Source organism: Coregonus lavaretus (assembly GCF_964263955.1).
Source record: "Coregonus lavaretus genome assembly, chromosome: 16".
Classification (NCBI taxonomy): domain Eukaryota; kingdom Metazoa; phylum Chordata; class Actinopteri; order Salmoniformes; family Salmonidae; genus Coregonus; species Coregonus lavaretus.
Window position 1 is genome coordinate 33,715,178 of NC_140003.1, and position 66,630 is coordinate 33,781,807.

General features: G+C 43.0%; 1 protein-coding gene and 1 pseudogene across 2 annotated transcripts; one reads left to right on the forward strand and one right to left on the reverse strand.

Annotated features, from left to right (window-relative positions):
• Positions 1 to 19,261: 19,261 nt before the first annotated feature.
• LOC311143803 (Fanconi anemia group B protein-like) lies at positions 19,262 to 26,434 on the reverse strand (annotated as a pseudogene). The gene is made up of 10 exons: positions 26,271 to 26,434; positions 25,385 to 26,103; positions 25,139 to 25,294; positions 24,952 to 25,044; positions 24,641 to 24,761; positions 24,436 to 24,504; positions 24,064 to 24,163; positions 20,512 to 20,879; positions 19,754 to 20,099; positions 19,262 to 19,290 (listed from the first exon to the last, which is right to left on the reverse strand). The product of its transcript is annotated as a Fanconi anemia group B protein-like (transcript).
• A 164-nt stretch (positions 26,435 to 26,598) lies between these two features.
• On the forward strand, positions 26,599 to 55,520 carry LOC311144151 (motile sperm domain-containing protein 2-like). Its single transcript, XM_084180146.1, has 16 exons — positions 26,599 to 26,613; positions 27,185 to 27,325; positions 27,436 to 27,499; positions 29,729 to 29,881; positions 30,929 to 31,015; positions 31,201 to 31,355; positions 33,410 to 33,470; positions 34,651 to 34,689; positions 34,956 to 35,080; positions 37,113 to 37,283; positions 43,750 to 43,871; positions 49,975 to 50,068; positions 50,188 to 50,284; positions 51,080 to 51,209; positions 53,013 to 53,115; positions 53,360 to 55,520. Exons 2-16 carry the CDS (start codon positions 27,293 to 27,295, stop codon positions 53,501 to 53,503), a joined length of 1,578 nt encoding a protein of 525 aa, XP_084036272.1. The 5' UTR covers positions 26,599 to 26,613; positions 27,185 to 27,292; the 3' UTR covers positions 53,504 to 55,520.
• Positions 55,521 to 66,630: the final 11,110 nt, after the last annotated feature.

Sequence of the window (66,630 nt, forward strand, 5' to 3'; positions counted from 1 at the left end):
CCACACTGCAGTGCCCTCTTTGGGCAGTACATATTACAGTTGACATTGTATACTATACAGTATTGCAACTATGAAGTAGATCTTCATAACTAGGGCCCTGTGTTTTGGTTAATCATGTCACAGGACCTGGATTTTAATATTTATGTGTCACAGGACCTGGATTTTAATATTTATTTAAAGCTCTTTCATCAATCTGTCCCCTTTTCTTTTTATGTCAGATGGTGCAGCACATTCTTTAGACAATTGCTTTCATTTTTGGTGAAATTCTCATTTCTGGAAAAGGCTTAAAGAAGAACTATGCAGAAATCGCTTCGCCATTTCCTGGTTGCAAAATGTCTAATAGTTTGCTTAATTTCAGTTTACGTGACAAACAATCAAGTATAGTGTTGAGAATCATTGTACCATCTAAACTGCTGTGAAATATATTTACCATAACCAAAAATATTGTATTTTCAGCTGTTTGAAGCTGAAAGTAAAAGTCAAAAAAAACTAAACTTAAAAACGGGAAGCATAGAAATAACATACATAGAACAGATTTACCGCTTCTTAGACTTGCTTTCAATGAGAATGAAAGATCTATAATTCACATTTCTATGTGAATTTTGTCAGGTCACCCAAAAACATATTGCATATTTAAAATAAAAGGTTAAAATCTAGGTCATGTGACATGATAGCCAAAACACAGGGCCCTACTCATAACACATAATAGTATAGAGCAGCTATTGGTCCTTGCACTTCTGACATAATGTGAGGAAAGTTTTTTCTTGAATGGTGTTTCTGAAAAGGGTTGTTTACTAAACTGTACATCAATAAAGTTGAGTGTGCACCACACATACACTCTCCCTCATCATGGTAGTGTGTTACAGGTTGTCAGATCTTTAGATGATGTGTACTATCTGTTTGGAACTAGCTGACCACATTTAGAAGAATGATTATGAAGCAAGACTACAGAGTTCAATATTTATAGTGTGATGGCAACAGGGAATCAATACTGATGAATAATGATTACAGACAAACCAAGACAAAGCAACTAAAGCAGACATCTCTATATTCACTTGGGAAGAGAGAAAGTTAGAGGAGAGAAAAATCAACAACTGCCCTTTCTTCTTACCTGGCCAATGACTCAGGGTGACTGCTGAAGCCTGGCTAGGCTCTCTATCTCTCGCTCTAGGTCGCTCCCTGTGACACAGACCCGGGGCGACGGCGGGCTTCTGCTAATGCGGGATAATGGGCCTCATGGTGCGTTGGCGAGACATCACAGCAGGTGGCGTTTACCTATGTGGACACCAGCTGAATAGAAAACGCTAGGATGGCTTCACCGACACTGCAGGACAATTCTATTAGACACACACACCCGGGGATAAGTGGTAGCACATCTTAAACGGTCTCCACTCAGTGCAATTGTCTCTGAAGTTGTTAAATGTGAGAGCCATGCTAATTACTGCTGCTCAGAAAGGCATCATGTTCTGCTCCGTGACACCAAATGACCATGTGAATCATTAGAATTAGACAGAAAAGATAACATTGCTCTACTGTACAGTGCCTTGCAAAAGTATTCATCCCCCTTGGCATTTTTCCTATTTTGTTGCATTACAACCTGTCATTTAAATTGATTTTTATTTGGATTTCATGTAATGGACATACACAAAATAGTCCAAATTGGTGAAGTGAAATGAAATAAATAACTTTTTTCAAAAAATTCTAAAAAATAAATAACGGAAAAGTGGTGCGTGCATATGTATTCACACCCTTTGCTATGAAGCCCCTAAATAAGATCTGGTGCAACCAATTACCTTCAGAAGTCACATAATTAGTTAAATAAAGTCCACCTGTGTGCAATCTAAGTGTCACATGATCTCAGTATATATACACCTGTTCTGAAAGGCCCCAGAGTCTGCAACACCACTAAGCAAGGGGCACCACTAAGCAAGCAGCACCATGAAGACCAAGGAGCTCTCCAAACAGGTCAGGGACAAAGTTGTGGAGAAGTACAGATCAGGGTTGGGTTATTAAAAAATATCAGAAACTTTGAACATCCCACGGAGCACCATTAAATCCATTATAAAAAAATTGAAAGAATATGGCACCACAACAAACCTGCCAAGAGAGGGCCGCCCACCAAAACTCACGGACCAGGCAAGGAGGGCATTAATCAGAGAGGCAACAAAGAGACCAAAGATAACCCTGAAGGAGCTGCAAAGCTCCACAGTGGAGATTGGAGTATCTGTCCATAGGACCACTTTAAGCCGTACACTCCACAGAGCTGGGCTTTACGGAAGAGTGGCCAGAAAAAAGCCATTGCTTAAGAAAAAAATAAGCAAATACGTTTGGTGTTCGCCAAAAGCCATGTGTGATACTCCCCAAACCTATGGAAGAAGGTACTCTGGTCAGATGAGACTAAAATTTAGCTTTTTGGCCATCTAGGAAAACGCTATGTCTGGCGCAAACCCAACACCTCTCATCATCCCGAGAACACCATCCCCACAGTGAAGCATGGTGGTGGCAGCATCATGCTGTGGGGATGTTTTTCACTGGCAGGGACTGGGAAACTGGTCAGAATTGAAGGAATGATGGATGGCGCTAAATAAGGGGAAATTCTTGAGGGAAACCTGTTTCAGTCTTCCAGAGATTTGAGACTGGGTCGGAGGTTTACCTTCCAGCAGGACAATGACCCTAAGCATACTGCTAAAGCAACACTTGAGTGGTTTAAGGAGAAACATTGAAATGTCTTAGAATGGCCTAGTCAAAGCCCAGACCTCAATCCAATTGAGAATCTGTGGTATGACTTAAAGATTGCTGTACACCAGCGGAACACATCCAACTTGAAGGAGCTGGAGCAGTTTTGCCTTGAAGAATGGGCAAAAATCCCAGTGGCTAGATGTGCCAAGCTTATATAGACATTCCCCAAAAGACTTGCAGCTGTAATTGCTGCAAAAAGTGGCTCTAGTTTTCTGTTTTTTTGTCTTATTTCTTGTTTGTTTCATAATAAAAAATATTTTGCATCTTCAAAGTGGTAGGCATGTTGTGTAAATCAAATGATACAACCCCCCCAAAATCTATTTTAATTCCAGGTAGTAAGGCAACAAAATAGGCAAAATGCCAAGTTGGCTCATTGGCTAGAACTCTAATTGCTAGGGGGCTGGGCCATGTGGGGAGGAAATGGCACCGCACAGCTTCCAGTAAACAGTCGCTTTCAAACTAGGGATTTCATGGCTAATTGAGGTAAGACAGTAATTCTGCTCATAGATTATACATGTATGAACTACCCATTGACATATTCAGCCTAAATCGAATGACAGATCTATAACTCACATTTCTATGTGAATTTTGTCAGGTCGCCCAAAAACATATTGCATCTTTAAAATAAAAGGTTAAAATCTAGGTCCTGTTGAACACTTCCTGTTGAACGTGGAATGAGGGAGAGCTCGGTTTGTTGTTTTGAAAAGTTTGTTTTGAAAGTGTATTGGAAAGTTTCTTAGTAGCTAGCTAACTTTTTAGTTTGGATCCCGCGACGCATTTGGCATCAGTTGCTGGGACTGCTACTCTCTGTCCAGTGATCCTGCTGACCAAGGCCGGGTCTGAGGAGCTATTTGGCGTAGCAGCTAGCTTAGCTGCTAGCTAGCTGCCTATCAAGCTAGCTTGGTTTCTTGAGGGCTTGAACGCAGCCCGCGAATTGTTCCGGGTTTGTGGCTGTCTAGATCTCTGCTGTTTGTTGTGTTCAATCTTCCCTGTGACCTGCCCTGTCTGGAACTGCGAGGAGTAACTACGTTGCGTAATTAGGGAGGGGATGGTGGGGTTGGAAAGTAATAAAGGAAAATATATATTTTTTTAAAGGATATGTATGTATGTATATATGTATGTATGTGTATATATATATGTGTATGTATGTGTATATGTATATATATATATATATATATATATATATATATATATATATATATATATATATATGTATATATGCGAGAGAAAAAAATAACATATGGGGGACTGGAAGTGAAGCAGACAATTACATTGATGGAAGTTACAATCTATCTGCAATATTAAAGCTGATCTACCCCCTAAAAACAGAAGGAAAAAAATGAAAAATAAAAAACTAAGTTGCGTAACCTACGTTGCTAGCTACCATGACAAAGACCAGAGCCGGCGGGAGTACTGTTGAGGACAGTGGAGTGTCTCTATCACAGGGGAAGGGTCTTTTAAACAAACAAAAATAGTTCTACAAGCAGTTGTTACAACAACAAGAAAATATCCAAAATATCCAGGACCTGAAGAACAGTTTGCAGTTCTCCCAGGGTCAGCTCGATGAGGTGAAACAGGAGAACGGTAAGATGACAGCAATCTGTGAGTCATTGAGACAGGACATCAGTTCTGTGTGTGAATCCATGATAACAATGACAGATAAATCAGAGGGACAATCAAGGCGGAACAACATGGTTGGGGACGGAATTATAGAATCTCCACATGAAACCTGGACGGAGTCTGAGGACAAATTGAGGGAAATGATCTCTGAGAAATTGAAGATGGACCACCGGAAGATTGAGGTGGAGCGCACACACAGGACTGGAAAACCCACCACCGGCCCAGGTGACAGGCCCAGGCCGATAGTGGTCAGGTTCCTGAGGTTCAAGGACAAGGTAGCTGTTCCGGAAAGAGCCAAGAACTTGAGAGGAACGTATATCTTCCTCAACAAGGACTATCCTGAAGCTGTGCGCCAGAAGAGGAAATAACTTATCCCAGCCATGAAAGCTGCCAGAGCGCGTGGGAACATTGCTTACATCCGCTATGACAGGCTCATTGTCCACCCTCCCTCCCAGAAGCCTGGAACGGATGAGAGAGCCAAGCCTATGGGTTCGTAGCTTCAACCCCGCAGCACACACACACACTAATTGATTAATGGACTTCTGAATGTATATTTTTTTATCTTGCTTTGTTTGCTCTTTTCCATATTATGTCTATCTGATAAGCTACCCAGGAAAGGGCTGAAAATAGCTCATATTAATATATATAGCCTTAGAAATAAGGTTTATGAAATCAATAACTTGCTAACATCAGATAATATGTTAGCCATTTCTGAGACTCACTTAGATAATTAATTTGATGATACAGCAGAAGCAATACAAGGATATAACATCTATAGACGAGACAGGAATGCTTATGGGGGAGGTGTTGCTGTATATATTCAGAGCCAAATCCCTGTAATGCTTAGAGAAGATCTTATGTAAAGTGTTATTGAAGTGTTGTGGTTGAAGGTTCACTTGGCACATCTAAAGCCTTTTATTTTGGGGTGTTGCTATAGGCCACCAAGTGCTAACAGTCAGTATCTAAATAATTTGTGTGAAATGCTTGATAGTGTATGTGATGTAAACAGAGAGGTCTATTTTCTTGGGGACCTGAATATTGACTGGTTTTCATTAAGCTGTCCACTCAAAAGGAAGCTTCTCACTGTAACCAGTGCCTGTAATCTAGTTCAGGTTATTAATCAACCTACCAGGGTGTTTACAAACACTACAGGAACAGATCATCCACATAAATCGATCACATTCTTACTAATACTGTAGAACTTTGTTCTAAAGCTGTATCCGTACCCATTGGATGCAGTAATCACAATATTTTGGCTATATCCAGGAAAGCCAAAGTTCCAAAAGCTGGGCCTAAAATAGTGTACAAGAGATCATACAAAAGATATTGCTGTGACTCTTCTGTGGATGATGTTAAAAATATTTGTTGGTCTGATGTGATTAATAAGTGTCAGAGCGGGCGTAGATGTGGTGTAGGAATCAGATGCAGGACACAGATGCTAGTCCAAAATACTTTAGTAAAGTCCACAAAAAGAACGGCTACAAACAGAGCCGGAGGCACGAGAAAACTAACGCACACAGCGTAATAATGCAAAACACAGCAAACACGCACAACAAGTGCGGACTCTCTATCTAATACAAAATAGAGCACTAACTGACTGGAAGCACCAGCTGACAAGGAACAACTACACACAACCACAAGACAGAAACAACGAGAACTTAAAGTACACATAATCAAGACAAAATGAGAAACAGGTGTACCAAAACAGACCAAACCAAACAAACACAGAAACAACGAACGGTGGCAGCTAGTACTCCGGAGACGACGACCGCCGAAGCCTGCCCGAACAAGGAGAAGGAGCAGCCTCGGCCGAAACCGTGACAATAAGGAGCATCCAGACGCTGCACTTGATTAATTTATGAAATTGCTTCTTCCAATTATTGATAAACATGCACCTGTTACGAAACTGACTGTTAGAACTGTTAAGGCTCCATGGAATGATGAGGAATTGAAAAACTGTATGGTTGAAAGAGATGGGGCAAAAGAAGTGGCTAATAGATCTGGCTGCACATCTGACTGGCTGACTTACTGCAAATTGAGAAATGATGTGACTAAACTCAACAACAAAAAAGAAGAAACTGTATTACGAAGCCAAGATCAATGATATAAAAAAAACTTTGGAGTACTTTAAATGAAATTATGGGCAGAAAGACAAATTCAACAATAAGATGGCTTATTCATCACGAAACCATTTAATGTTGCCAATTATATTAATGATTACTTAATTGGCAAAGTGGGCAAACTTATGCAGGAAATGTCAACAACGAACAGTGAGCCATCGTATTCATGCATAAAAAAAATGCATGAATATTTCTGCCATAGTTGACGTGTACCTATGATGAAAATTACAGGCCTCTCTCATCTTTTTAAGTGGGAGAACTTGCACAATTGGTGGCTGACTAAATACTTTTTTTCCCCACTGTAGTTAAGCTGCAGCTGGCCCAGAACAGAGCGGCACTTCTTCAATCAATCCAATTTATTTATAAAGCCGTTTTTACATCAGCAGATGTCACAAAGTGCTATTCATTGTAATCAGAGGGCTGATATGAAAACTATGCATTACATTCTCTCTTGGCTAAGAGTTGAGGAGAGACTGACTGCATCACTTCTCCTTTTTATAAGAAACATTAATGTGTTGACAATCCCAAATTGTTTGCAAAGTCAACATACACAAAGCTCTGACACATATTTACATTTACATCATTTAGCAGACGCTCTTATCCAGAGCGACTTACAAATTGGTGCATTCACCTTATAGCCAGTGGGATAACCACTTTAAAATATGTTTATTTTTTTTATTTTTGGGGGGGGGTGGTGTAAGGGGGTGTAGAAGGATTACTTTATCCTATCCCAGGTATTCCTTAAAGAGGTGGGGTTTCAAGTGTCTCCGGAAGGTGGTGAGTGACTCCGCTGTCCTGGCGTCGTGAGGGAGCTTGTTCCACCATTGGGGTGCCAGAGCAGTGAACAGTTTTGACTGGGCTGAGCGGGAACTGTGCTTCCGCAGAGGTAGGGGGGCCAGCAGGCCAGAGGTGGATGAACGCAATGCCCTCGTTTGGGTGTAGGGACTGATCAGAGCCTGAAGGTACAGAGGTGCCGTTCCCCTCACAGCTCCGTAGGCAAGCACCATGGTCTTGTAGCAGATGCGAGCTTCAACTGGAAGCCAGTGGAGTGTGCGGAGGAGCAGGGTGACGTGAGAGAACTTGGGAAGGTTGAACACCAGACGGGCTGCGGCATTCTGGATGAGTTGTAGGGGTTTAATGGCACAGGCAGGGAGCCCAGCCAACAGCGAGTTGCAGTAATCCAGACGGGAGATGACAAGTGCCTGGATTAGGACCTGTGCCGCTTCCTGTGTAAGGCAGGGTCGTACTCTCCGAATGTTGTAGAGCATGAACCTACAGGATCGGGTCATTGCCTTGATGTTAGCGGAGAACGACAGGGTGTTGTCCAGGGTCACACCAAGGCTCTTCGCACTCTGGGAGGAGGACACAACGGAGTTGTCAACCGTGATGGTGAGATCATGGAACGGGCAGTCCTTCCCCGGGAGGAAGAGCAGCTCCGTCTTGCCGAGGTTCAGCTTGAGGAGGTGATCCGTCATCCACACTGATATGTCTGCCAGACATGCAGAGATGCGATTCGCCACCTGGTTATCAGAAGGGGGAAAGGAGAAGATTAGTTGTGTGTCGTCTGCGTAGCAATGATAGGAGAGGCCATGTGAGGATATGACAGAGCCAAGTGACTTGGTGTATAGTGAGAATAGGAGAGGGCCTAGAACTGAGCCCTGGGGGACACCAGTGATGAGAGCACGTGGTGCGGAGACAGATTCTCGCCACGCCACTCGGTAGGAGTGACCGGTCAGGTAGGACGCAATCCAAGAGTGAGCCGCGCCGGAGATGCCCAGCTCAGAGAGGGTGGAGAGGAGGATCTGATGGTTCACAGTATCAAAGGCAGCAGACAGGTCTAGAAGGAAAAGAGCAGAGGAGAGAGAGTTAGCTTTAGCAGTGCGGAGAGCCTCCGTGACACAGAGAAGAGCAGTCTCAGTTGAATGACCAGTCTTGAAACCTGACTGGTTTGGATCAAGAAGGTAATTCTGAGAGAGATAGCAAGAGAGTTGGCTAAAGACAGCACGCTCAAGAGTTTTGGAGAGAAAAGAAAGAAGGGATACTGGTCTGTAGTTGTTGACATCAGAGGGATCGAGTGTTGGTTTTTTGAGAAGGGGTGCAACTCTCGCTCTCTTGAAGACGGAAGGGACACAAGTCGCAAGATTTTATCTGGAGTTAGAGGGGAGAAAGAAGTCAAAGCATAGGGTAGGGCAGTGTGAGCAGGACCAGAAGTGTCATTTGACTTAACAAACGAGGATCGGATGTTGTCAATCTTTTCAAAATGGTTGACGAAGTCATCCACAGAGAGGGAGGAGGGGGGAGGGGGAGTAGGATTCAGCAGGGAGGAGAAGGTGGCAAAGAGCTTCCTAGGGTTAGAGGCAGATGCTTGGAATTTAGAGTGGTAGAAAGTGGCTTTAGCAGCAGAAACAGATGAAGAAAATGTAGAGAGGAGGGAGTGAAAAGATGTCAGGTCCGCAGGGAGTCTAGTTTTCCTCCATTTCCGTTCGGCTGCCCGGAGCCCTGTTCTGTGAGCTCGCAATGAGTCATCAAGCCACGGAGCAGGAGGGTAGGACCGAGCCGGCCGGGAGGATAGGGGACATAGAGAGTCAAAGGATGCAGAAAGGAAGGAGAGGAGGGTTGAGGAGGCAGAATCAGGAGATTGGAGGGAGAAGGATTGAGCAGAGGGAAGAGATGATAGGATGGAAGAGGAGAGAGTAGCGGGAGAGAGAGAGCGAAGGTTGCGACGTCAAAAGAGGAGAGGAGTGGAAAGAAGGAGGCAGAGAGAAATGAGTCAAAGGTAGACGTAGGGAGGTTGAAGTCACCCAGAACTGTGAGAGGTGAGCCATCCTCAGGAAAGGAATTTATCAAGGCATCAAGCTCATTGATGAACTCTCCAAGGGAACCTGGAGGGCGATAAATGACAAGGATGTTAAGCTTGAATGGGCTAGTGACTGTGACAGCATGGAATTCAAATGAGGAGATAGACAGACGGGTCAGGGGAAAAAGAGAGAATGTCCACTTGGGAGAGATGAGGATTCCTGTGCCACCACCCCGCTGACCAGATTCTCTCGGGGTATGCGAGAACACATGGTCAGATGAGGAGAGAGCAGTAGGAGTAGCAGTGTTTTCAGTGGTAATCCATGTTTCTGTCAGCGCCAAGAAGTCGAGGGACTGGAGGGTAGCATAGGCTGAGATGAACTCTGCCTTGTTGGCAGCAGAACGGCAGTTCAAGAGGCTGTCTGAGACCTGGAACTCCACGTGGGTGGTGCGTGCAGGGACCACCAGGTTAGAGAGGCAGCAGCCACGCGGTGTGAGGCGTTTGTATAGCCTGTGCGGAGAGGAGAGAACAGGGATAGGCAGAGGCATAGTTGACAGGCTACAGAAAATGGCTACAATAATGCAAAGGAGATCGGAATGAAATGAACTAAACATCTGGGAAAGGAGAGAGCGGGGCCTCCTTCACTTACGTTTCACTGAAACACCCAAATATAACTCTCCCAACTTCCACCTCAGAAACTATAATTGTTGTAAACTACAGCGGTTCAATGTTTTCTAGGAATATACTAACTTAGTTTATTCAGCTAGCTAACTTGGTACAGTATTCTTCCATGAAAATCGTCCAGGGCACCTAGTCATATGACGCCACAGCCAACTAGCATGCCGGACTCCAACAACACGGTTTAGCACCAATACTCGGCCACAACAAACCACCAGTGTGTCAACACGCCAAGCAGATCATTCGTGTCCGTGTCTAACGTTGTGGGTTAGTCCCGACAGCTTGATCGAGTCCATCGTCAACTTATTCAGCCAGTTAGTTAGCTAGAATAGTTAGCATACTAGCTAGCCATTGCTTTCAGGCAAAGAAGAAACCCCTCCTCCCACGCCACGAACGCACAGAGAGAGCCAAGCTAATGTTAACTTGTCACCCATGTCCCGAATTCCCTTGAACGACTCTGGCTACCAGTATGTAAAAACAAAACACAAATGTAGGTTATAACTTACCCCTAGCAGCTACTGTTAGCTAGCCAAGTGCAAAGCTAGCCACTGAATTGACTCAGCCAGTTCGCGTCTGTTCGCTAGGTCGTTCCAGCCATTGTTTAGTAGCTATCCAGGTAGCAACAAGCTAGCTAAATTTCAAGCACAGTAGCCACTTACTACCTAACGTTAATGCTTCAGACAATGAGGTTAGAAAAACAGCTGAATGGTAGGCATTATTGTATGTAATTATTGTAGGCAGCCAGCTGGCATAATTACAGGTACTCTCAGGCTTGAAACAACTATCCACAGTTGCAAATAGTTACCAGTAGCTACCCGCCAGCCAGTCCAGGTAGTGGGTTAGCTAGCTTCGTGCTTCACCGGGCTCAGTCGAATACAATAATAACCTACAATAATTACATACAACAACCCACGATAACTACCTACAATACCTAACTACAATCTAAATACATAGTTTAAGCTTTACACGACAAAGCCCAAACTATGTATATAAGCCATATAAGCCAAGCTTACCTCCCGCCAGAGAGAGACACAACCTCACCCGACGACGACCTTGATCAACACACTTACCCCACTCTGTTCCATCTCATATTGCTCAAATAAACAGCAAACCTGGTTTCAAAAAACAGATAAAGCAACACCTCACGGCACAACGCCTCTCCCCTATTTGATCTAGACAGTTTGTGTGTACAGTACCAGTCAAAAGTTTGGACACACCTACTCATTCAAGGGTTTTTCTTTATTTTTACTATTTTCTACATTGTGAAGACATCAAAACTATGAAATAACATGTAGTAACCAAAAAAGTGTTAAACAAATCAAAATATATTTTATATTTGAGATTCTTCAAAGTAGCCACACTTTGCCTTGATGACAGCTTTGCACACTCTTGGCATTCTCTCAACCAGCTTCACCTGGAATGCTTTTCCAACAGTCTTGAAGGAGTTCCCACATATGCTGAGCACTTGTTGGCTGCTTTTCCTTCACTCTGCCGTCCGACTCATCCCAAACCATCTCAATTGGGTTGAGGTCGGGGGATTGTGGAGGCCAGGTCATCTGATGCAGCACTCCATCGCTCTCCTTCTTGGTAAAATAGCCCTTACACAGCCTGGAGGTGTGTTGGGTCATTGTCCTGTTGAAAAACAAATGATAGTCCCACTAAGCCCAAACCAGATGTGATGGCGTATCGCTGCAGAATGCTGTGGTAGCCATGCTGGTTAAGTGTGCCTTGAATTCTAAATAAATCACTGACAGTGTCCCCAGCAAAGCACCCCCACACCATAACACCTCCTCCTCCATGCTTTACGGTGGGAACTACACATGCAGAGATCATCCGTTCACCCACACCGCATCTCACAAAGACACGCCGGTTGGAATCAAAAATCTCCAATTTGGACCGAATTTCCACCGGTCTAATGTCCATTGCTCGTGTTTCTTGGCCCAAGCAGGTCTTTTCTTCTTATTGGTGTCCTTTGGTAGTGGTTTCTTTGCAGCAATTCGACCATGAAGGCCTGATTCACACAGTCCCCTCTGAACAGTTGATGTTGAGATGCATTTATTTGGGCTGCAATTTCTGAGGCTGGTAACTCTACTGAACTTATCCTCTGCAGCAGAGGTAACTCTGGGTCTTCCATTCCTGTGGGGGTCCTTATGAGAGCCAATTTCATCATAGCGCTTGAAGGTTTTTGCGACTGCACTTGAAGAAACTTTCAAAGTTCTTGAAATTTTCCGTATTGACTGACCTTGTCTTAAAGTAATGATGGACTGTCGTTTCTCTTTGCTTATTTGAGCTGTTCTTGCCATAATATGGACTTGGTCTTTTACCAAATAGGTCCATCTTATTCTGTATACCCCACCCCCCTACCTTGTCACAACACAACTGATTGGCTCAAACACATTAATAAGGAAATAAATTCCACAAATTAACTTTTAAGAAGGCACACCTGTTAATTGAAATGCATTCCAGGTGACTAACTCATGAAGCTGGATGAGAGAATGCCAAGAGTGTGCAAAGCTGTCATCAAGGCAAAGGGTGGCTATTTGAAGAATCTCAAATATAAAATATATTTTGATTTGTTTAACACTTTTTTGGTTACTACATGATTCCATATGTGTTAATTCATAGTTTCAATGTCTTCACTATTATTCTACAATGTAAAACATAGTACAAAATTATGAAAAACCCTTGAATGAGTAGGTGTGTCCAAACTTTTGACTGGTAGTGTATGTATTGGTATTGATATGTCGGCTACGTGTGCCTTTTTAAAAATTGTATTTTTTATTGATGTAGTTCTGTCCTTGAGCTGTTCTTGTCTATTAATGTTCTGTATTATGTCATGTTTCATGTTTTGTGTGGACCCCAGGAAGAGTAGCTGCTGCTTTTGCAACAGCTAATGGAGATCCTAATAAAATACCAAAACAAGACATTTAAAGCCCCTAAGGTCCCCCCTAATGGTTTAGCTATTATGACCTCTCTATGGAAAGATGAGAGTCTCACGAACACGATGGTGTTCTCCATTCTGTAACGGTGATATTTCCGTTTTTTTATTTTTAATGCACTGTATCTCTCAGATATAGGACAGACACTTCAGAACAACTTTTGGGGGGACTATCTGTTGTTCCATGCGTTTGTATGGGCTAATAGCAGTAAGGCCAAAAGTAATTTTTCATCAAATAATTTGTTTATATATTTTTTTGATACTTCAAGGGGTCTTAAAATTCTAAATCAAATAGCTAAAATGGTCCTTGGTATGACCTTGTTAAAACAATTCCATATTGCTTAGTAGAATGCCCCTCCCCCAGCTTAGACAGGAGTTATGGGTAAAAAAATACTTACTAGTCGCCAAAGTGATGTAGTGTATGTGACAGAATATTGCATAAAACTGCAGGTGATAGTGTTTCACATAAGGATTATAAATTTATCCATAATGTTAATACTCTACAAATAATACCAATTTACATCACTGTTCATTATTGGTCTAAAAGGCAGTTTTATAGAAACGTGCAATAAAGCTTAATAGTGACAGCTTATAAAAAGAAAATTATTTTTAGCATAAAGAGTAAAAATAGACAGCATCTTAAATGTCTCAGAGAGGAAAAACGACTTCCAATCATTCATTAGGCTTCAAGACGTTCTGGGAAGGAAAAACAAGAAATTACAGGGTTTCCATAGCAACCGCACAGAAATGGAAAGGCCAGCATGTGGGGATTGATTACATTTGGAAACTGGTGGATAATTTTGTTCACAGAATATATTGTTGGTCTTTCTCTTCTTTAACAACTTAAAATATTAACATATTAAGAAATGAAAACTGTTTTACGTTATTCCAGTGATTAAACCAGCCTTATATAGATGACCATAACAAATATATTATCATTATCATCCAACTCAAACCAATGTTTACCCATTATCCTGCCTGGAACTGCAAAACAGCCTGCCAAGTCTACACTAACTAACTAAAAAACCACCCAATGTCAATTAAATTCCCACCTTTAGAGGTTGAACACAAACTTAAAGTGCTACTAGATGGGAACTTGTGTGGGGTCCTGCTGTTATTACTGATGTTAGTGTGTGGGGCTCATCTGGTACTATTGATCTCAGCTCCTTTGTCATGGCTCAACGTAGCTTGTCTATAATCAATGAGACTGAACTGTCTGTGCATGCTTCAATCCCTCTCGAGGCCTGCCAAGACTGGTTTCCCTGCTGTCTTGGGAATAGTTTTTCAAAGCACAATCATTATATCATTCTAGATCTCTAGTCCAAAGTGCATAAATAAATATCCCTTTACAATCTCTGAGTTTTACTGCTCAGAGATATGGTTACTAACGAGAGCTGATAAACACTGTTTACGCTCCTGATGGGACAATTATAGGAATTATAGGAATTAGACAGAGCAACCTCACACTTTCTGACTTTATCTGGAAAGTTCCACTAGTCAGAAGCCCAAGAAGTCAAATCAGAAACTAAAAATAATGTGGTAAAAAAAAGAAGCCTTTCGTGAACTAACATTTGCACTTGATTCTTTTCCCTATTACTAGCTCGGACATTGCTGATAGCTACCGGTACTTTATTGAGGAAACGTACTTACTATGACTGTTATATGTGGTTGTCCCACCTAGCTGTTTTAAGATTAATGCACTAACTGTAAGTCTCTCTGGATACGAGCGTCTGCTGAATTACTTAAATGTAAATATTAGAATGTGATAAGGAAGGAACGCAAAAAAAAAAAAAAAACATTGTAAAGTGGTTATCCCACTGGCTATAAGGTGAATGCACCAATTTGTAAGTCGCTCTGGATAAGAGCGTCTGCTAAATGACGTAAATGTAAATGTAAATGTAACGCAGATTCCTTACAGATTTACGTCTGAGGACTACTTTAAAGAAGCTGTGATGGTTCCATTCAAATACGTTACTGGGAATCTGAGTGGTGCAGTGGTCTAAGGGACTGCATCTCAGTGCTTGAGGCGTCAATACAGACCCCCTGGTTCGATTCCAGGCTTTATCACAACTGGCCGTGATTGGGAGTCCCATAGGGCGGCGCACAATTGGCCCAGCGTTGGCCGGTGTAAGCCGTCATTGTAAATAAGAATTTGTTCTTAACTGACTTGCCTAGTTAAATTAAAATAAAAATAGCTTTTAAGATATGTTTTTAATTATCTGCATAGGAAATGTTGAATTTGAAATACTACAAGTCTGCCACTGGGAATTGTGGTCAATAAACACAGGACGAGAATATTTCTGTCGACTACGAGTCGAGGTATAGCCAAAATAAATCTAGGTAGAGTTGCGGCTATTGTGATCAATAAGCCTATGTACAGTTGAAGTCGGAAGTTTACATACACCTTAGCCAAATACATTTAAAACTCACTCTTTCAACATTTCTGATATTTAATCATAGTAAAAGTTCCCTGTCTTAGGTCAGTTAGGATCACCACTTTATTTTAAGAATGTGAAATGTCAGAAGGATGAACCAGACTTGTGGAGGTCTACAAAAAAAAATCTGAGGTCTTGGCTGATTTCTTTTGATTTTCCCATGATGTCAAGCAAAGAGGCACTGAGTTTGAAGGTAGGCCTTGAAATACATCCACAGGTACACCTCCAATTGTCTCAACTGATGTCAAATCGCCTATCAGAAGCTTCTAAAGCCAATTTTCCAAGCTGTTTAAAGGCACAGTCAACTTAGTGTATGTAAACTTCTGACCCACTGGAATTGTGATACACTGAATTAGAAGTGAAATAATCTGTCTGTAAACAATTGTTGGAAAAATTACTTGTGTCATGCACAAAGTAGATGTCCTAACTGACTTGCCAAAACTATAGTTTGTTAACAAGAAATTAGTAGAGTGGTTGAAAAACGAGTTTTAATGACTCCAACCTAAGTGTATGTAAACTTCCGACTTCAACTGTATTTTCACATACATTGAACTGACATGCCATTGTTTCCCCTCAGATTTTGTTCAGCAGTGGTGTCAAGGGTAGAGTGCATTGCTACTAGTGTTGCAATGACATGCTAGATGTTCCCACAGAATTCCAAACATTGAGCCAATGACTATTCTTTTAAAAGCGCGTCTCGGCAGAAATATACACTACCAGTCAAAAGTTTGGACACACCTACTCATTCAAGTGTTTTTATATTTTTTATATTGTAGAATAATCATCAAAACTATGAAATAACACATATGGAATCATGTAGTAACCCAAAAAGTGTTAAACAAACCAAAATATATTTTGTATTTGAGATTCTTCAAATAGCCAACCTTTGCCTTGATGACAGCTTTGCACACTCTTGGCATTCTCTCAACCAGCTTCATAAGGTAGTCACCTGGAATGCATTTCAAGTAACAGGTGTGCCTTCTTAAAAGTTAATTTGTTGAATTTCTTTCCTTCTGAATGCGTTTAAGCCAATCAGTTGTGTTGTGACAAGGTAGGGGGGTATACAGAAGACAGCCCTATTTGGTAAAATGCCAAGTCCATATTATGGCAAGAACAGCACAAATAAGCAAAGAGAAATGACAGTCCATCATTACTTTAAGACATGAAGGTCAGTCAATATGGACAATTTCAAGAACTTTGAAAGTTTCTTCAAGTGCAGTCACAAAAACCATCAAGCGCTATGATGAAACTGGCTCTCATGTGGACCGCCACAGGAATGGAAGACCCAGAGTTACCTTTGATGTAGAGGATAAGTTCATTAGAGATACCAGCCTCAGAAATTGCAGCCCAAATAAGTGCTTCACAGAGTTCAAGTCACAGACGCATCTCAACATCAACTGTTCAGAGGGGACTGTTTGAATCAGGCCTTCATGGTCGAATTGCTGAAAAGAAACCACTACTAAAGGACACCAATAAGAAGAGGAGACCTGCTTGGGCCAAGAAACACGAGCAATGGACTTTAGAGACCGGTGGATATTTGTCCTTTGGTCTGGAGTCCAAATTTGAGATTTTTGGTTCCAACCGCCGTGTCTTTGTGAGACGCGGTGTGGGTGAACAGATGATCTCTGCATGTGTAGTTCCCACCGTAAAGCATGGATGTGTTATGGTGTGGGGGTGCTTTGCTGTTGACACTGTCTGTGATTTATTTAGAATTCAATGTGTTAGTTCATAGTTTTGATGTTTTCACTATTATTCTACAATGTAGAAAATAGTAAAAATAAAGAATAACCCTTGAATGAGTAGGTGTGCCAAAACTTTTGACTGGTAATGTATATACAAAAATATATATACAAAAATTATATATTTCGGAAACACTGCATAGTCCTGCAGTGAGAGTAACCTCTGACCTTAGTCAATAGCTATAGCAAGCAGACCAGGGGCAGAGCGATCAAGGTTGACATGGAAGACCTCCTGTCACTCAGCATCAACATAAACAATGACTCCTCTCCTCTTCACCAACATCACTCATTATTTTTGGTGTCAACATTACCGCAATGATGCCTTTGGAAACAGTCAATCAAGTATCTGGGGCTTGTTTGTCCCTTAAAGACATGCTCCGGAACATTGGCGACTAATAAGTATTTTTTTTACTTCCCGCTTTGGGCTGGATGTGTCAATGTGTAGTTCATGCATAATCTAAGGGCAGAATTACAGTCTTACCTCAATTAGCCATGAAATCCCTAGTTTGAAAGCAACCATTTTTTTTGGGAAGCTCTGATGTGCCATTTTCCCTAAATGTTCCCCCACGTGGGCCAGTCCCCTAGTAATTTGAGTTCAACCAATGAGCTTCAGCCCCTCGCCATATGAGTGACAGATAGCAAGATGCACATGATGCACTCACAGTAGAGCGAGAGCAATGATGTGATACTCGTGACGTAGTACACAATTTTCAGGGACCACTTTTGGCTCATAAGCGCTCATTTCAGAACTACTGGCTAAAAAGTATACAAAAGTACCGAAGAATCCCTTTAATAGACTATTAAATGATGATTAATGTAACAGTAACATAAGGATTCCAATAAACTGTACAAGATGGAAACTAGGCTACAATGTCCGTCTTTGTCTTGTCAACAGATTTAATCTTGAATGACTGGCCAATTGCCTTCATGTCTTAATAATAAACTACATAAACTATTTTGACTCTGGAAAAGAAAGATGCAATCCTGCAAGCTTCATGTCTGGTCCTCTTCTGCAATGGTGCTTGATGACATCCTCTGTCAGGAACCACATTCTTCATTGTAATGAAAGCACTTCTGCAGATGGAAGACAGCAGGAGCCCTGCAGTCATCCTTCTCAAACTTAATGAAAGTTAGCATGCAATAATGGGATGACAAAACAAATCCCCATACATTCTCCTCAGCCTGCCAGGCAGTGAGGTTTGAAGAAGCCTCCAGGCAGAAAACCATCCCAAGCTGATACCATAACAAATGGAGCAGGTGCCAAAGTGCAGGCTCTGTATACCTGACCACAGAGGGAAACCTGAAACCTGTGTGTGTGTGTGTGTGTGTGTGTTTAACTATTCTTGTGGGGACCAGAAGTCTACTAAATGATGTAAATGTAAGATAGTAAACAAACAAAAGTTGGACCAACTGGTGACATTTTCTTAGTCCCTACAAGGTCAAATGCTATTTTTAGGGGGTTTAGGGTTAAGGTTAGAATTACATTAAGGGCTAGGGTTAGTTTTAGGGTTAGGGGTTAGGTTTAGGGTTAGGTTTTTGGGTTAAGGTTAGGGTTAGGGTTATGGAAAATAGGATTTTGAATGGGACTGAATTGTGTGTCCCCACAAGGTTAGCTGTGTGTTTGTGTGTGAGAGAGGGAGAGGCCAAAGGTGAAGGTTCTAAACTAGCTAGAGTGAAAGTGAGAGTAAAATAGTGTGAGTGTTGTGAAATTGACAGACAGAGGAGCAAAACACAATGGCAGGTATCACCAGAGGACACAATTCTCAGAAAACAGGTTTAAAGCTGAATCGTTGTTAAGTATTTTGTAAATAACAGACACCTTTCGTCAGAACTAACTGATCTAACAGCTTGGGATGATGACTCATAAGAGGGCTGCTGTTAGAAAAACCCCATTGATGTTCCCTTAGAGGAAGGACACTTATAATAGTAACTGTACTACATGTGGTCATTACGAGACAGCATCCAAGATGGCTTCATTTTATAGCATGTTACAGAGAACATAACTGAACCATACAGGGCAGAAGTGCCAGTAAAAGGTTTTGCAGCCAAATCCAGCTATCAACCAGGGAGGGAGATGCAGAGCTTTGCCATCCAGTTACCTCCTAAAGTTTCATTCTGAACACACACCGTGTTTCCCACTTCAGATCAGAATAAGAAGCCTGTCTCTCCCAGTGGGCAGCGCACAGCAGCACACATTAAAGAGAGTGTTTCACAGGCTGCCGGTCTAAGGGGAGAAGAGTGGGAGAGAGGAGTAGCGATCACACAGAGATGAGAGGTGTGAAGAGCAGGAGGTGGTCCAAGGGAGACACGCATTCGCACATGCTCATATATCTGAGGAGCTATAGATACAGGCAGGTTTACAGTAACAGATATGTAAACATACCAATTACAGTAGCCTACACGGTGAACTGTATCGATCTCTGGTTTGAAACTTCTCATTACCAATGCATAAGGTAGAACTCAGTTCAAAATGGCATAAGAGAGGCATCATCTGGACTGAATCTCAACATTTCATTGAATAATGGGCACTTACAGAATATTAGAAACTGAACGAACGTAACCATACAATCCAGTGGTACTCATGAAAGCATAGAAATAAAAGGAACTACTATACATGTCAATGCAGCGCAGAGCTGAATGAGCGTCTGTGTCTCTAGGAGGGCGGCTACATTTCCCTCCAGCTATACCTGGGCCAGGCTCTGGGTCAGCCTGCGATAGCGTTCCACACCCACCAGGGGGCTCAACCTCCTCCTCCTCCTCCTCCTCTCCCTGTTCCTCTGCCACTCCTCCCTGCACCTCTCCCTGTTCATCTGCCACTCCTCCCTGCACCTCTCCCTGTTCCTCTGCCACTCCTCCCTGCACCTCTCCCTGTTCCTCTGCCACTCCTCCCTGCACCTCTCCCTGTTCCTCTGCCACTCCTCCCTGCACCTCTCCCTGTTCCTCTGCCACTCCTCCCTGCACCTCTCCCTGTTTCTCTGCCACTCCTCCCTGTACCTCTCCCAGTTCCTCTGCCACTCCTCCCTGCTCCTCTCCCTGTTCCTCTGCCACTCCTCCTTGCACCTCTCCCTGTTCCTCTGCCACTCCTCCCTGCACCTCTCCCTGTTCCTCTGCCACTCCTCCCTGTTCCTCTGCCACTCCTCCCTGCTCCTCTCCCTGTTCCTCTGCCACTCCTCCCTGTTCCTCTGCCACTCCTCCCTATTCCTCTGCCACTCCTCCCTGTTCCTCTCCCTGTACCTCTGCCACTCCTCCCTGCTCCTCTCCCTGTTCCTCTGCCACTCCTCCCTGCTCCTCTCCCTGTTCCTCTGCCACTCCTCCCTGCACCTCTCGCTGTTCCTCTGCCACTCCTCCCTGCACCTCTTGAGTCCCTATGCAGAGCCTGGATCAGGGGGCTCGATGTTTCTCATTCCGCTACTCTTCCTCCTCTCCTTCTCAGTCTCCCCCTCGCCAAGGAGCAGAGACGATCTTCGTACTGGGTGACTTCAAGTGGGGCGGTCGGGGAGCCAGAAGATCCCTGTCGGTGGACGTAATGGAGCATGACAGCGCATTTGACACTGCCAGAGGTCAGCAGAGGGGTCAGGTCAGTCACAGCGGTCACTGCCAGTCTGTGTCTGTCTGTGTCACAGGCTCCACTGGCACCGTCTCGCCTGCTCCTCTTGGCCGCAGGCTCTGGGTGAGAGCAGGGAGATGGGGTCTTGGTGTGGGGGGGGGCTGGGTGTGGGGAACCAGGACGCTTGGCTGTGGGTCTGGATGACCGTGGGCGCCTGGCACTGGCCTGCCTATGTCAGGATGGATAAAGTCACACTCTCCGCTGAGCTGGAACAAAAATATATAACACGTCAGGAACAATCACTTGGACACGGTAGGCTGCTGCACAGGGAATCAATTACATTTAGCATTCATGAAGTGAGTGAGCTAGTGAGTGCCAGCAGCATACCACCCTGCATCCGACTGCTGGCTTGCCTCTGAAACTAAGCAGGGTTGGTCCTGTTCAGTCCCTGGATGGGAGACCAGATGCTGCTGGAAGTGGAGTGGGAGGGCCAGTAGGAGGCACTCTTTCCTTTGGTCTAAAAATATATATATCCCAATGCCCCAGTGTCACACCCTGGCTATGGGACTCTAGTTGTTGAGCCAGGGTGTGTTTGTTCTATGTGGTGTGTTTCTATGTTGGGGGTTCTGGTTTGTTGTTTTCTATGTTTGCCTTAGTGACTCCCAATCAGAGGCAACAAGTGTCAGCTGTTGGCTGGTTGTCTCTGATTGGGAGCCATATTTAACTGTCTGTTTTTCACTTTGTGTTTGTGGGTTTTTGTTCCGTGTTGGTCATTGTTACCAAGGACGTCACGAGTCGTTTGTTGTTTTGTTTCGTGCTTTATTAAATAAAGTAACATGTTCGTTCATCACGCTGCGCATTGGTCTACTTCTCTCCCTGACGATCGTGACAGAAAAACCCACCAAGATGTGACCAAGCAGCGTGTCCAGGAGCCATCGCCAGGGAGATCCCTAACAGATCTCCTTCGCCTCCTCGACTGGGTCAAGCCGAGTGAGGAAGAGAAGGGCTTGACCTTGTGGCAGAAGGGCGAAAGGCTGGCGAGGGACATGGAGACCTGGTCCACGGGTAGGGGAGACGCCCAGAAATCTTTTAGGGGGGGGCTAACGCCGTGGACGACGGGGCAGCAGGAGGACGCCAGGTTACGGGAGTCACTGGTCACCAGGGGGAAGGAGGTTGTAGAGGCACGGCGAGAGGTACTGGCGTGTGTTGCCAGTCCGGTCCGGCCTGTTCCTGATCCCCACGTTGGGCCAGTGGTGTGTGTTCCCAGTACGGTCCGGCCTGTTCCTGCCACTCGCACCAAGTCTACGGTGCGCATCGCCAGCTCGGCCCGGCCCATTCCTGCTCCCCGCACCAAGTCTGTGGTGCGCGTCGCCAGCCCAGTCCGGCCCATTCCTGCTCCCCGCACCAAGTCTGTGGTGCGTTTCGTCAGCCCTGTCCGGCCCGTTCCTGCTCTCCGCACCAAGTCTGTGGTGCGCGTCGCCAGCCCAGTCCGGCCCATTCCTGCTCTCCGCACCAAGTCAGTGGTGCGCGTCGTCAGCCCGGCACGGCCCGTTCCTGCTCCCCGCACCAAGTCAGTGGTGCGCTTCGTCAGCCCGGCTCGGCCCGCTCCTGCTCCCCACACCAAGCCAGTGGTGTGCGTCGTCAGTCCGGCACGGCCCGTGCCTGTTCCACCGGTGGCGGGTCCGGCACCGGTCAGGTGCTGCGTCACGCCGGAGCTAGAGCAATCCGCTCCACCAGTGTTCAGTTCAGCTCTGGTCAGCAGGGCCAGACCGGACCAGGGGTACTTTGGGGGGTTAGAGAAGGAGTGGGGGTCAAGCCCGGAGCCAGAACCGCCGCCGAGGAGGTATGCCCACCCAGCCCTCCCCTGTTTTGCTCTTTTTGAGGCGCGGTCGCAGTCCGCGCCTTTAGGGGGGGGTACTGTCACACCCTGGCTATGGGACTCTAGTTGTTGAGCCAGGGTGTGTTTGTTCTATGTGGTGTGTTTCTATGTTGGGGGTTCTGGTTTGTTGTTTTCTATGTTTGCCTTAGTGACTCCCAATCAGAGGCAACGAGTGTCAGCTGTTGGCTGGTTGTCTCTGATTGGGAGCCATATTTAACTGTCTGTTTTTCACTTTGTGTTTGTGGGTTTTTGTTCCGTGTTGGTCATTGTTACCAAGGACGTCACGAGTCGTTTGTTGTTTTGTTTCGTGCTTTATTAAATAAAGTAACATGTTCGTTCATCACGCTGCGCATTGGTCTACTTCTCTCCCTGACGATCGTGACACCCAGGGTAGTGATTGGGGACATTGCCCTGTGTAGGGTGCCGTCTTTCGGATGGGATGTTAAACGGGTGTCCTGACACTGTGGTCACTAAAGATCCCATGGCACTTATCGTAAGAGTAGGGGTGCTAACCCCGGTGTCCTGGCTAAATTCCCAATCTGGCCCTCATACCATCATGGCCACCTAATCATCCCCAGCTTTCAATTGGCTCATTCATCCCCTGTAACTATTCCCCAGGTCGTTGCTGTAAATGAGAATGTGTTCTCAGTCAACTTAAGGGATAAATGAGTAAATTAAAGAACAAACAGATGAGTCTGGAGAGCCTATGTGCTACTTGAGCTGTACCAGTGTGCTGTTAACCTGCAGCAGCACTGAGGGCCCCCAAGCAATTCCATCATAAAGATGATACTCTCAAGACATGTGCCCAAGTTAAACCAGGTGGAGCAACTTGGACTCTTGATTGGTCTGCGCTTCCACAGAATCAGCTCCGAGAGCTATTGGAGAGTGTGTTGCCATGGTGACCAGACAGGCATGTGGCTGCTGTGGAGTAATTTCTCAGAAAGTCTGGAGTTATCGCCTGAGAGAGACTGCCGCTTAACAGTAGCTCTTCTATGCTGTGGAAGGTGAGACATTATTGACGTCTTGCTTTGAGTGCACTTCACAGGGATAAACAGCGTTTGATGTTAGGTTTGTTTGCTATATATCCTCATCAATGCAATGATCAAAGTTGTGATATTGAGACAAATGTCCAGAGGGGAAACATTCTCCTTCAGGTGTGATTTAAGTGAGTGGTTTTTAAGATTAATATTCTGGTAATTTTTTCTGGCTTTTGATTTGGGGAATTGCTTTCGTTGGTAGATAAAGAAATCTGGTCAGACACCAGCTGTGGGATCTAACAGCTGGTAAGTGGCACTCACCAGGCAGGAACCATGGTTGACTGAACCCCATTAACACATACAATCATTATATTAACACTGCCGCTATCATTACCATAGACATGCCCTCAGCTCCATAACATTAACAAGATATAATGAAGATTTGAAGCGTCACAATTCAATATTAACACGTGATGTTCAATGACGCGTAACTGAGGAAAATAAGACATTTGGGATGCAATGTTCATAGGGCTCACAAACAAGCTCACCTGAAAGTGAAAATATCCATGATATAATAGAGATAAGTATTTTTACATGGTTCTCTCTGTGGTTAGTTTCACATCCACAATCAAGCTTCAATGACGCGGTGGCAAAGCTTGTCCACTAGAGGTGGTGGCAACACTGGTTTGAATATCTTAAAGCACGATCAGGCCTTAATGGCCATGTACTCTTATAATCTCCACCCGGCACAGCCAGAAGTGGACTGGCCACCCCTCAGATCCTGGTTCCTCTCTAGGTTTCTTCCTAGGTTCCTGCCATTCTAGGGAGTTTTTCCTAGCGACCGTGCATCTACATCTGCATTGCTTGCTGTTTGGGGTTTTGGCTGGGTTTCTGTATAAGCACTTTGCGACATCTGCTGATGTAAAAAGGGCTTTATAAATACATTTGATTGATTGATTGTATAACCTGCATCTTCTAATCCGTGGCCTCGTCCTCTGACTTGTCGTCCTCATCCCATAGAGACACAAGTCCTTCCTGTTAGAGAGGATCAGAGACTACCATCAACACCAATATGATAACAGTTACTTACATCTAAATGGCATATATTGAATGGTATGAAAGATCATGATAATGTAAGAAAGATAAGCGTGACTAGGCCATTGACAATCACCTGCTCTGTCTGGGTAAGAACGTGTTCTCTTCCTGAGACCACATCTGTGAGGGCTTGGACTGACTGGCGTAGAACCCTCTCCTTCACATCTCTGAAGATCCTGGTGCGAGGTCAAGCCAATCTATAGATACACAACAGAGGGGGAAATATCAACAACAACATGTTTGATAAACTGGAATATCGTTGCATCTGGACAATAGACTCCAAACATGACAACTGTTTAATCATTTACACGTTGTTCTCATTAGTACCCAAATACACAACTATAGAATAACAGCTGTGATGTTGTTCTCTTTAATGTAACAATATACCGGTAGTCTGGCCTGTAGAGCTTCAATAGTTAAGAGGTAGTTCTCCTGAGCTGTATCAGATGTGTTCCGTCCTTCACTGCTCTCCTGTCCATGCTGAAACATACAACAATCTTCACACATCAGAACTGGATTATAAGTGGGGTGTTATAAGACTGGTAAGGAAGAACAAAATAGTACAGCGTCTCACAGAATAGGTTGTCCCGCAGAGATCTGTGATGAGGTATTGATCAACTGGACCCACAGGAGGGCTCTGGCTTCCAAAGACCAGCAGCATCTGATCTGTTCCACAGCCCACAAAGTAATCCACATTGATGGAGCTCACACCTGACCAGCATGATGCTACCTGAGGGAGACAGAGCAGGGCCATGAGAATTATACAGTTTTACACAGTAAGCAATGTGCATGATGATCACACAAAATAGCATTCCAATACCTGAAAAGTATTTTTCCATACTGCATAGACATGTCCATGGTTGAAAGAGATGGCAAACAGACATCCATTCCGTCCAGTGTTGACCATTTGAATGTGTTGAGGTTCTTCAAAAGGGAACCCGGCATACCTCTCTGGGAATGCCATTCTCAAACTACATCAATTGCTTTTTACTGGTCGCTGCCACCAGTTGATTTCGACACACTGTTCAGTGAGATCACAAATACACACTGTGTGATGGAACTATAGGCATGAGGTAAGATCAGAGTGCTGTTAAATACTTGTCCGTCCTCTACAAAATACCCCAGGGTTTTGCTCCCCCCTGGAGAGTCCAACTGATCATTCAGGCATTCTTTGGATAGTGTTTGGGAACCTAGTATGAATATTTTCCTTTTGTTGAGGGGATCCTCACCAATAAAGTCCAGAGAGAGCTTGGTAGGCATTTGACTAACTTCACCTGCTTACAGGGAAATGTAAAAGACAACACCTTCATGGCTCCATATAACAGTAGGGCCCTGCAAGACAGTAACATTGTCTTTCATCTGGTATGGTAGTTTAAACTCCATATGTGTCTCTAATCTATTTGACCTGCTCAGAGTGAGAAGCCAGTAAAATACACGGTGAAGTGACCGTTTCCCACATGTAGGGCAAAGGTGCATGCCACTATATCAACATCTGATTAACTCTTTCTGTTGATAACAGCCATATTACCACCATCCCCCCTTGTAATATCCCCCCTTGAGAAAGGGGGGATGTGGTCCTCTGTAGCTCAGCTGGTAGAGCACGGCGCTTGTAACGCCAAGGTAGTGGGTTCGATCCCCGGGACCACCAATACACAAAAATGTATGCTTTGGATAAAAGCGTCTGCTAAATGGCATATTATTATTATTAGAAAGTGCAGCCATCCCGTTGAAATGTCAGTCTGCTGAAGGCCAGTTCTGATCCTCTTCGACTTTCGCCATCTCTGGGAATGGAGCGTTTGCACTGAAATGTGAGAATGTCACCACGGAAGGAAAGTAATTTCATGTGTTGGCTGGGACTGACTTGTGTCATTGTGGTACTATTACCGCGTTCAAGTGCTAGTCAGAACTAGGACAATCGGAAATGTTCGACTTGCTAATGGGTAGTAGTTACACACGTGCCGCGTTCAACCAATTAGCAAGTCGGACATTTCCGGGTTTCCTAGTTCCGAGTAGCACGTGGACCGTGGCTGAACGGCTCAGCTGCTGACGGTAACTAACGTTAGCCAACTAGCTAGAGAATTTATTAACTTGCACTAAGCCCGAACAAACATGTAGTTAGCGAACTAGATACGTGATTTAGCTATAAAAAATTAGAACAGATGATGTTTACCCACACAGAGTGATTGGGCAACAGTTTGTCCAATACTTAGCTATCAAACATAACTGCTCAAAAGTGAAAACAACACGCCAGCAGGCTGGGTGCGCTCGATTCATGTCGCCAGTGTGGAAGACGTGAAGTTATTTTGATGGGCAACACCCAAAATGGGTCATATACGTTTAAATGGTTATAAAGCTATAAATATATAACCGTATAACTTTTTATAATATTATAAGTCTCATATAAGGCTTTACTCTGCAACTACTTTTGCTCAGTATTTGCCGCTCATCCGGGTATCCGGAGCAGCACATAACGGGATAGCCAGTCTTGTCGGCGACAACAGTACCATTTTTGTCATCAACGCTTACGTTGATAAATATTTAAATAAACCATGAATGTTCTTTACATTTGATTGAATGGACCTGAGATATCTTATTTTTATGTATCACTTTGATGATCTAGCCAAGAGCCAAAATGGCAATACAAGGGCAACAGCTTCATACACTAGAACTGATTCATCCGTCAACTTCAATGTACCCACACTAGCCAGAACAGCAGAGTCACTTGAACATGGCGGAAGTTGGGCAGTTCGAAACAGAGCAGGTAGCCCACCAGTTTATTTTTTAGCAATAATACATACATTTTGCTAGGCATTTTGTTATGAAAAAAATGCGTTCATTACACAATGCTAACTTATCTCTCTTATACAACAGGACATTGAGAAGAAGATTTTGGAGACGAGACAGAAGTTCAAGAATGAGTACATCCAAGGACAAGGTAAGTTCATGCTAACAGGCTAGTTAGGTAGCAAAATAACATTTTCAACAACATCCCCATAATCTAGCTAGTTAGCTACTGTAACAGCTAGTTAGCTAAAAGCCAGATATCATGGGCTGTTCGTTTTGAGTCCATCCACCTAGCTATTTTTACTTAGTTAGCGCAACAAAGTATCATCCTCATAGCTACCAGTCAGTTGTCTGACATATTGTTCTGATACATTAATGAATGGATGAAAAAGTATTATTAGTTTGCCTTCTGGCAGTGACATGACATATTTCTGTTCACACCATGATTATGATCTAAACTACGTTTTTTTGTAATAGAAAAGCCTGTTATTTTGAGTAGCCTACTTGGTGTAGACTTTAAAGCCATACTAAATGCCTTTCACTTCCCTGATAAGCATTGTTGAGAGACCAATCCATCTTTGAAAGAACACTTGTTTCCTAAACAATCTTTATATTGGTAGCTACATGTCAGCATTTTCCTAAATGAGGTAGCTGAAGGCAGCCTTGTTTTGTAAATGGGGCTAAATGCTGTCTTCACACTATGGTTGGGTCTTGTCGTAAAAGGTTAGAAGCAACAAACTCATAGGTGCTGTAAGTGTTGTTGTTGTACACAATCAGTCAAAAGTTTGGACACGAACTCATTCAAGGGTTTCTCTTTAGTTTTACTATTTTTTACATTGTAGAATAATAGTGAAGACATCAAAACTATGAAATAACACATATGGAATCATGTAGTAACCAAAAAAGTGTTAAACACATCAAAATACATTTTATATTTGAGATTCTTCAAATAGCCACCCTTTGCCTTGACAGCTTTGCACACTCTTGGCATTCTCTCAACCAGCTTCATGAGGTAGTCACCTGGAATGCATTTCAATTAACAGGTGTGCCGCCTTAAAAGTTAATTTGTGGAATTTCTTTCCTTCTTAATGCGTTTGAGGCAATCAGTTATGTTGTGACAAGGTAGGGGGGGTATACAGAAGATATCCCTATTTGGTAAAATACCAAGTCCATATTATGGCAAGAACAGCTCAAATAAGCAAAGAGAAACGACAGTCCATCATTACTTTATGACATGAAGGTCAGTCAATACGGAACATTTCAAGAACTTTGAAAGTTTCTTCAAGTGCAGTCGCAAAAACCATCAAGCGCTATGATGAAACTGGCTCTCATGAGGACCACCACAGGAATGGAAGACCCAGAGTTACCTCTGCTGCAGAGGATAAGTTCATTAGAGTTACCAGCCTCAGAAATTGCAGCCCAAATAAATACTTCAGAGTTCAAGTCACAGACACATCTCAACATCAACTGTTCATAGGGGACTGTGTGAATCAGGCCTTCATGGTCGAATTGCTGCAAAGAAAGAGACCTGCTTGGGCCAAGAAACACGAGCAATGGACATTAGACCGGTGGAAATTTGTCCTTTGGTCTGGAGTCCAAATTGGAGATTTTTGGTCTTTTTGAGACGCGGTGTGGGTGAACGGATGATCTCCGCATGTGTAGTTCCCACCGTAAAGCATGGAGGAGGACGTGTTATGGTGTGGGGTGCTTTGCTGGTGACACTGTCTGTGATTTATTTAGAATTTAAGGCACACTTAACCAGCATGGCTACCACAGCATTCTGCAGCGATACGCCATCCCATCTGGTTTTGGCTTAGTGGGACTATCATTTGTTTTTCAACAGGACAATGACCCAACACACCTCCAGGCTGTGTAAGGGCTATTTGACTAAGAAGGAGAGTGATGGAGTTCTGCATCAGATGACCTTGCCTCCACAATCCTCCGACCTCAACCCAATTGAGATGGTTTGGGATGAGTCGGATGGCAGAGTGAAGGAAAAGCAGCCAACAAGTGCTAAACATATGTGGGAACTCCTTCAAGACTGTTGGAAAAGCATTCCAGGTGAAGCTGGTTGAGAGAATGCCAAGAGTGTGCAAAGCTGTCATCAAGGCAAAGGGTGGCTATTTGAAGAATCTCAAATATAAAATATATTTTGATTTGTTTAACACTTTTTTGGTTACTACATGATTCCATATGTGTTATTTCATAGTTTTGATTTCTTCACTATTATTCTACAATGTAGAAAATAGTCAAAATAAAGAAAAACCCTTGAATGAGTAGGTTTGTCCAAATCTTTGACTGGTAGTGTAGGTCAGACATTGGAGTAGGTATTCAGTTTCATGTGAGTGATGTAAGTTGTTTACTTCTCTATCCCTCACAGAATCAGACAAATATGACTCCAGAGATGTGGACAGGCTACAAAAGGATGATGCTCTGGTGGAGGCATACCTGACATGGCGACTATACTCTGTGGACGATGCCCTGAAGATGATTGATGACAGTTTCCTGTGGAGGAAAGAGTTTGGTTTGAATGGTGAGCAGTCTGGGCACATATTTAACCTCTCGTAAAACTGCACTGCACGTGCACATGTTTTCAGAAAATGAAGAAGTTGTCAGTGTCGGTCATCAATGAATCACCCTTGATTCCGCTGTTTTTTATCTATGCATAGTCACTTTACCCCTACCTACATGTACAAATTACCTCGACTAACCTGTACCTCCGCACATTGACTCTGTACCGGTACCCCCTGTATATAGCCTCACTATTATTATTTTATTGTGTAACTTTTTTAAATATTTACTTTAGTTGTTTTAGTAAATATTTTCTTAACTCTATTTTCTTAACTGCATTGTTGGTTAAGGGCTTGTAAGTAAGCATTTCAAGGTAAGGTCTACTACACCTGTTGTATTCGGCGCATGTGACAAATAGAGTAGATAAATCAAATCATATTTTATCTGAGAAGCCTGTGGTTGTATTTGTACCCTACAACATCTGACTTTGGCCTTGTTTAGGTTTGAGTGTAGAAAACAGGAACAGCACACATTCTCACTCCCTGCTAAACTAGTATCCTAACTGTATTCAAATACAGGCAAGTTATACAGAGCAGTTTAATTTGGGCCTATCAGTATCACCACACTGTGGGAGGATGAATCAGTAGCTGTCTTTGTGTGCCAATGTGGGATAGATTCTTGGCCTTCTCTCAGATAAAGGCTTATTGTGTGCTGTGTGGCAATATCTCCATCCGTTCCGCACGGAGACAATCCTCTATTTTTCTTAAGTTTCACTTTTAAATTGCTGCATTTTACTCATGCAAATACAGACAACATTCAGTTTGTTAAATCGGTGTCATGCAGAAATTAGATTTACGAACATTATCTCTTCCAATTGCCAAAGTTCTGATATCGACAATGACTTAATGTCACTTGTTGACAAGTTTTGTCTGTCTTGTATGGAGGAGAGGATTTAGGAATACTTTGGTTTTTAAGATAAATATTTTGTCCAGTAATTGTTCCTGTTATGAAATGTTCTTATTGAATGCTGTTTTAGATTGTTAGCTGTGAATGTTTTGTCTTGTTTCAGACCTCACTGAGAGCAGCATTCCAAAGTGGATGTTTGAGACGGGGGCTGTCTTCCTCCACGGCTATGACAAGGAAGGCAACAAGCTCTGTATGTTGATTAATGATGCTCATACTGCACCATATGTGTAATTGATTTGACTCTAATAATTACTCACCGACACAATATTATTACCCCTTACAAAAGGATACCAAAAATGGTAAGCCTTTGTTCTATAATATGTTTAACACATATGTTGAGGTTATTGAATGCAACACTTTTGTCTGTGTTTTCAGTCTGGTTCAAAGTCAAGCTACATACCAAGGATGCAAAGACCAGCATGGACAAGAAGAAGTATGTTGCCTTCTGGCTGGAGCGCTATGCTAAGAGAGAGCCAGGGATGCCACTCACTGTTGTGTTCGACATGGCTGATTCAGGGATCAGCAATATCGTAAGTGAACACTTACCTTTTTGATTAACATTGTAGTCTTTTCTTGTATTTGTCAACTGCCCTTATTATTTGATAGTGTTTGAAGAATCACTGTAGTGTCATCCATGGCTACAGTATGTCAATAGCTCTGCTTTCAACCAATGTCACTGTTGATCCACAGATTAAAGGAGAGCTTTATTGGTTAATTTCTGTCCTCCATAATTAAACATGTTTTCCCCATTTTCAAAAAGAAGTAGCCTACGTCTGTCTGTGTGTGGTTATGAGTGTCATTGAAGTCCTGTTGAGCATCCTAATTCTGCTTGCTGTTTGAGCCAGGAACTTGGAGGGATTGGTACTCTTCAATGGTTTAACACATTGGAGATTAAAGTGACCTTTAAATTAGTTTGGTCAATCCAAGTCGGCTGACGGCCTAATCCATAGACTGACTTTGTCCATTGGAGCCTCCCAGCAGGCACTCTCCTTTCTGTCAGCCAGCTCGCTTCACAGGCCAAACTCTCTCCTGGAGAAATTACCCAGTTAAATACACACACACACACACTTGCCAGAGAGAGGATAAATAACTTCACGAAACCCAAATATGAAATTAGTGGATTAGTAGATCAGTTTGGGGAGCAGTCTTAATGAAGTTTGCTGAAATAGCCCACTGTGTGGGCTGGAACAGGCCTGGCCAGTGTTATCTCTAATTTTCTTTTGGAGTCTAGTGCAGTGGTTCCCAACCAGGGGTACCAGGGTACTTGGCATATCCACAGGGGGTACTTGAGAAGAATCATGAGACCATAGGCCTACTGGTAAAATGCACATGAGGGGGTACTTCAGGGTTACTCTGGGCAGAGCAAAATTCAGTAGGTGGTACAGTAACCAAAAAAGGTTGGGGACCATTGGTCTAGTGCAGTGTTTCCCAACCCTGGTCCTCGAGTGCCCCCAACACTACACATTTTTATTGTAACCCTGGACAAGCACACCTGTGTACTGTTGGGGGTACTCAAGGACCAGGGTTGGGAAACACTGGTCTAGTGCATGGCAATAAGTCTGTCTGTAGGGCATGGGATGTAGACAGGCTGATAGGCTCCTCTTCCTAAGGGTCTGACTAGATTGCTAGTACTGTTGTCTGATGATAATATGGCCATTATGGTAATGAAAAACGTGTGCTACCTTTGACTGAGCAGGGCTCTACAGTGTGACCATTATACTTGCATATGCGCCTAAATATGTTGTTGTGCGACCTGGAATTTTAATTTAGGACCACCAGTGCACATAGAAAAATGAAGGATTCTAGCTTTAATATCTCATATTTTTCATTGTGCTCCTACATTTCTTTGTGTGTGCCTGCATTTTTCAACACATGCTCCTTGTAAAAAAAGGTCAGCGTAGAGCCCTGCTGAGTAAATTCTCATGAAGGAGGCATTTCATGTTAGCTGTAATCCATTCAACTGACTGAAAAGTTTTAGATACCAGTAGTCTTGTGTGTTTGTATAAAGATCCACCTCTGTCCTTGTTTCAGAGGCCTCAGGACAGATAGCATTGGGTTGTTTAGAGAACACATTTGCACACACAAAAAGGACACTTGAGTTTCAAAGCTGTCTGTAGTTAACTCAGCCAAGGCTTGATACTGTATGTAGAGCGAGTTTATGCAACCTTTTATGAAGATCAAGGTTACGCAATCATAAAGTAAACAACCAGACTGTGCAACGTTTCAGCAAATACTGTGAATGGATTACAGTTAATAATACAATCTGAGCAATGCAAGAGTAGGCTAGCCTTAGTTGTGGTGTTGCATGGGCACTGTATCTTACGATTTCCCCTGAAATATAGTGAATATGATTGAGGTGAGGGAAGGTGTTTGAAAGTATGAAATGTATTGACTACAGGTTTGTTCAGTTTTGTGACAAAGTTTAAATGGTTATGAATTGGGTCTTTGCAGATCTAGCTTGAGGCAGTAAATATCTCCCGCTGAGCAAACGGGTTCCCTATAGAAAGGCCATAAAACGTCTTTGAGGCTGTATAGTATTGTTCTTTCTGAGTACTTATACTCTTTCTTTTTCTTTCTTTTTCAGGACATGGATTTTGTGAAGTATATCATTAATTGCTTCAAAGTGTATTATCCAAAGTTTCTATGTAAGTATATTTAACATTTTTGTCATTTAGCAGACACTCTTATCCAGATCAACTTACAGTTAGTGAGTGCATACATTATTATTATTTTATTTTTTTAATTCTGGCCCCCCGTGGTAATCGAACCCACAACCCTGGCGTTGCAAACGCCATGCTCTACCAACTGAGCTACATCCCTGCCGGCCATTCCCTCCCCTACCCTGGACGACGCTGGGCCAATTGTGCGCCGCCCCATGGGTCTCCCGGTCGCGGCCGGCTACGACAGAGCCTGGATTTGAACCAGGATCTCTAGTGGCACAGCTAGCTAGTGCCTTAGACCACTGCGCCACTCGGGATATATAAAACGTGAAACAATATGGAGTTCATTCACAGGTTGATTGATAAACGTTGTATGACACAGATATATAATTGGTCCTATTATTGACCCACATCCTGTTTTTAAAATGAGTTTTATTAAATGTATTATAAGAAACAAAAGTATATGGAATGCCATCATATGATTCTGTGTTATGGCCAATGCTACATTAGTATATCGAACTTTAGGAACACCTTCCTAATATTGAGTTGCACCCCTTCCCCTTTTGCCCTCAGAACAGCCTCAATTCGTCGGGGCATGGACTCTACAATGTTTCGACAGCGTTCCACAGGGATGCTGGCCCATTTTGACTCCAATGCTTCCTACAGTTGTGTCAAGTTGGCTGGATGTTCTTTAGGTGGTGGACCATTCTTGATACACACAGGAAACTGTTGAGCGTGAAAAACCCAGCAGCGTTGCATTTCTTGACACAAACCGGTGCGCCTGACACCTACTACCATACCCCATTGAAAGGCACTTAAATATTTTGTCTTGCCCATTCCCCCTCTGAATGGCACACATACAAAAGAATGGCTTACCAAGAAAAACTTCCAAAAGGACTAATTTGAAGTAAAAAGTAGTTGGCACACTAACACAATCCATGTCTCAATTGTCTCAAAGGTTAAATAAGTGCTTTTAAGCCATCTCCTCCCCTTCATCTACACTGATTGAAGTGCATTTAACAAGTGACATCAATAAGGGATCATAGCTTTCACCTGGATTCACCTGGTCAGTCTATGTCATGGGAAGAGCAGGTTCTTAATGTTTTGTATACTCAGTGTAGCTTGTCTTATATTTCACCCCTCAGTCATGGTCTTGTCATTTCAGCCAAAATGATAATTGTCGACATGCCGTGGATCATGAATGGTAAGTTATGTAGTTATTAAAATGATTTGCTATAGAAATGTTAGTGCCCATGAAGAACCAGTATTTATGATAATCTAATCATCGTAGTTTGGACATCGTAGTTCAAATCAGAGTGTATTCATCGCATACACAAATTTGCAGATGTTATCGCAGGTGCAGCGAAATGCTGATGTTTCTAGCTCCAACAGTGCAGTAATATCTAGCAATAAAATAACCAAAAAGAAAATGACAAATTACAAGTTCTGACATGTTTTTGTTTTTTTTAGCTGCATGGAAGATTGTGAAGACATGGTTGGGTCCAGATGCCATCAGCAAGCTCAAGTTTGCATCTAAAAACGAGATCCAGACATTTATTGGCCCTGAATACCTTCCTCCTCACATGGGTGGAACGGTATGTACCCGCAATATTCAACTCACTGAAGTTGGCAGTGACTCGATCTACCTGGCTACATACATTTTCATCTTACTATCACTATTTCTTACCTCAATTTTCATGAGAAAATGTGACTAACCTGTGATTAATCAATATTTATCACAATTATTTCGGATGGTTGACTTAAACCAATGATTCCCACGTTTTGGACTTCTAACCCCTTTTAAACATTGTGTGTTGGATTCGTCTATTTCTTCTGCATCCGTAGATACCAACCATTAGTCTGTGTGATTAACGGGCTGAGCTAGAGCGGTTTTTGTGAGACAAGGGCAGATCCCGAAGGGGCCGGGTCTTTAAGCTGTAGTGTCTGAATGGTTCGATCTATGAAAAGCTCAGAATCTCAGGAACACGCATATGTAACATGTTTTGCTCTATGACGCTCGCCAGCTACACAAGAGTAGTTAGAAGGTAAGGGGTTCTTCTAAATAGAAGATCATAGGAAATCCCAGGACATAGTGTCTATAATACTGCAATAAGCTCACATAGTTGCTGTCACAAACTCCAAACAGTGGTCACTGATGAGTTGGATATTAATTTCCCAGTGAGCAAACAATTTCTGTACTTACAGCATTCATATAAATTCATTTTTATCAGGTTTTTGCTTCGGCAGACCTTATTTATTTAATTGACATTCATTAATGCAACTGTTTATGTCAACTTGTTTTGTGTTCTACATGTAGCCCTGGTTGTCCTGAAAATAAAATGGTTAAACGCTTCATTGTGAGGCTAAATATAAGGGTTGGACATCAAAAAAAAATTCTACAGCTGCACCATCGAGAGCATCCTGACTGGTTGCATCACCACCTGGTATGGCAACTGCTTGGCCTCTGACCGCAAGGCACTACAGAGGGTAGTGCGTACGGCCCAGTACATCACTGGGGCAAAGCTTCCTGCCATCCAGGACCTCTATACCAGGCGGTGTCAGAGGAAGGCCCTCAAAATTGTCAAAGACTCCAGCCACCCTAGTCATAGACTGTTCTCTCTGCTACCGCACGGCAAGCGGTACCGGAGTGCCAAGTCTAGGTCCAAAAGACTTCTCAACAGCTTCTACCCCCAAGCCATAAGACTCCTGAACAGCTAATCATGGCTACCCGGACTATTTGCACTGCCCCCCCACCCCATCCTTTTTACGCTGCTGCTACTCTGTTAAGTATTTATGCATAGTCACTTTAACTCTACCCACATGTACATATTACCTCAACTACCTCAACTAGCCGGTGCCCCCGCACATTGACTCTGCAACGGTACCCCCCTGTATATATAGCCTCCCTACTGTCACTTTATTTTACTTCTGCTCTTTTTTTCTCAACACTTTTTTGTTGTTTTATTCTACTTTTTTATTAAAAAGAAATGCACTGTTGGTTAAGGGCTGTAAGTAAGCATTTCACTGTAATGTCTGCACCTGTTGTATTCGGCGCATGTGGCCAATACAATTTGATTTGATTTGATTTATGAAAATCCTGGCCTTAAATGGCCATGTACTCTTATAATCTCCACCCGGCACAGCCAGAAGAGGACTGGCCACCCCTCAGAGCCTGGTTCCTCTTTAGGTTTCTTCCTAGGTTCCTGCCTTTCTAGGGAGTTTTTCCAAGCCACCGTGCTTCTACATCTGCATTGTTTGCTGTTTGGGGTTTTAGGCTGGGTTTCTGTATAGCACTTTGTGACATCTGCTGATGTAAAAAGGGCTTTATAAATACATTTGATTGATTGCCTCCCTACTGTCACTTTATTTTACTTCTGCTCTTTTTTTCTCAACACTTTTTTTTGTTGTTGTTTTATTCTTACTTTTTTTGTTTAAAATAAATGCACTGTTGGTTAAGGGCTGTAAGTAAGCATTTCACTGTAATGTCTGCACCTGTTGTATTCGGCGCATGTGACCAATACAATTTGATTTGATTTGATTTGATTTTGAAGTCAGATAAATTAAAAGCCCATTTTTGCTGGGGTCTCTGGACTGATAGTATTAAACCTATCTCTGACTTCATTCTAGGACCCCTTCAAATACAGCTATCCTCCCCTTCCTGACGATGACTTCCAAACGCCCATATGTGAGAACGGACCAATCGTCAGCGAGGATGACAACGAGAACAAGGAGGGCGAATCAGACAGCAAGGAGTTAGAATCAAGCTTCAGCTCCGATGTCGCTGTCAAGCCCAAAAAGGTACAAAACCTCCCCTTTTGTTTATTTACCAACTCCTCCCTCTGAATGTAGGTACAGTAAGGAAGACAGTAACATATAGAAACGCATGAAATATTCATGCTGTAGCTGCATATAAACTCGTACTCCGTCTTGAATAGCCTACTACTTATCCACTTGATTTTCAGAAGTAATACATGACAGTCTGTTGTCATGTTTCTAATTTAGCCTTCCATTAAATCTGATGATGGCTACTGCTATTACTCATTAACAGTAGAGTCAATATAGTTAGTATCTGAAGTGAGCTGAGAATGATTACTGACAGTTTAACCCTGCCTTGGGCTCTCTTAGAAACAGCAGAGACTTTTTCTCTTCATCATTAGCCCTAATTAACATTAAACACACCCCGTTCACACTCGGCAGTCAATTAAGACGTTAGAAGTTCAGTCAAGTTCCTCCTCACTTTGATGTGCCGTTTTCCTTCCAGATCCTTTCATTTCTCAACGTTTAGTGTGAGATTACAGCATGTAATCGGGGTCCTCTGTGGAGAGAGCTGTGAATGGTTGAGGCAGTATGCCCTGATTTGGCAGCTGTTAAGCTCCTCCTCATTGTCTCGGTCAAGGTGACTCCCCATGTCTCCAGCTGAAGCTTAATCCTTCCTGTCCACTGACTGTACCCACATAACCACACATCACAGTCCCACTCTCTGGGTCTCCTTCACAGTCTCCCTCACTCAACCCACGGCTCCTCTCATCTCCTGAGCACTTCTCTGGCTACTGAGAATGTGTCAAGTCTGACTGCCGTCACAGAAGCTCTTCCTAGCTGCGCTAGAGACTGTTTTTTCCCCCATGCGTCGTTCAGCATACCTGACTTCACAGGAGTGTTTAAAGCAGTTCCCAGAATACTTCATTTATTTTGTGTTGCCACTAATGATTTTGGCTCAACCTTTTTGGAGGCTGGGGGAATGAGAGAGAGAGAGAGAGAGAGAGAGAAACTTTGGGGTGATGTGGTTTGTCAGAGGCTGTTATTTGTGTGTGTGATGGTCTCAGCTGGTTAGTTGGCAGCCCCACCGGCCCGGCCGGCCCCCGTGCAGCCTGCCACCATCACAGAGACACCCTGCAGCTCTTGGCTTTAACACCTCTTCACAGACACCATCTAGCGTTCTCTGCTGTCGTCAGGCTGCTGCACCCTAGCAACGGTCAGGGCATCATTGCCAACAATGCAGCACATATTTATTTAGCTCTCTCTCTCTGTCGGTCTGTCTCTGTTTCTCTGTCTCTCGCTCTCTCTCTCTTCATGTAGCTAGGGGTCTTCATTATTTATAAACAGTGGATATTTGGCCTCTTTTCTTTGTGTGACACACAAAACAAACACACATTGTAGTGTGGCTAATAGATCAATATCAGCCACGCTGGGTTTCGCTACGCTAGCTGTCTCTACTCTAGCTCTCTCTACGATAGCTGTCGCTGCGCTAGCTGTGTATCCTTATTCCTGGCGGAGGGCTGTGTTGTCTCTACCGTGTCAGACTCGACAGGGAGGGTGTATAATTGTGCTGTGACTGCGCTGTGTCGAAGCAGACTCCTGCTGAGCCCTTAAGCCGTCTGGGTAACCTGCACCACTGTCATAGCTCACAGGGGACTCCGTACACACACACACACACAAACTTGCGCTCCAGAGTGGCCCTGGCAGCTACACGTCACGAAGCTGCTCGCATGAGCCTCTTAAGCCTCTTCATGCACAACAGATTTAGATTTACAAAATTGAGATATGCAAATGAGGGGGAATAATTCACATGCAACCCCTCTCCTTGGAAAGGCCTGCTGATGGTATTGAAACATACAGGACAGACCTGGAGTCATGCTGCACCCTCTGCTGCTGCCCTGGAGTGTAGCTATGTATTGATGGTCAGGGAGGGTCAGCCTGCCTTGCGCAATCCCAGAGGGACCGGTATGGTTCAGGTTCAGCCTGAGTAGTTATTTGACATTATCAGGGAATGTCTTAGCTAGTAGGCCAACTAGCTATTATATTTTATAAACTGGGTGGTTCGAGCACTGAATGTTGATTGGCTGACAGCTGTGGTATATCAGACCATATACCATGGGTATGACAAAATATTTATTTTTACTGCATTAATTACATTGGTAACAAGTTTATAATAGCAATAAGGCACCTCTGGGGTTTGTGGTATATGGCCAATATACCACAGCTAAGGGCTGCGTCCAGGCACTCTGCATTGCGTCGTATACCACACCTCCTCGGCCTTATTGCTTAAGCATAGACTTGATGATAAATCAGTTTGACAAACCAGAATCTAAGCCTCATCAAGTTTTTGTGTGGTTTTGTGTGTTGGCCTATGTGCAATTTAGTGGATGAATGTATGTGAATGGGTCCATCAATACACTTGAGCAATGTTCCCTCTAACTTTTTTTCAGCACTGAGCAAATTTCAGGTCTGCTGAGCGCAAACTTGAACGTTGTGAAAATTCTGTGCAACTTCCAACTTTACTGTGAACACTGAGGCTGTACCCGCTTTAAGTTCGTTTTAAGTGGCCAAGTAGGCTACTTTGGCTATTTGATCATAATGTAGGCCTACCATCAAAAACAATGGAGAAAAATGCATCCCACAAAATGTTTCCATGGAATTAGCAGTTATATCATTAAACCTACAGTAGCAGCCAATGTGTGGTGTTCAACGTAGGCCTATATTCCATGAGACTTTGGGAAAAAAACATGCAGATCTTGACATTAACCCGTTAATCCACATGTCCTTCAGACAAGGATGGGCTAGTAACTCACTAACTAGCAAAGAATATGAACAAATGTGCACACGTGGCTACATGCAGCTCTCACTTAGATTTTTAAAAAAGTGCATTACTGAAGATCGCTCATACCGTAGCTGATTTGTTATGGCACACCGGTCTGTGTAGAGTACGGGCCTTATCCGTGCCTGTCAATGCAATGGAATCCTACTCCAATGCGCTCTGCCTACAAGAAATTCTCTTGCATAGTTCATTTTGTTTCGGTATATTACATTGATTTGAAAGTGGCTAATATTGCGTTGACTCGATCACATTTCCCACAGTAGAGCAAAACATTGATAGTGTTGACTAAAGGGGAAAACTCAAGAAAGGTGAGTGAAGTTCAATCTCGTGCTTCTCTGTGCGGGTGAATATTTATTCTGCGTGGCAGTCTGAGGGGAGCTGCACGCCGGCGCACGCGTGCAGCCTAGAGGGAACATTGCATGTGAGCACAATGTGGTCTTTGGTGGCTCTGATTTAACCAGTCCCTAATGATCTACCTAGGCTATAGGCTAATCTCTTGGCTTGCTGGCTTTAAAGGGATACTTTGGGATTCTGACAATGAGGCCCTTTATCTACCTCCCCAGAATCAGATGAACGTGTGAATACCATTTTTATGTCTCTGTCCAGTATGAAAGAAGTTAAAGTAGTTTCTCAAGTTAGCATTGGCTCACGAAACTACCTCCAACTTCCTTCATACTGGACATCGAGACATAAAAATGTTAACCACAAGTTCATCTGATTCTGGGGAGGTAGATAAAGGGCCTCATTGCCAAAATCCCCTAGTTTCCCTTTAAGGTTAGGGTTCTAACACCAATCATGATACCCATTGTTTACAGCTTGTCTGTTTGCACACATTCAATCATTATCATGTTCTGCTGCTCCTCTCTCTACATTAACATTGTCCTCCCTCCTGAATCAATACATACAATCTCTGAAGCTGGAGACACTTATCTCCCTCACTAACTTTAAGCATCAGTTGTCAGAGCACCTTACCGATCACTGCACCTGTACACAGCCCATCTGAAATTAGCCCGCCCAACTACCTCATCCCTATATTGTTATTTATTTTGCTCATTTGTACCCCAGTATCTCTATTTGCACATCATCTCTTGCACATCTATCATTCCAGTGTTAATACTAATTGTAATTATTTTGCACTATAGCCTATTTTATTGCCTTACCTCCATAACTCGCTAAATTTGCACACACTGTATATATATGTATTTCTGTTGTATTTTTTTTTACTTTGTTTTGTTTTACCCCATATGTAACTCTGTGTTGTTGTTTTTATCGCACTGCTTTGCTTTATCTTGGCCAGGTCGCAGTTGTAAATGAGAACTTGTTCTCAACTGGTTTACCTGGTTAAATAAAGGTGAAAAAAAAAAAAATGTGGCTCTCAACAGTGTGTTGATACAGTAGCTTCCCAGAGCGGTCAGCTAATTGCCTTTCTCTCTGTTTTGACCCAAGGGCTGGTTTTGGTAAGCCATTGTATGATCTCAGCCACACCAGCAGCACTGATTCCTGGAGAGTTCTGCATTCTGAAAGGGCAGTCTGAGGGTTTTACTCATGTACCAGCCCCGCCATCTAATCACCATCATGGACATGTTCAGCCTTTGATTGAATCCAAAATGGACCTTGAACAAACATTTCAAATATGACCCCCACAATGTGTTGCACTTATCAGAATGTGATGATTTTGAAGAGATTTGTAGCCAATGAAGTAGGCTATCAGATACATAACTCACAATACTCTATCATAAAAGAGGAAAAGTTTGCCACCTTGATTCCCGTTCCAGTGACCAGCATAATAACATGGTGATATTTTATCCAACTTAAGTATTTTACCTTACTTAATATAACATTAGGGAAATAATGTTTTTGTAGAGAAAGGAAAGCATGTGTGCCAAGTGTATACATGCCTAAATGTATTGTACTGAACTTTTAACCCAAAAGCATATTTTATTCTATCATTACTGTTGTATTCATTTCAAATGACCCTATCTACTGTACTGTAACGATGAATGTACTAATGTTTATAATACTAGGACAAGAGTATTCTACTACCACCAGCATGAAATCCTTTGTTATTTTTACCGCACTCAATGTTAGCACATTTGCACTGACACTGAAGTGATACAATGGATGCTCAACTACCTTATGCCATATTATAACTGTAATTGTAGGCGCTTCCTCTGTGTATGGATGCCTTTTCACACAACGAGAGAGTAATCTGTATTGTGCCTTATTGTCAATAACCTCTCCAGATGATCAGACTGTCAATCCATGGTCTGCTTGGGGAAGCTGCCTACAAATTATATTATCAAAACAAGTATTTCATACGGTCTACATTTCTTAGACATTTCTGGATCTATGGATTTCAAATTGTATCTGCTGCCTACATCAGCCTTATACACTCCAGCTTGTGTCTTTTTTTGTTGTGGTGATTTTCTAATTTTAGCCAGTAGGATTGGACTGTTGTGTGTTGATATTACATATTAAGACCTTCCAATAATGTTAGTTCATGCATGGTTTGTAGTTCTAGTGCCAAAGATTAAGCTCAATATTATCTCACTACTGAGTATTTTGATCCTGGTATTGACTAACCAGAATGATAAACAGGAAATGGGTTTTTTTACTCATGTTTGATTAACAATTAATTTTGTTATGAGTTGAACTTTTATGCAGTTATTTTATACAATGTATTTAATCAATGGAAATGCTGTATTTTTTTTATTTAATCAACCAAGCAGTCAATTCAAGTCAATTATGGTCATGTATCTTTCAACAGCAGCTAATTAATCCCCATATCTTGCTCAGTTCTGTATTGCACTTGATTTGAACACTAAATAAAAATAAACATTTCAGAAACAGCTCAAAGTCTCTTGATGTCTTTGTGTCATCTGTGTGTGGTGTGTGTCGCAGCAGCCTGCTGAAGGGGGAGGCACGTGTGTGTGTTGCTTATCACAGCAGAAGACACACTCTCCATCTGACTCATTAGGGCTTGTACGTGCATCACAGGCAGACCCTAGTCACCTCTCTTCCAGTTCTCCCATCTTCTCACATCCTCTCCTGCTGTGCTCCCCATCTCCCATCTGCCTCACACAAGCTGTGGGACTGGCCTTGGTCAATATGCTATGGAAACCAAATGATGCTTGTCCCACCACAACTTCATCTGTCCTTTCCCAACTTTCTGCTAACATTGCACAAACCATGTGTTTATCAGCTGTTCTGTGGTCTTGTGACCTCATTGTGTGAGTGGGTGTATGATGGAGTCTGTTGGATTTGGGCGAAAGTTTACAGTTGAAGTGAAAGAGCTGACTGGCCATTGTCATGGGGTTATGTGTTCTCTCCATGGGAACTCTCTGTGAGTTCTCACAGGACATGTCTGTAGTGTTCATGTTGCCTCACTGTACTGTGAACAAGGGTCAGGGGTTGTTATGGGGATAGATGTATTGATTGTGAAATGAAGTGACCTGTCATACAAAAACTCACTATTTCTAACATATTTTCTATCCCATCATTTGAAATGGACTATAGTTAGGCATTTAATAGTATTATTTAGAAATTAATAAAGATAACTTAGGATAATTTGTATCTTTAGAACACCTCTCCAAACAAAGCACCTTAGAATAATTTGATCAGTGTGTTGATGAACATTGTCTCACGAAGCCACTGTTGTCCTTGTTTCAGGTGTATTTCTCAGAGGAGAGCCTGAGCACTCTGAAGCTGGACGACAACGACAAAGGAGACAGCCGGTCGAAGGGAGCCAGGAAGCCACTGACCACATTCAAGGCCCCTCTGCTACACGTTAGGTATTCAACCCAACCTTCTCAGAACTCCCTCTCTTAGTATCCCTCTCTTAGTCCTCTTCCTGAATATCAAATCAACCCCTAGCCCCTACTCGCAAGGCACTCCTGTATCTCTGAAAGGATCAAAGAGGTGTAAGAAATATGGTAGTTCTTTCACCTTGCCTTCTGGGTGGAATTTTCAACCAATTGTTTATCCAGTAGTTGCAGATGTACAAGAGTTTCTAGGAAGTCGGAAGAGACTAGGGTTTGATTTGGAATTCAGCATATCTCTCAGCTGCACTCAAGGCTTAAAGAATAGCCGGACTGGTAGCACAGTGACTAGGCTATAGCCAATCCATGTCCACATGCTGGATTTGAAGGGGTTGTAGAGCTTAGGGTGAATGTGTTGTTGACACGCAAGCCCAGCGCCAGATATCGATACGTTTGTATCTGGATGGATCGATTGATCTTGTATTATCTAAACAGAAATAAAGGATGCCTGAGATCAATTGTGCATTGACTGGAAGTCAGTTACTGCAGTTAATTACTGTGCAGTAATAATCAATAGAATTAATTGATCACACAGATGATTACTGCCCATATTGACCAAGGAACAGCCAGTAGTCCCATCATGCAAATTGGATGGCCTAATGAATGTTGCAGTAGGGATCAAGGGACACTTTTGTGCAAAACATAGTTCAAGGTCATTCTGTTACCTAATTGTAGTCTTTAGTGATGAAGCTGATACAGTGGGGAAAAAAGTATTTAGTCAGCCACCAATTGTGCAAGTTCTCCCACTTAAAAAGATGAGAGGCCTGTAATTTTTGTCATAAGTACACGTCAACTATGACAGACAAAATGAGGAAAAAAAATCCAGAAAATCACATTGTAGGATTTTTTATGAATTTATTTGCAAGTTATGGTGGAAAATAAGTATTTGGTCAATAACAAAAGTTTCTCAATACTTTGTTATATACCCTTTGTTGGCAATGACACAGGTCAAACGTTTTCTGTAAGTCTTCAAGGTTTTCACACACTGTTGCTGGTACAGTGGAGAGAACAAGTATTTGATACACTGCCGATTTTGCAGGTTTTCCTACTTACAAAGCATGTAGAGGTCTGTAATTTTTATCATAGGTACACTTCAACTGTGAGAGACGGAATCTAAAACAAAAATCCAGAAAATCACATTGTATGATTTTTAAGTAATTAATTTGCATTTTATTGCATGACATAAGTATTTGATACATCAGAAAAGCAGAACTTAATATTTGGTACAGAAACCTTTGTTTGCAATTACAGAGATCATACGTTTCCTGTAGGTCTTGACCAGGTTTGCACACACTGCAGCAGGGATTTTGGCCCACTCCTCCATACAGACCTTCTCCAGATCTTTCAGGTTTCGGGGCTGTCGCTGGGCAATACGGACTTTCAGCTCCCTCCAAAGATGTTCTATTGGGTTCAGGTCTGGAGACTGGCTAGGCCACTCCAGGACCTTGAGATGCTTCTTACGGAGCCACTCCTTAGTTGCCCTGGCTGTGTGTTTCGGGTCGTTGTCATGCTGGAAGACCCAGCCACGACCCCATCTTCAATGCTCTTACTGAGGGAAGGAGGTTGTTGGCCAAGATCTCGCGATACATGGCCCCATCCATCCTCCCCTCAATACGGTGCAGTCGTCCTGTCCCCTTTGCAGAAAAGCATCCCCAAAGAATTATGTTTCCACCTCCATGCTTCACGGTTGAGATGGTGTTCTTGGGGTTGTACTCATCCTTCTTCTTCCTCCAAACACGGCGAGTGGAGTTTAGACCAAAAAGCTCTATTTTTGTCTCATCAGACCACATGACCTTCTCCCATTCCTCCTCTGGATCATCCAGATGGTCATTGGCAAACTTCAGACGCGCCTGGACATGCGCTGGCTTGAGCAGGGGGACCTTGCGTGCGCTGCAGGATTTTAATCCATGACAGCGTAGTGTGTTACTAGTGGTTTTCTTTGAGACTGTGGTCCCAGCTCTCTTCAGGTCATTGACCAGGTCCTGCCGTGTAGTTCTGGGCTGATCCCTCACCTTCCTCATGATCATTGATGCCCCACGAGGTGAGATCTTGCATGGAGCCCCAGACCAAGGGTGATTGACCGTCATCTTGAACTTCTTCCATTTTCTAATAATTGCGCCAACAGTTGTTGCCTTCTCACCAAGCTGATTGCCTATTGTCCTGTAGCCCATCCCAGCCTTGTGCAGGTCTACAATTTTATCCCTGATGTCCTTACACAGCTCTCTGGTCTTGGCCTTTGTGGAGAGGTTGGTGTCTGTTTGATTGAGTGTGTGGACAGGTGTCTTTTATACAGGTAACGAGTTCAAACAGGTGCAATTAATACAGGTAATGAGTGGAGAACAGGAGGGCTTCTTAAAGAAAAACTAACAGGTCTGTGAGAGCCGGAATTCTTACTGGTTGGTAGGTGATCAAATACTTAAGTCATGCAATAAAATGCAAATTAATTACTTAAAAATCATACAATGTAATTTTCTGGATTTTTGTTTTAGATTCCGTCTCTCACAGTTGAAGTGTACCTATGATAACAATTACAGACCTCTACATGCTTTGTAAGTAGTAAAACCTGCAAAATCGGCAGTGTATCAAATACTTGTTCTCCCCACTGTATTTTGGCCCATTCCTCCATGCAGATCTCCTCTAGAGCAGTGATGTTTTGGGGCTGTCGCTGGGCAACACGGACTTTCAACTCCCTCCAAAGATTTTCTATGGGGTTGAGATCTGGAGACTGGCTAGGCCACTCCAGGACCTTGAAATGCTTCTTACTAAGCCACTCCTTCGTTGCCCGGGCGGTGTGTTTGGGATCATTGTCATGCTGAAAGACCCAGCCACGTTTCATCTTCAATGCCCTTGCTGATGGAAGGAGGTTTTCACTCAAAATCTCACGATACATGGCCCCATTCATTCTTTCCTTTACACGGATCAGTCGTCCTGGTCCCTTTGCAGAATAACAGCCCCAAAGCATGATGTTTCCACCCCCATGCTTCAAAGTAGGTATGGTGTTCTTTGGATGCAACTCAGCATTCTTTGTCCTCCAAACACGACGAGTTGAGTTTTTACCAAAAAGTTCTATTTTGGTTTCATCTGACCACATGACATTCTCCCAATCCTCTTCTTGATCATCCAAATGCACTCTAGCAAACTTCAGACGGGCCTGGACATGTACTGGCTTAAGCAGGGGGACACGTCTGGCACTGCAGGATTTGAGTCCCTGGCGGCATAGTGTGTTACTGATGGTAGGCTTTGTTACTTTGGTCCCAGCTCTCTGCAGGTCATTCACTAGGTCCCCCCGTGTGGTTCTGGGATTTTTGCTCACCGTTCTTGTAATCATTTTGACCCCACGGGGTGAGATCTTGCGTGGAGCCCCAGATCGAGGGAGATTATCAGTGGTCTTGTATGTCTTCCATTTCCTAATAATTGCTCCCACAGTTGATTTCTTCAAACCAAGCTGCTTACCTATTGCAGATTCAGTCTTCCCAGCCTGGTGCAGGTCTACAATTTTGTTTCTGGTGTCCTTTGACAGCTCTTTGGTCTTGGCCATAGTGGAGTTTGGAGTGTGACTGTTTGAGGTTGTGGACAGGTGTCTTTTATACTGATAACAAGTTCAAACAGGTGCCATTAATACAGGTAACGAGTGGAGGACAGAGGAGCCTCTTAAAGAAGAAGTTACAGGTCTGTGAGAGCCAGAAATCTTGCTTGTTTGTAGGTGACCAAATACTTATTTTCCACCATAATTTGCAAATAAATTAATAAAAAATCCTACAATGTGATTTTCTGGATTTTTTTTTTCTCAATTTGTCTGTCATAGTTGACGTGTACCTATGATGAAAATTACAGGCCTCATCTTTTTAAGTGGGAGAACTTGCACAATTGGTGGCTGACTAAATACTTTTTCCCCCCACTGTATATATATATATTGTATATTCTTATAAACACAAGAACATTCATCACTGAACCGTACCATTCAAGGCCGGGGCGATGGTTGTGGTCTTTTGTTTGGCTGGCTTAGCCGTAACCAGAGGGAAAGGCTTCAAGATGGATGCCATGTCTCCCTGCTTCAGGTCTATGGGCATATCTGAGGACAGAGGGGAGAGAACACAGCTCAGTCATGTAAGCTACAGATACAGTTGTGATCATCTGCTACGGCCTCACCCAGCCAGGTGTATCTCTGTTGGTTTTCCTGCTGAGGGAAAATATATTAAATATGTGCGTTGCATAATTGTGTTGTTCATAAAAAATCCTACAATGTGATTTTGTGGAGAAAAAAAATCTCAATTTGTCTGTCATAGTTGATGTGTACCTATGATGAAAATTACAGGCCTCTCTCATCTTTTTAAGTGGGAGAACTTGCACAATTGGTGGCTGACTAAATACTTTTTTTCCCCACTGTATATCCCTTTACCCTGAGGTTGATTATAGACCGGCATTCTTCAGGCTTCTATTTACATTTTAAGAACGTTCTCATTACTAATCATTTAAAAATATATATATTGATCTAAAGCGTGTTGTGTGGGGTGCCATTAGGTTCAGATTGTTTTCAGGTACAGTACTTGAGAGCTGCCTCCATAGATGGGTATTCCGATGTTAAATTAAATCAATCCTATGTTCCTGAGTCATTTCCGTCCAGTTCAGTTTTTTGGAGAGCCGACTCTTTGATGTGAGATTTGTCACAGCTACGGGCTACGTATTAGAGTGATAAAAAGATTTTATGAGCCTTAAATGCAATTATGTCTCTGAGCTGTGTTAGCCCTGATTCCAGTGAGTCCACGAGGAAGGCAGAACTAGAGCTGGAGGGGCGGAAGAGGGGAGGCTTTGATCTGCACAATGTGTTTGTCAAAAGGTTTCCTGCAGTCTAGAGAATCATTCCGGGCTCAGGGGAGTAATGGGCTCCTCACAACACTTTACTGGGGCAATGAACAAACACAGGAGGATGTGGAAGGGAAGGAAGTTGGAACAATCCGTTGTTTAGAGGAGATGAAGCCTAAGGAATGTACAGCGAGACTTAGTATACACTATACAGGAATTTTTATCCTGTTGGCCATTTCACTGAGTTTTCAGTAGGTACTGTAGCAGGCCAGCAGCAGTCCACAGCACAGTGTGGAGAAGTGTTCACTGAGGCTGAATTATCAAATTACAGAATTATCCCTTAAACCTGAGCCTGTTGAGGCGAGGGGGTGGGGGGGGGCTATTAGGGGCAGGAAGGGGGATTGGGTGCGCTGAGTGTTGGAAAGCGAATTAGAGCGCCTCGTGGCTACTTTCTCAGGCCATGGATTTTTCCTCTGCTGCTCCAGATTTCACAGCTTTGATGCCAGATCACAGATGTTTTCACCCTAGACCTGGGTAATAATGTGGTTTAATTCTCCATGTTCCCCATGGGTTCAGCTACGGCTGATAGGCTTGAGCCAGCCTAGTACCCAGGGGCCTGACAGACAGCTCCATATGGGTTAGGTGGAGACACAGCACATCGGAGACTGAGGGTTTGGCTCAGGAAACATACAGTCAGTCAGGGGCTATTTCTTTGCAATGAATTTTTTTTTTAATTTTTTAGAACATGTTGACGTCAATTGAGTCGGATAAATGGCAAATACACACACACTGATTTCAGCATCAATGTAGTGTACAAGGCTTTTTGTTTATTTAAAGGAGAGAAAAAAAACATGCAAGCACAGATGGACATAATCTGCCATGTGTTAGCTAGAATACTGAGCTAGATGGTGATACAGCAGCTGTTTAGTAAATGTGTAACAATGGAAGCTAACAGAATCTACAAGTCCCTGGGTAATCATACTGCAATCACTCTCAGGAAGCAACATCTAAGCTCACAAAGCTTTGCCAAACAGATCGATAAAGCTAAGATATCACGAAGAGAACAACAAAGCACGCTGTAAAGCAAGACTTCTAACAGATGTATTGGGTTGGTTTGAACACCAGATAGCCATTGTGGCCGATGCCTTTGTAAAGAAAAATACATTTGTTTATTACGTTAGTCACAAATTCAATCGTAGCCGGTCGCCTTGTCATCATGTAGCCTGTGCTGTTTCTCTTCTGAAATGGAACGTATTTTCTCCCTTTTTTCCAGTCCAGCAGAGGAGCTGAGCTTTGGCTCCAAAGAGTCAGACAGGAAGTGTCTTATCATCCTCGATAATGTGTCCAAGAATCAAGTGGCCTTCAAGGTACGTCCATGCCCCTGTGTGTGCAAGCGTGCCCCTCTCTCTCTGTGTGTGTGTGTGTGTGTGTGTGTGTGTGTGTGTGTGTGTGTGTGAAGCTGACTTGATGGTGTCTCCCTCCACAGGTACGAACCACAGCACCTGAGAAGTACAGAGTGAAGCCCAGCAACAGCAGCTGTGAACCGGGCGCTTCTGTGGATATAGTGGTGTCCTTACATGGAGGTAGAGTACTGCACTTCTCTCTCCCACTCTCTCTCTCCACCCACTCCTCTTATCTACTTTTTCCTTCGGATGTTTCCAGATACACCAGAAGAAACTTCAGAATAATCAAAAGGTCCAGTCTGAGTCTAATATCTTTGGAAAGTGCTGACAGAGTGCAGCTTTCTTTTGCCCGACATACATATTTTAAGAGTGATAAAATAATAATCTCGTATCTTCCCCTAAGCCGAGCCTTTCAGAAATCTAACGGCGGGTAAATAAAGAAACTTTATTGAGCCAGTCTCAGTACTCTGTGGAAGGCTGAAACCCCTAAGGTCAATGTTTTCCTCTTGATCACTTGAGACCAACATTGAGTAGGGTTGCAGGGACTTGGCTGATAAGACGTTCAGAGGCCTTCAAGCATGGAAATGTCAGTCATGGCTTCTGATGTGCAAGATATGGGTTTTTTGAAGAATATAATTCTGGCACTATTCCAAAGTTTGAGGGTTTTCTCTCTGGGTTTAACTTTAAAACTCGTTAATTCAATTTTCGGGAGCCACCATCTATCGCCCATGTCTTGTTCATTTGTTCGAGTCTAGTGGATAAGAACCCTTACTTTTTCTGTTCACAGCTGTGTCAGAGTCAGCTCTTTCAGTTCTATCTTCTGATTATTTGATGCTGACAGCAGTGGGGTTTAAACTGTATCCTTTGTACAGATGATCCCATCCAAATGTAGGAATCTAGATACATAAACTGAACAATATACAGCGATAAAAAATTATTCAGAGTTCAATGTGTGCCATGGATGTGTTTGTGCAGGCTACCAGGCGTCTCTGCAGGACCGCTTCCTGGTTATGGCTGCAGAGATGGAGCAGAACGTTGGTGCTGGATCACCAGAGCTCGCTCAGTTCTGGAAGGACGTGCCCAAAACCAAGATGATGGAGCACAGGTACATCATCATCAATGCCTCATCATAGATGGGAATATACGCTGAGTGTACAAAACATTAAGAACACCTGCTCTTTCCATGACATAGACTGACCAGATGAATCGAGGTGAAAGCTATGATCCCTTATTGATGTCACTTGTTAAATACACTTCAATCAGTGTAGATGAAGGCGAGGAGACAGGTTAAAGAAGGATTTTTAAGCCTTGAGACAATCGAGACATGGATTGTGTATGTGTGCCATTCAGAGGGTGAATGGGCAAGACAAAAGATTGAAGTGCCTTTGAACAGGATATGATAGTAGGTACCAGGCGCACCGGTTTGTGTCAAAAACTGCAACGCTGCTGGGGTTTTCACGCTCAACAGTTTCCCGTCTGTATCAAGAATTGTCCATCACCTAAAGGACATCCAGCCAACTTGACACAACTGTGGGAAGCATTGGAGTCAACATGTACAGTCCATTCTCCGACTAATTTAGGCTGTTCTGAGGGCAAAAGGGGGTGGTGCAACTCAATATTAGGAAGGTGTTCCTAATGTTTGGTATACTGAGTGTATGTAAATGAGTAAAGCAATTCCTGTTCAGCCAAAGGGCAAGCAGTCGTTAATATGCCACCATCAACATCTATAATGACCTCAAGAGAACTTTAATTCACTAAACCCATCGTGGTCTTGCAGTGTACAGCACAGATTGCCTCAGCATGGCTGGGGTATGTCAATGACCTAGCAGGCTGATAATCCCCTCTCCTCAGTCTTCCCTGATGTGACCAATTACGTATATAAACCCTGGATTGCTGATGCTATGTATTGGCCATTGAGAGGCTTTGAAGCCAGCGGTCAACGATATGGGCACTCCCTAGTAGGAGCAGTCTTCCATAGGAATTAATGGTTCAATTAAAAGGATAAAATTACATGTATTTAGAGCTGCAATGTGTAACTTTTTGGTCGACCCGACCAAATTCACATATAAATAGCTCTGTCATTCTCATTGAAAGGAAGTCTAAGAAGTGGTAGATCTGTTCTATGCAAGCTATTTCTATGTTTCACGTTCTTAAGTTTCGTTTTTGTGTCTTTTACTTTCGGTTTTGTACACCAGCTTCAAACAGCTGAAAATACAATATTTTTGATTATGGAAATATATTTCACAGCAGTTTAGATGGTACAGTGATTCTCTACACTATGCTTGCTTGTTTTGTCACGTAAACTGAAATTAAGTGAACTATTAGAATTTTTGCAACCAGGAAATGGCGGAGCGATTTCTGCATAGTGCATCTTTAAGTATTTTGTTGTTGTAGTCGGGACAGTAACATTAGTACTCTAAAAAAAACACTTGAAGGAACATGTTTTTATATATTTTTTTATTTTAATGTTTAACTCACATAATATAATAAAAAATTATGCATTAAAGCAAGGGTGTCAAACTCATTTCACGGAGGGCCGAGTGTCTGCGTGCTTTTGTTTTTCCTTTCAATTAACACCTAGACAACCATGTGAGGGTAGTTCCATACTAATTAGTGAGTGACCTTAATTCATCAATGGGTAGTACAAGGGTGGAACGAATACCCGCAGACACTCGGCCCTCTGTGGAATGAGTTTGACTCGCGCATTAAGATGTCTGTAATAGAATAAACATGTCAAAAACGAATGTAGACATTAATAAATGCATTTCTATAGTGTCCAAAATATTTTTTTTACATTTGAGGAGTACCACCAAGATGGTTGCGCAGTGGCTTCAATACAGCGCCCCCTGTCAGTCATCTAGGATTTATACACATTATTGGACGTGACTGTATCCTGTCCTTCCTGTAGATTACAATGTCACGTCCTGGAGAGCACTAAGCCCATTCTGACCTGTGGCAGTGACAGCCCCATTGAAGGAGGAGCCAATGGCCACCCGGACCTGCACACAACGGTGAGCTCTCCACTCCTCTTGGATGATGCTCCTCCACCCACTAGAATACATGAACCTATATATTAACCTATGTACAGTATTTACTGTATTTTAACTTTGATTGACTTTGTTTATCTTCTTTTTTTTCCTCTTTTTTTTGTACACTATTACAACCATTATACATTTTAGTGGTGTCAAATTGATATGGGAGACTGAAAAGTGAATACATTAGTAAGATGAAGTAACCCAATGCTCTCCTCTGCAGCTGATGCGTGTGATGGTGTGTAACGTCCGGCTGGAGCAGAAGCTGGACCAGTATCTGTGGTTCCAGCAGGTTCTGATTGGTCTGGTGCTAGTCGTCATGATGTTCAGCTTCCTGTGTCTCTACAACCTTCCTGGGACTTCCTGACCTGACAACATGGTATACCTCCTCCTCCCATCGAACATAGAGACTACAGCAGCTTAAAGCTTAACCAACAGGAAGTGGGCTGGTATTGGACTCAGTGATAAAATGAGCGCAGACTCTCCTCTCGACAAGGGCTGTCGTCATGAAGATGGAGGGATGTTCTGTTCCGTAGCAGTGAACTTGTGGAGTTGCCAGTCAGTTGCCCATAGAGATTCCTCATAGTTTCCTAGGTGTTGTGAGAGGTTCTGTTGCTAAAGACTCTAGACACTGTGAAATTAAATCAATAATGTATTTTTATTACTGAAAATGGAATTATACAGTGCCTTCAGAAAGTATTCATACTACATTACACATTTTGTTGTGTTACAGCCTGAATTCAAAATTGATTAAAAATATATATTTCTCACCCATCTACACACAATACCCCATAATTACAAAGTGAAAACATGTTTTTAGAATTTTTTGCACATTTATTGAAAATTAAATACAAAAATATATCATTTACATAAGTTTTCACACCTCTCAGTCAATACTTTGTAGATGCACCTTTGGCAGCTATTACAGCTGTGAGCCTTTCTGGGTAAATCTCTTACAAGCTTTCCATACCTGGATTGTGCAACATTTGCCCAGTATTCTTTTAAATATTCTTTAAGCAATGTCAAATTGGTTGTTCATCATTGCTAGACAACCATTTTCAGTTCTTGCCATAGATTTTCAAGTAGATTTAAGTCAAAACTGGAACTCGGCCACTCAGGAACATTCACTGTCTTCTTGGTAAGCAACTCCAGTGTAGATTTGGCTTTGTGTTTTAGGTTATTGACCTGCTGAAAGGTGAATTCATCTCCCAGTGTCTGGTGGAAACAAGACTGAACCAAGTTTTCCACTAGGATTTTGCCTGTGGTTAGCGCCATTGCGTTAATTTTTTATCCTGAAAAACTCCCCGGCCCTAACGATTACAAGCGTACCCATAACATGATGCAGTCACCATTATGCTAGAAAATATGGAGAGTGGTACTCAGTAATGTGTTGTATTGGATTTGCCCCAAACATAACACTTTGTATTCAGGACAAAAAGTTAATTGCTTTGCCACATTCTTTTCAGTATTTCTTTAGTGCCTTGTTGCAAACAGGATGCATGTTTTGGAATATTTTTGTTCTGTACAGGCTTCCTTCTTTTCACTCAGTCAATTAGGTTAGTATTGTGAAGTAACTACAATGTTGTTGAATCATCCTCAGTTTTCTCCTATCACAGCCATTAAACTCTGTAACTGTTTTAAAGTCACCGTTGGCCTCATGGTGAAATCCCTGAGCGGTTTCCTTCCCCTCCGGCAACTGAGTTAGGAAGGACGCCTGTATCTTTTGTAGTGACTGGGTGTATTGATACACCATCCAAAGTGCAATTAATAACTTCACCATGCTCAAAGGGATATTAAATGTCAGCTTTTTCTATTTTAGGTGCCTTTCTTTGGAAAACCTTCTTGGTCTTTGTGTATCTGTGTTTGAAATTCACTGCTCGACTGATGGACCTTACAATTATCTGTATGTGTGGGGTACAGAGAAGAGGTCGTCATTCAAAAAGAATGTTAAACACTATTATTGCACACATAGTGAGTACATGCAACTTATTATGTGACTTTTTAAGCACATTTGTACTCCATAACTTATTTAGGCTTGCCATAACAAAGTGGTTGAATACTTGATTCAAACAATTCATCTTTACATGTTTTATTAATTTGTAAACATTTTGAAAAACATAATTCCACTTTGTCATCATGGGGTATTTTGTGTAGGCCAGAGACAAAAAAAAACTACATTTTATGAATTTTAAATTCATTCTGTAATACAACAAAATGAGGAAAAAGTCATAGTGAATACTTTCTGAAGGCATTGTATATGAGGTCTATTTATTTCAAAATGTAACATGACGTAGAAGATTTAGTTGTTCATTTTTCTGATCCTAATGTACATTTCATTTTAAATATATGAACATATCCTGTTTAAGAATAAACTTTAACAAATCGTTTTTGAGCATTTTAGCATTTTCCTTTTGTTGAACATGACTGTTGTTGTGATGGGTTGTATCTGAAAATGGCTTATAAAAATAGGGTTCTTTCTTAATGTGTACAGTGCAATGGTAGAATATTATGGGGGACACATGTAGAGTTGTACTAAATAGCTTTGAAAGGCAGTGTGTGCTGGCATGAACAAGGCACCACCAACATGAGCACAGCTCTATCCTGATACAGTAGATAACCAGCTCACTCCTGAAGCAGGCCTGAAACCTCTTTCTCTCTTGACCCTTATTTTACATCAACAGTCTCACTGTGTCCGTGATGCAGCCTCACCCTCCTCCCTTCCTCCCTCTTTGATAAAAGGGGTGCCAAATTGAAAACAGAGTGTGACCTCTCCCCACTTACCCCTGGAGAGCCCAGGGAGATCTCTGTGCTATCTCCCTCTATTTGTTTTAATTACCCTACGCTGGCAACCTAAAAATACCAAGCAATTACTGTTGAGGATGAGGAGATGGCAGAACCCACTCACGGGGCTCAGTGGGAAGGCTGGGTATCTATATCAAGATCCAGCGCAGAGCAATCAACCACAGAGCCAAGGCACAGGGGGATCACACTTAGAATATTAAATACATGCACCACTTATAATAACACGGCGACTTACACCAAGGCTAGTTTGTTCTGACAGCTCTGCAGGGTCTGCTGTTGGTGTCTGATTTGCCTTTTGTCCCCTCAAAACGATGTGCTGTCTGGTGGTTATATGTCTGATCAGTCATTGAAGTCAAATCAAATCCAATTTTATTTGTCACATGCGCCGAATACAACAGGTGTAGACCTTACCGTGAAATGCTTACTTACATGCCCTTCACCAACAATGCAGTTTTAAGAAGAAAAAAATATTTACTAAATAAACTAAAGTAAAAAAAATGTTTCAAAATAATAATAAGGCTATATACAGGGGGTACCGGTACAGAGTCAATGTGCGGGGATCAATCAATCAATCAAATGTATTTATAAAGCCCTTTTTACATCAGCAGATGTCACAAAGTGCTATACAGAAACCCAGCCTAAAACCCCAAACAGCAAACAATGCAGATGTAGAAGCACGGTGGCTTGGAAAAACTCCCTAGAAAGGCAGGAACCTAGGAAGAAACCTAAAGAGGAACCAGGCTCTGAGGGGTGGCCAGTCCTCTTCTGGCTGTGCCGGGTGGAGATTATAAGAGTACATGGCCATTTAAGGCCAGGATTTTCATAAATCAAATCAAATCAAATCAAATTGTATTGGCCACATGCGCCGAATACAACAGGTGCAGACATTACAGTGAAATGCTTACTTACAGCCCTTAACCAACAGTGCATTTCTTTTTAATAAAAAAGTAGAATAAAACAACAAAAAAGTGTTGAGAAAAAAAGAGCAGAAGTAAAATAAAATAACAGTAGGGAGGCTATATATACAGGGAGGTACCGGTGCAGAGTCAATGTGCGGGGGCACCGGCTAGTTGAGGTAGTTGAAGTAATATGTACATGTGGGTAGAGTTAAAGTGACTATGCATAAATAATTAACAGAGTAGCAGCAGCGTAAAAAGATGGGGTGGGGGGGCAGTGCAAATAGTCCGGGGTCAAATAATAATCAGTTATTTTAGAGGGTGCAACAGGTCAGTACCTCAGGAGTAAATGTCAGTTGACTTTTCATAGCCGAGCATTCAGAGGTCAAGACAGCAGGTGTGGTAGAGAGAGAGAGTCGAAAACAGCAGGTCCGGGATAAGGTAGCACGTCCGGTGAACAGGTCAGGGTTCCCTAGCTGTAGGCAGAACAGTTGAAACTGGAGCAGCAGCGCGACCAGGTGGACTGGGGACAGCCAAGAGTCATCAGGCCAGGTAGTCCTGAGGCATGATCCTAGGGCTCAGGTCCTCCGGGATGGGAGGGAGAGAGGGAGAGAGAGAGAATTAGAGGGAGCATACTTTAATTCACACAGGACACCAGATAAGACAGGAGAATTACACCAGATATAACAGACTGACCCTAGCCCCCCGGCACATAGACTATTGCAGCATAGATACTGGAGACTGAGACGGGTGGGTCGGGGCACACTGTGGCCCCGTCTGACGATACCCCCGGACAGGGCCAACCAGGCAGGATATAACCCCTACCACTTTGCCAAAGCATAGCAGACCACCAACATACTACCCTGAAACAAGGCTGAGTATAGCCCACGAAGATCTCCTCCACCGCACGAGCCCGAGGGGGCGCAAAACTGGACAGGAAGATCACGTCTGTGACTCAACCCACTCAAGTGACGCACCCCTCCTAGGGACGGCATGGAAGAGCGCTAGTAAGCCAGTGACTCAGCCCCTGTAATAGGGTCAGAGGCAGAGAATCCCAGTGGAGAGAGGGGAGCCGGCCATGCAGATACAGCAAGGGCGGTTCGTCGCTCCAGTGCCTTGCCGTTCATCTTCGCACCCCTGGGCCAGACTACACTCACTCTTCAGTAATTAAAGGTCGAGACAGAGTCTGTGTCTCTCACATGGATAGGCAGACCATTCCATAAAAGTGGAGCTCTATAGGAGAAAGCCCTGCCTCCAGCTGTTTGCTTAGAAATTCTAGGGGCAATAAGGAGGCCTGCCTCTTGTGACCGTAGTGTACGTGTAGGTATGTATGGCAGGCTCAAATCTGAGAGATAGGTAGGAGCAAGCCCATGTAATGCTTTGTAGGTTAGCAGTAAAACCTTGAAATCAGCCCTAGCCTTAACAGGAAGCCAATGTAGAGAGGCTAGCACTGGAGTAATTTTTTGGTTCTAGTCAGGATTCTAGTAGCCGTGTTTAGCACTAACTGATGTTTATTTAGTGCTTTATCCGGGTAGCCGGAGAGTAGAGCATTGCAGTAATCTAATCTAGAAGTGACAAAAGCATGGATTAGCTTTTCTGCATCATTTTTGGACAAAAAGTTTCTGATTTTTGCAACGTTACGAAGATGGATAAAAGCTGTCTTTGAAATATTCTTGATACGTTTGTCAAAAGAGAGATCAGGGTCCAGAGTAACGACGAGGTCCTTCACAGTTTTATTTGAGACGACTGTACAACCATCAAGATTAATTGTCAGATCCAACAGCAGATATTTTTGTTTCATGGGACCTAGAACTAGCATCTCTGTTTTGTCTGAGTTTAAAAGTAAAATATTTGCCGCCATCCACTTCCTAATGTCTGAAACACAGGCTTCCAGGGTAGGTAATTTTGGGGCTTCACTATGTTTCATCGAAATGTACAGCTGTGTGTCGTCCGCATAACAATGAAAGTTGACATTGTGTTTCCGAATGACATCACCAAGAGGTAGAATATATAGTGAAAACAATAGTGGTCCTAAAACGGAACCTTGAGGAACGCCGAAACGTACAATTTATTTGTCAGAGGACAAACCATCCACAGACAAACTAATATCTTTCCGACAGATAAGATCTAAACCAGGCAAGAACTTGTCCGTGTTGACCAATTAGGGTTTCTAATCTCTCCAAAAGAATGTGGTGATCGATGGTCAAAAGTAGCACAAAGGTCTAGGAGCACGAGGACAGATGCAGAGCCTTGGTCTGACACCATTAAAAGGTCATTTACCACCTTCACGAGTGCAGTCTCAGTGCTATGATGGGGTCTAAAACCAGACCAAGGAATTATTTGTCTTCAGGAAGGCAGTGAGTTGCTGCGCAACAGCTTTTTCAAAAAACATTGAGAGGAATGGGAGATTCAATATAGGCCGAATTTATTTTACATTTTCCAGGTCAAGGTTTGGCTTTTTCAAGAGAGGCTTTATTACTGCCACTTTTAGTGAGTTTGGTACACATCCGGTGGATAGGGAGCCATTTATTATTTTCAACATAGGAGGGCCAAGCACATGAAGTAGCTCTTTCAGTAGTTTAGTTGGAATAGGGTCCAGTATGCAGTTTGACGGTTTAGAGGCCATGACTATTTTCATGAATGTGTCAAGAGATACAGGATTAAAACACTTGATTGTCTCCATTGATCCTAGGTCCTGGCAGTTCTGTGCAGACTCAGGATAACTGAGCTTTGGAGAAATACGCAGATTCAAAGAGGAGTCCGTAATTTGCTTTCTAATGATCATGATCTTTTCATCGAAGAAGTTCATGAATTTATCATGGCTGAAGTGAAAGCTATCCTCTCTTGTTTAATGCTGCTTTTTAGTTAGCTTTGCGACTGTATCAAAAATAAATGTTGGATTGTCGAGCAGCAGTGAGGGCTCTTCGGTATTGCACGGTACTGTCTTTCCAAGCTAGTCGGAAGACTTTCAGTTTGGTGGAGCGCCATTTCCGTTCCAATTTTCTGGAATACCAGGGAGCAAATTTCTTCAGACAAATGTTTTTTGTTTTTAGGGGTGCGACTGCATCTAGGGTATTACACAAGGTTCAATTTAGATCCTCAGTTAGGTGGTTAACCGATTTTTGTACTCCGACGTCCTTGGGTAGGTGGAGGGAGTCTGGAAGGGCATCTAGCAATCTTTGGGTTGTCAGAGAATTTATAGCACAGCTTTTGATGATCCTTGGTTGAGGTCTGAGGAGATTATTTGTTTGCGATTGCAAACGTAATAAAATGGTGGTCCGATAGTCCAGGATTATGAGGAAAAACATTTAGATCCACAATATTTATTCCACGGGACAAAACTAGACCAGGGTATGACTGTGGCAATGAGTAGGTCCGGAGACATGTTGGACAAAACCCACTGAGTCGATGATGGCTCCGAAAGCCTTTTGGATTGGGTCTGTGAACTTTTCCATGTGAATATTACATTTACTAAAAATGTGAATATTATCTGCCATGACTACAAGGTCCGATAGGAATTCAGGGAACTCAGTGAAGAACGCTGTATACGGCCCAGGAGGCCTGTAAATAGTAGCTATAACAAGTGATTGAGTAGACTGCATAGATTTCATGACTAGAAGCTCAAAAGATGAAAACAAAGTATTTTTTTTTTGTAAATTGAAATTTGCTGTCATAAATGTTAGCAACACCTCCGCCTTTTAGCGGGATGTGCGGGGGATATGGTCACTAGTGTAACCAGGAGGAGAGGACTCATTTACCACAGTAAATTCATCAGGCTTGAGCCATGTTTCAGACAGGCCAATCACATAAAGATTATGATCAGTGATTAGTTAATTGACTATGGAGGAGGTCTTTATTCCAGTGAGATTGCTAAGGTGAACACTGCCATGTTTTGTTTTGCTCAACCTAGATCGGGGCACAGACACAGTCTCAATGGGGATAGCTGAGCTGACTACACTGACTGTGCTAGTGGCAGACTCCACTAAGCTGGCAGTCTGGCTAACAGCCTGCTGCCTGGCCTGTACCCTATCTCATTGTGGAGCTAGAGGAGTTATAAGATGAGAGCACCCCTCCAGCTAGGATGGAGTCCGTCAATTCTCAGCAGGCCAGGCTTGGTCCTGTTTGTAGGTGAGTCCCAGAAAGAGGGCCAATTATCTACAAATTCTATCTTTTGGGAGGGGCAGAAAACAGTTTTCAACCAGCGATTGAGTTGTGAGACTCTGCTGTAGAGCTCATCACTCCCCCTAACTTGGAGGGGGCCAGAGACAATTACTTGATGCCGAGTAATTGAATAACTGCCAGGTCCCTGACCTCCTCCCTATAGGCTGTCTCATCGTTGTCGGTGATCAGGCCTACCACTGTTGCGTCGTCGGTAAACTTAATGATGGTGTTGGAGTCGTGCTTGGCAGCTCGCATCTGGGCTTCCCTTTGTAGTCCGTATTAGTTTGCATGCCCTGCCACATCCAAAGAGTCAGAGCCGGTGTAGTATGATTCAATCTTAGTTCTGTATTGATGCTTTGACTGTTTGATGGTTTGTCGGAGGGCATAGCAGGATTTCTTATAAGCGTCCAGGTTAGTGTTCCGCTCATTGAAAGCGGCAGCTCTACCCTTTAGCTCTGTGCGGATGTTGCCTGTAATCCATGGCTTCTGGTTGGGGTATGTACGTACGGTCACTGTGGAGATGACATCATTAATGCACTTATTGATGAAGCCGGTGACTGATGTGGTATACCCCTCAGTGCCATCGGATGAATCCCGGAACATATTCCAGTCTGTGCTAGCAAAATAGTCCTGTAGCTTAGCATCTGCGTCATCTGACCACTTCTGTATTGAGCGAGTCACTGGTACTTCCTGCTTTGAGTGTTTCATGTGCATTGGCTTTTGCTTTGGTTGGAGCCTCTTATACTCTCTTTCTCATTTTAGCACATCATGTTCTGCTACCTCATGTTTCGTAACAGTGCTTTTGCTGTGTTTCCCCTTGTTCACATGTTCTGATGTTTTGAAAGGTTTCCTCTGTATGAGTCTACCACGCGATTGACAAACCTCTCTCCCTGCATCAATGGACTGTTTATATTAGTCATTGGATCGTTTTAGGAGAATGTGTGCACTGGGTGTAAAACATGCATTATTTGTTGTATTTTCGCTCTCACTGAGAAATGCTTTCGCAGCTGTTTGGGGCAGTAAGTGCCTGTGCATTTAGCAGGACGAGGGTAAATAGAGTGTCAGGCTCTCTAGGGGGCTTTAGGTAAATGTTTTAGCATCAGGTGCAGTTGGGTAATCTCTTAAGTGCAGCTATACCTCCTTCAGTACCTGATCAAGTCTTCGTCAAAATCCACTCAAAGCCAGATTGATCCAGATGGTTACATAAGGTGGTCCAAAACCCAATATGAGCATCCTTCCATGTTCCCACCCACTCCCACCACTAATGCATTCCTTTCAGTCATTACAGTTCAGAAAGCTCATTAGATGTTTGAAGGTGTGCAGACACGACTGTCTTCTCTCCCCCGACAGACAGAGGGAAGATCTCAATTCCATACTCCTCGCATCCTCTCTCCTCGCCTCCTTCTTAAAACCCATTGGATGAGTAAGCCAGAGGTCCCACCCCTCTGACCTCCTCCTCCAATGTGTTTTGAGAAGGAGGCAAGGAGAGAAGATGCGAGGAGTATGCAATTGAGATTCTACCAGACTCATCCTCCTCCCTGATTTCCCGGATGCCACTAATTACACAGGTCTGATAGGTCTGCCCAGAGTCCCAGAAGTAAGGAAGTCCTCCACAATATTGATTTAACATTAAACACCAGTAAATCGAAGACCGGTTCAATGCGCACGGCTGGCCCAAGGTGCTCATTGTATGCTTGAGGGGACAATGATTTACCTCAAGCAGCAAATTGGGAGAGGGGATCGATGGAGAGGTAATGAGTAGTGAGAGTAACGAGAGCTCCTGGATCTGTATATGTCTGAGCAGCTGTTGCTGTATTATCACAGAAGAGGGAAATCTTCACGTTCACGGCAGCACATTACTTCCTGTTTCCTCTTTCAGCCTTTCTGATTATCCGTCAGTTTATAATACAGAGAAAGATGTTGGCGTACAGTGGTTTCAATGTGGGTCCCTCAAGCTCTGTTTTTATGCTTTTAATAACTGGGTGATGCAAACATACCATGATCTGTACCTATGTGATATGATGTCAGTGATTCTAAACCTCATCAGCCAAGGCTAAGCATAGACAGCTGACTGATGGGGCTATATTCAGACCTACAGCACATATAGTACTGTTCATCAAGAGGGGGGTTTCCCTTCCCCATCCACTCAATGACAGCCACAAACTGTAGTTATTTCTACATACCTGGTTCCACTGTAGGTCATTCACAGTGGCAGGTGGTGAGAAGTGGGCAGATATATGGAGAGGGTTTATTCTCTACACATCAACAGTCATTCTCTGCCTCCTCTCTCTAAATACACTACCGGTCACAAGTTTTAGAACACCTACTCATTCAAGGGTTTTTCTTTACTTTTAATATTTTCTACATTGTAGAATAATAGTGAAGACATCAAAACTATGAAATAAGACATATGGAATCATATAGTAACCAGAAAAGTGTTAAAAAAAGCAAAATATATTGTATATTTGAGATTCTTCAAATAGCCATCCTTTGCCTTGATGACAGCTTTGCACACTCTTGGCATTCTCTCAACCAGCTTCATAAGGTAGTCACCTGGAATGCATTTCAATTAACAGGGGTGCCTTGTTAAAAGTTCATTTATTTCCCTCTTAATGCATTTGAGCCAATCAGTTGTGCTGTGACAAGTTGGGGGGGGGGGGGGGGGTATACAGAAGATAGCCCTATTTAGTAAAAGACCAAGTCCATATTATGGCAAGAACAGCTCAAATAAGCAAAGAGAAACAACAGTCCATTGTTACTTTAAGACATGAAGATCAGTGAAAATGTCTTCAAGTGCAGTCGCAAAAACCATCATGTGCTATGATGAAACTGGCTCTCATGAGGACCGCCACAGGAATGGAAGACCCAGAGTTACCTCTGCTGCAGAGGATAAGTTCATTAGAGTTACCAGCCTCAGAAATTGCAGCCCAAATAAATGCTTCATTGAGTTCAGACACATCTCAACATCAACTGTTCAGAGGAGACTGTGTGAATCAGGCCTTCATGGTCGAATTGCTGCAAAGAAAGCACCATTAAAGGACACCAATAATAAGAAGAGACATGCTTGGGCCAAGAAACACGAACAATGGACATTAGACCGGTGGAAATTTGTCCTTTGGTCTGGAGGTTTTTGGTTCCAACCGCTGTGTCTTTGTGAGACGCGGTGTGGGTGAACGGATGATCTCCGCATGTGTATTTCCCACCGTAAAGCATGGAGGAGGAGGTGTTATGTTGTGGGGGTGCTTTGCTGGTGACACTGTCTGTGATTTATTTAGAATTGAAGGCACACTTAACCAGCATGGCTACCACAGCATTCTGCATTGATACACCATCCCATCTGGTTTGGGCTTAGTGGGACTATTTGTTTTTCAACAGGACAATGACCCAACACAACTCCAGGCTGTGTACGGGCTATTTTACCAAGAAGGAGAGTGATGGAGTGCTGCATCAGATGACCTGGCCTCCACAATCCCCTGACCTCAACCCAATTTAGATGGTTTGGGATGAGTTGGACCGCGGAGTGAAGGAAAAGCAGCCAACAAGTGCTCAGCATATGTGGGAACTCCTTCAAGACTGTTGGAAAAGCATTCCAGGTGAAGCTGGTTGAGAGAATGCCAAGAGTGTGCAAAGCTGTTATCAAGGGAAAGGGTGGCTATTTGAAGAATCTCAAATATAAAATATATTTTGATTTGTTTAACACTTTTTTGGTTACTACATGATTCCATATGTGTTATTTCAGAGTTTTACATTTTACATTTTAGTCATTTAGCAGACACTCTTATCCAGAGCGACTTACAGTTAGTGCATACTATATATATGTGTCATACTTTTGATGTGTTCATTATTATTCTACAATGTAGAAAATAGTTTTAAAAAAATAAGAAAAACCCTTGAATGAGTAGGTGTTCTAAACCTTTTGACCAGTAGTGTACATCCTCCTTGACTGCCCTCCCTCTACCCTAGAACCTATATCCTAAAACCAGTGCCTGCTCTGATTCCCCCTGTGGTGTGGCAGGCCTCTGATGGTAGTTTATAGACAGATACAGTGAGGTCAGGTGACAGTGATCCCTGTAGGTGGGTTAGTTATAGACATGGAGAGCCATTGACACAATATGAATGACACCTCCTCTGAGGCTTATTTCATAGTCAGTCATTCATGAGCAGTAATTGGAATGAATGTGGTCACCATATTATCCATTATTATAGAAAGTAATGTTCCTCTCTGAGGACAATAAAGTGTAACTATCCAAAGCAGAGTTTTCTCCCTTTACAGATTGGTTATGTAATAAAGAAAGGATGATAACCCTACTGTATTTTAAAAGATAACTTTTCAGAGGGAGAATAGAAAGGTGTTTACCCCCACGGTATCTCAGAAACCATATTACTAGGAGGTGGGAGTCTGGGATTCTAGTCATCTTTCCCCGTTCTAAAATGGAAGATTAGGTATCAGAGATGGATCCTTCATTACACTACCTTTACCTTTTGTTTCAACATCTCCTCAGTGTTCTCTCTTGGGTTATTATGAGGAATACAGTGGACCGCACAAAAACGAGATAGAAGGCAATCAATATAGCAGTCTGGCTAAATGTATTACCTCTCACAGGACCCACACTTCTGTGTCTCCAAGCATCCATTTCTCTCCCAGCGATTGGCTTTAGTTTTCCTTGATTATCTTGATTCATGGCAAGGCCCTGGGGCGGCATCTTCTTTCCCAAAGGCTTGAATGAACGCTGGTTTGAGGGAGAATGGAATAGCCCCAGTGTAATCGTGCTGTAAAATATTTATTCAGGAGAAAAGCCTTTATTGGGTCTAAGTATGGTGCTGTGGTGTGTGTGTATTTAGTATTTTGTTAGGATCCCCATTAGCTAGTGCTAAAGCAGCAGCTACTCTTCCTGGGGTCCAAACAAAACATAAAACATTACATAATTAAGCAATAAGGCCCGAGGGGGTGTGGTATGTGGCCAATATGCCACGGCTAAGGGCTGTTCTTAAGCACGACGCAACGCGGAGTGCCTGGATACAGACATACAGTGGGGGAAAAAAGTATTTAGTCAGCCACCAATTGTGCAAGTTCTCCCACTTAAAAAGATGAGAGAGGCCTGTAATTTTCATCATAGGTACACGTCAACTATGACAGACAAATTTAGATTTTTTTTCCAGAAAATCACATTGTAGGATTTTTTATGAATTTATTTGCAAATTATGGTGGAAAATAAGTATTTGGTCACCTACAAACAAGCACGATTTCTGGCTCTCACAGACCTGTAACTTCTTCTTTAAGAGGCTCCTCTGTCCTCCACTCGTTACCTGTATTAATGGCACCTGTTTGAACTTGTTATCAGTATAAAAGACACCTGTCCACAACCTCAAACAGTCACACTCCAAACTCCACTATGGCCAAGACCAAAGAGCTGTCAAAGGACACCAGAAACAAAATTGTAGACCTGCACCAGGCTGGGAAGACTGAATCTGCAATAGGTAAGCAGCTTGTTTTGAAGAAATCAACTGTGGGAGCAATTATTAGGAAATGGAAGACATACAAGACCACTGATAATCTCCCTCGATCTGAGGCTCCACGCAAGATCTCACCCCGTGGGGTCAAAATGATCACAAGAACGGTGAGCAAAAATCCCAG

Bases quoted from the DNA above. Each gene is read 5' to 3' on its own strand.
- LOC311144151 (XM_084180146.1), top strand. From the start codon at position 27,293: ATGGCGGAAGTTGGGCAGTTCGAAACAGAGCAG. The intron at 35,081-37,112 runs GTATGTACCCGC...ACTTCATTCTAG, and splicing joins CTCCTCACATGGGTGGAACG to GACCCCTTCAAATACAGCTA. The intron at 37,284-43,749 runs GTACAAAACCTC...TCCTTGTTTCAG, and splicing joins TCGCTGTCAAGCCCAAAAAG to GTGTATTTCTCAGAGGAGAG.